This window comes from Acomys russatus, chromosome 19, assembly GCF_903995435.1.
Source record: "Acomys russatus chromosome 19, mAcoRus1.1, whole genome shotgun sequence".
NCBI lineage: Eukaryota > Metazoa > Chordata > Mammalia > Rodentia > Muridae > Acomys > Acomys russatus.
In genome coordinates, this window is record NC_067155.1 from 9,111,706 (window position 1) to 9,183,794 (window position 72,089).

At 39.0% G+C, this 72,089-nt stretch overlaps 2 protein-coding genes and 1 non-coding gene across 3 annotated transcripts; 1 reads left to right on the forward strand and 2 right to left on the reverse strand.

Annotated features, from left to right (window-relative positions):
- Window positions 1-12,753: 12,753 nt before the first annotated feature.
- LOC127204056 (U6 spliceosomal RNA) lies at window positions 12,754-12,860 on the reverse strand. Its single transcript, XR_007832412.1, has one exon. It is a non-coding gene; the product is annotated as a U6 spliceosomal RNA (small nuclear RNA).
- A 5,995-nt stretch (window positions 12,861-18,855) lies between these two features.
- On the forward strand, window positions 18,856-19,806 carry LOC127203105 (vomeronasal type-1 receptor 4-like). The gene has a single exon (XM_051161906.1). It carries the CDS (start codon window positions 18,889-18,891, stop codon window positions 19,804-19,806), a length of 918 nt encoding a protein of 305 aa, XP_051017863.1. The 5' UTR covers window positions 18,856-18,888.
- Window positions 19,807-50,798: 30,992 nt separating this feature from the next.
- LOC127203056 (vomeronasal type-1 receptor 4-like) lies at window positions 50,799-51,737 on the reverse strand. Its single transcript, XM_051161870.1, has one exon. The coding sequence runs from the start codon at window positions 51,735-51,737 to the stop codon at window positions 50,799-50,801; it is 939 nt and encodes a 312-aa protein (XP_051017827.1).
- Between the last annotated feature and the right edge of the window lie 20,352 nt (window positions 51,738-72,089).

Below are 72,089 nucleotides of genomic sequence, written 5' to 3' on the forward strand. Positions count from 1 at the left end.
CAATGCCAAGAAACAAAACTTTCCAAGAATGCTACAAATGAAAGGCATTTGTAAATTTGCACTCAGATTTTTCATATAGGAAAGTGTTAAATGGAGCATAGCTAATTTAGTTTTCCATGCCATCCACATTATGCACACAAAATTATTAATATATCTTCATGATAATATTCATGTACCTTAAAACAATAGACCACCTGGAGAAACTCAGGAAAACGCCTTGTGTTTTGCCCTACAGACGCAGAAGACCCTGTAGACGTGGGTGTCACTGATGATGAGCATGTAGGGGCTGAACGCTGGGAAACAAGACGCAAGAAGGACAGACGTGTTCACTACCCACTGTCCACGCTTTTCAGCACGAGGAAACCAGAGGATAGAGCTAATGTAGACAGAATAGAAGGCAGTTGAAGAAACTCACAAGTGTCAAAACTCTAAATGTGGCTTTGGCCTCATGGGAATCACTGGAGGAGAAGCCGTAGCCGTGAATGTGCCGGACTCGCTGTTTGTGTCTTAGAAGCACGATGACCACCAGTGTGCTGGCCGAGAGCATGAAAACCAAACTCATGATGTCACTGGAAAAGTACAAGAGATTGAATAGTGGGGCAAACTTAGCTGCTCTTTTCCAGGAGCAATACCCACAAGTATTTTCTATGCTGGTATTTTTTTTCACTCAAAGAACCGTGCACTGCAAATGGAATGAATAAATTCATCAAGAGATGTAGGAACCATGTTGAGAGACAGCAATAGACAATGAATTCTAGGGATTGAATTTTCAGTCCAACCCATCTGCACATCGTGGGGTTGAGCTTAATTGCCTGGAAACCACTGAAGAGATAGATACTGCTGAAGGACACACCAGTGCCAACTCTGTACAAGTAGAACATAAGCTTACAAATTGCATCATTTAGAAAACATGTCCATCCCAATGTTGTCAATGCCTGTGCTGTATCTTTAGACAGTAAAACCACTATGTTGCCCAAAACAAGTTGACTCAGAATCAGATCTATTGGTCTCATGTGGTGTCCAGTGATCAGAGAGAATATGTACAGACAGAGGAGGGAGGAATTTCCCATGATGCCAATGAGTGTCTGTATGAGAAAAATAATCCCCATATCGCAGGTACATCTTATCATCACCAAGAAGACGTTACTGATTTTAATAGATTCAACAGAATGGGGGTGGGCGGTTTAAACAAATAATAATAGGCATATTATCATTTTCAGTATATATTCCAAGTATTCTAATTTTAAATAGTCATGGAAAGTTTCCTCGGTGTACATTCTCAACTTGATGAAGACTGCTGTAATGGAAGGTTTTTTGTTTGTTTGTTTGTTTTCACACTCAGTTATGTAAATATGTTTTTGTTTTAATCCCAAGTGTGGGATTTTAGATTTGGCTTTATATTGTCCACAGTTGATCATTCTCTCATGCAGGGCATATTCTTTTCCAGGTAGAGGTAGTTGAATTCTAAGAGCTCTGAGGGTTACAGAAAGAAAGCATAAAGGGAGACTGTTGACTGGAGGAGGCTTCCAGGGACTGTGCGCTTCTTTTGCTATTGACAGCTGAGGTTGACATTACCCTCAATAGAAACCAATGACAATACCAAGCCGGAAAAAGAAAAAAAGTCTCCATATGCTGTTTTCTTTCTTCTAACTTTCTTTCTCTTCTACCTAGGGTTGGGGGATTAGCAATGAGGAAAAGGTGCCTAAGAACCCTAGATAAAGTGTGTTTGTGAAAAATCTAAGCCTACAGACTGGTCTTTTAGGTAATCTCAGCATCTATTATGAGGGCTACTTAGTGCAGTGCACAGTGGCCCATAGCTGAAGAAATGCCTTCAGGGGCGAGGAAAGATTTGTTGCAATCCCATGAGTGTTTCACTAGCAGACATGCTACAGGGAAAGCAGCAGAGGCAGTAAAAGTGCAACAAACATTTCTCTCTTGTATTAAAGTTTCAGTTTGTAACTGTTGTGTAGAAGGGTAGAAAAGGAAGCATCACAAAGTAAAATGATATATGACCTGAGTGCATGAGATATCTATACATTCCTCTAGAGTTTTTTATTCCCTTAAAAAAATGAACAACATTAGATAAATTAAAAACTAGTAGAATCAATTGTTCTAATTTTATATTTATGAACTTACCAGAAATAATATTAAAACACAGAGGAATACATAAAAGCAACAATTCCCAGTGAGAAATCATAAACGGTTACTCAAAGTCATACTTGAAATTTACAGGAGTTAATAATTCATAATATACTACTCAGGAAGTTGTTGAACAAAATTTTTGAGAATAATCCAAAGGTAAATATAAGAAATTGAGACCAAACGACTCACAGGATAATTAATACATATGTAATATATATATTTAAAAATATCCACTTCTATTTGTCTCCAGTAAAGTAGACTGAAAATAGAAAATTTAGACAGCTGTATGTCCAGGACAGAGACAGAAACATCTCAATATCATGACTTCAGGAAATGGTGCAGAGTATGGAGATAATAAAGGTGAGACTTGATCTAAAAGTTTCTAAAACTTTGTCTCAATTAAGAAAGTTTGAAAGATCCAGATTCTTGGTAATTCAACACTCAGTTGAGAGATACTATTCAGCCCCCAAAGACATGAGATAGCAAGTCAGCAGCCATTTGCATGTTCAAGCACCTCAGTAGATACAAGGATTTTTCACTTTGTGTCTTATGTGTGCCTTTTATCATCAGAAGAGTCACACTGTGTTGAAAAGGTAAACAAAGGATCACAGTAAACAAAGTAAACTCATAGGACAGAAACAAACAGAGAAATAAAATAGGAGGATGGGAAAGAGTAGTGGACATGTGAGAGGCGTTCTCTGAAATAAAGATGAATAAAGACAGCTAGATCTGAAGGGGGATTTTCAAGTTTCATATAAAACCTGTTCCGTAAGACCAAGTTGGAGTCTTGAAGTTGTGGACTGAACTGGTTCTTATCATAATTCAGTGCCAAAATTCATAGGGTGGAAGGCTCCTGATTCCTGATGATCACAGAAACCTGTGGAGAGCAAAAGAGATTAGTGGCAACCATGGCAGGGACATCATCCAAAAATGGAAAACTAGTTACACAGTTAAGGTCTTTGGTTTAATATTTTTACTCTATAAAAACTTACCAGAAACAATAAGAGTAACTTTTGATCATAGAATAAATGTTGTCCCACACTACCTCAACCTAGTTACAAACCAACAAAATGGTTAATTTTAGCACTGACATGTTCAATCCCTCAGTACAATGTCATACAAAATTCTTAGTTATTTTATGTTTTGTCATTGGTATCACAGCTGTGATTCTTCCCACCCTATGGGTATCTTTATGAATTAATTTGAACAGCAGTCAGAAGCAGGCACAGCTTAGAATTTTCTTGCAATCATAAATGCACTTCTGTTCACAGTCATACAGACATTGTCTGATTTTACAAATCTATATAAAAGATAGAAAGGGCCACCGGAGTGTGGATCAAAGTACCAGTAGAAGCTGATGAGAATTAATTTTAAGGCTTAAACAAATGAGGTCCAAAGCACACCACGCGTGCGCGCGCGCGCGCACACACACACACACACACACACACACACACACACACACGAGAGAGAGAGAGAGCGAGAACGAGAGAGAGAGAGAGAGAGAGAGAGAGAGACAGAGAGAGAGAGACACAGAGAGAGACAGAGAGAGACACAGAGAGAGACAGAGATGACCAGAGAGAGAGAGACACGAGAGAGGAGCTGAGAGAGGAGACCCACCACACCACACACACACACACACACACGAGAGAGAGAGAGAGAGAGAGAGAGAGAGAGAGAGAGAGAGAGAGACAGAGACAGAGACAGAGACAGAGACAGAGAGAGAGAGGTATGCTCACACACACTCTACTCTTGAACACAGGCCCTAAGCTTAACTCTGAAGATTCTAAATCTCTACCTACAAAAACAGAGACCACATGGAATAATACAAAATAAAGTTTGTGACTTCCACAAAACAGTTATATAGGACAGTAGACATACCATTATATCCTGCATCACACTGACTTCACCACCACATACCTATGTTTGAATGCTTGCTCACCAGCCAGTTCATGCTGGGTTGCTGTAGGCAGGTTTGGAAGGAAAGTTGTTAAATAGGTTTGGGATTCAATGATCTCATCTCAGTGGTAAGTGATCATCATTTCCCCTACAGGTTCTCTCACAGCATCTGTAATGAGGATGAGATTATCTGCAGAGGAGGATGTGCACTCAGGAGAGGCAGAACTGTTTTTCTGAGACATTATCTCAAAATAATCAGTAATACTACAGAATGCTTGAAGAAGTCAGGGCAGGTCTCATGAGTGCTACAAGAAGTTGAAGACAGTGCTCTACCTGAGTTTTAATTACCTTGGTGTTTGGGCCTTCCAGGTTATAATGAAGGTGCTGAAAACACAATGTCACATTTCAGCTTTTTGGTGTTGCACTATGTCTGTCACTTGTACTGGATTTGTGTGGTTAATGAAGCCTTGTACAATCAGAGGGATTTGCCATCTGTCTATCTAACTGCCATGAAGATGTTTGGATATAATTTCAGAATGATGCCTTCATGACATCATGAGACGAGATGCCACGTGAGAAGAAGGGCATTGTTAAATGGATTAAGAAGGATGTTGAAGTTGGGCGTTGTAGAGATACCTTGAGTGAAACAGAGATTAATAAAGCTGTGGGCACCTGACATGTGAGGGTTGAAGTGAATCATGTTTAGAATTATGCCTGAGGAAGGATATAAGTAAGGAAAGCAAGGATAATAATGACACTATTACTATGATCGCTACTATTTATGTTACTATTACTGAATGAATGAAATAAAACACATTTATCAATGATACAGTATTTCCAATGCCAGTTTCACTAGACTTCTTGTTTCCTGCCTCACAAGGCTTAGGATTTGGTTTATGTTGGTAAAGAATACACACCAGTGACAACATAGTTCCATTTAACGTCCTGGAGTCTAGAAAGTGTATGGTATTTGGCCTTCAGGGATCATTAACAGAATATTATGCTGATGAGCTTCTCAGTGAAAACAATGTGTACAAGATTCCTGAACGGATCCTACTAAGGGTTCCTCTTTTCATTACCATAGCATCTTTGTTCTCAAAGGCTACACTAAATGCCATCATTTCTCTGATCAATGGCATTGACAGTATTACTTCTAGAACAGATAGTCAATATCTGGATAAGATAATCACTGAAACTCTCCTGGCACCATTACTAAATATGTGCTGTAGAATTCCTGGACTACTGAAGTCATGGATCTGGGAGGAAAATCTACTCCTGCTATTCTATATTTTCTCTGTGAATGAAATCATGCAGAGAGGATCATTAAGCAGTGTCTTAGGGTCTCTACTGTTGAGAAGACACACCCAGGTAACACATAAAAAGAACCAAATTCAACTGGGGAAAGAATAAAGGTTGAAAGTTTAGGCCCATTAGTATTATAGTGAGAACCATGGTACTCCACAGGCATACATGGTGTTGGAGGAGTTGAGAATATTTCTTCAAGATAAGTACCAGGAAGAGAAAGGCACACTGGGTTTGGATTGAGCATCTGAAATCTCAAATCCTCCTCACAGTGACACACTTCCTTTATTCCAACAAGCCCGTACTTTCTAACAGTTCCATGTCCTTGAGTCTTTGAGGCCTATTTTCAATGAAACCACTCCAAACAGGGAAGTAAACCTTTCAAAGTTGCCTCAGAAAGTCCCTGACACTGACCGGATTTACTATGTCTTTACCTTCCAGACTAAAGTATAAAAGCTGAGAGTCCTTATCAGAAGTATTATACTGCAAGGAAGACTCTTGACCTCAGACCAATTGCCCACAGTAACTAAAGCCATCAGAGCTCAATGGGAGAGGTTTAGAACAATGGAAACACTTGGAAAGGTCAGTCTCTAACCTGTTGAACCTTAAAGGCTGTGCAGTGTGCTCCATGTTTCTATCTTTTATGAATTATCACCCATGTTGAGGGTTCCTTAACTACCAGAGTCAGCTCTACTGCACTGCTCAGGTGAGGTGAATGGCCTGTTTTCCTGAGTGCTGCAGCCGGAGAGGGGCACAAACACCTCTTAGACTCTTATGTAACCTTGTGGCCAGCACTTTTGCCTGTTGCCTGTGACAAGGTGTTGACATAAGTCTCTAAATCAGTCTTTTCAACTCAGTAGAACCGTAAACTTATAAGGAAGAGAATTAAAGTCATTGAAAGAGGCCAAAACCTTGTTAATTTAATAAAAAACTATGATTAAAATCTATACTCTCAGAAGTAAAGTTGTCACCTTTTTGTGTAGTTGTAATAGATGCATTAAAATTTGAAACACACGAAAATTTGATCCCATTGATTTGTAGGCCTGAGGTGAGAGAATACATGGTAGGGGAATAGAAACCTTGTTCAACTCATGCCTTTAAGGAATCAAAGAGTGGGAAAGGCAGGGGCCAGGGTCTTAATGTCATTTTCATGTATACAACCTATATGACCCAAGATCAGACTACTAGTATGTACCATGTGAAGTCTAGTGTAACCAAATAACATGTAGCACATAGGGATTAAAATAATTTAAATAACAACTGAAATTTACCACCAGAGTTCATTCCTACTGTACAAGGGAATCTGGCATTGATTTTTAACACTTCAAATTAAGATGAAAAAAAAAAAAAAAAAAAAAAGGCCTGACATTTCCTTGGTTGCACAAGGCTGTTGCAAATGCTGATGAGGATAAGGTACCAGGACAGAGATACCAAAGACATATGGACTTACACCTTTTTGTTTGTTTGTTTGTTTGTTTCTGAAAGACTCTGGCAGACATAAGGCTACAGTCAGCTATTAACTATGAGGGATGAGGTGAATAGCGTTGGATAACAACTCTGACACTGTGGATCATAGCAAAAAAATAATACTCCAGTAGGAATGTAAAGTAGAAGATTCTAGAGAATAGAAGGAAAGATTCACAGTTCGATGTGACAAATGAGAGCAACTTCCAAAATAGAGATAATGATGGAAACTATACTTGAGACAGTTTTAAAAAATTAGAAAATGTAATCACAAAAATAAATTCTTCTATGTCTTCTTTATCCCTTCACTTGCTTTTTAAGCTTTTTTTAGTGACAGTCTCATGTACCCCAGGGCAACCTGTACCTTTCTATGTAGCAGAGGATGATTTGGCGGACTTGCCTCCATCTTCAGTGCTGCAGAACTACAACAACGTGTCACCACATCCTGAGTTTGAGGTGTGAGAGATGAAATCCAGTGCTTTATGTATGCTAGGATAGCATCTGCAAATTGAGCTAAACGTTCTGTCTCAGAACTAATAATTTGATTAATTAAAATTTTTATTATAATTTATTCACATTAAATGTTGATTGTTAACTCCTCAATCTTATCTTCCCATTCATAGCTCTCCTCTCTCTTCTGCCCTCTTCCCCTCCCCTAGACCTATGACAGGGGAGCACTCTTTCAGGTATATGTCCAGGCATGGAATAGCTGGGTCTTGAGGTAGCACTATTTGGTGTTCTGTAAGCCTCTTGGATGTTTAAGGGCGTCTTACTTTATGTTGGGGAAATTTTCTTGAAAGTATCTTCTGTTCTTTGGAACCTGGGATCTTCCTTTTGGTCTATTCCTATCATTCTGAGTTTTTGCCTTTTCATGGTGTTCTTGATTTCTTGGATGCTTTGTGTGACACCTTTTACTTTTTTAATATTTTCTTAGAGATATCTATTGATTTCTTCAACTGTATCTTCAGCTTCTCTCCTCCATCTTTTGTGTTGTGTTGGTTATACACACATTTATGATTTATGATCCTTTCCATTTCTAGAGTTTCTTGGTTATTGTTTTTATAATTGATTCTAATTCCATTTTCTTTTTAAAATATATTTTATTAATTTATTCATATTACATCTAAATTGTTATCCTATCCCTTGTATCCTCCCATTCCTCCCTCCTTCCTATTTTCCCCTTACTCCCCTCCCTTATGACTGTGACTGACGGGGGCCTCCTACCCCTGTATATGCTCATAGGGTATCAAGTCTCTTCTTGGTAGCCTGCTATCCTTCCTCTGAGTGCCACCAGGCTTCCCCATCCAGAGGACGTGGTCAAATATGGGGCACCAGATTTCATGTGAAAGTCAGACCCCACTCTCCACTCAACTGTGGAGAATGTCCTGTCCATTTGCTAGATCTGGGTAGGGGTTCGAAGATGGGCAGATCTGGGCCCAGGGGTTCTGCTCAAACAATGGCACCAGCCAAGGACAATACGTGCAGTAAACTTCAAACCCCTACCCAGATCTAATTCCATTTTCATGTCTTGAAAAGTTTAATCATTTCCTTTGCCTGCTTGATTGTGGTTTCCTGTTTGTCCTCAATGGTCTTCATTTGTTTGCTTGTATTTTCCTTTAATTCTTTGAAGGATTTACTCATTTCCTAATTATAGTTCTCAAATAACTACACAAGCATAGCTGTAAGGTCGTTTTCCTGAGATTCAGCTGCATTAGAATATTCATTGTTTTTGGGAGTTCTGGTGGAGCCATTCTGTCCTGGTTTTGTTGATTGTGTTCTTACTCATTTCTTCAGCTATCTGCTGTAGGAGTGAAGGTTTTCTAAGCTGGTCATTAAGGAGTGAGTCCCTTTGGAAGGCAGTTGCTCAGTTTACAGGTCTAGAAGATACTGTCCTCCTATAACTTAGATTCTTCTGAGCTCTGCCACCTAGGATCTGGGATTCATCAGCGTTTCACTGACTACCTGGTCTCCTCAGGGGGATCAGCACCAGAGTAGAATAGGAGCTTTGAGGCCGGAACACTGGACCTGTGATCCAGATTCTGTTCTTGATGGTTCCCTCTTTCTGGAGTTCAGGACGCTCCCAGACCAGAGGACAGCTACAAACTCCCACTTTGTTCCCTTCTGTTGGAGAAGCACCAAATTTGGTGTTTTGGTCCAGCAGTTCATTCACTAATTGACTTCACTCTATCACATCCTCTGCTCCCCAAGGGGTGCTTGTGCTCATCTGACGCACACAAGTATGTGAAGAGTGCAGGTTGCTAGCTGTTCCTGATTCCCAAATCAGGTTCGAACTTCTGGCTATAGGAGCAGTGGGTCTGTGGGTTGGCTCTGACTTTCCCCAACTCCTAGGTTTTCCCTTCAGTTGGTTTACCAGACTTTGATCCTACCTACACATGGTACATATTAGGTGCTGCCATCTTGGAATAGAAGTACCAATATATGTATACACGCATGCCCAAAACAGGAGGCTGGGCTCTCTTGGGACTTGGTATTGTTTGGCTGTCCTTCACTCCACTTCAAGACGCTCCTAGAGAGAACTGCTGCTCCAGGTCTAGCAGCAACTTTGGTGGACTTGCTGCTCTGCTAAAATCCTGCTGACTACTCCAGAAAATTGTTCCTAGGAGCTGATACTCATGTTTCTTTCTTGTTTTCCTTAATCTCCTTTCCCTTTTATTTAGGCTAGTCAGGTTGTAAGGGAGGTATGGTCATTTAATAAGTTCATAATAAAGTATAATTGTTAAGGAAATTGAGCCTACAGAAGCATCTATTGGGCTTTCCTCAGATGCATCAATCTCTCTAACGTGCATCATTCTTTCTGTAGGAGATCCCAAAGCAAGGCCAGAGTGTCTACAGATTTCCCAGTGAATTTTGGTTCTACATTTTTTTTCCCACATCAAAATCTTGCCATCATCAGATTATTTATGTACAAGTAGCAAGGATGAGTGAGGGTAGCTATCTGCAAGTCTTGAAGTGCCATCATCCAGCATCTTACCATTTCCGTACATCAATGCAAAGAAAGACATATTGGTACCTTTTCTTATCACAAGAACCGGTGTGGAAGAATTTCTTTAGAACCACTGGAACAAAAGGCACTGACCCATGTCAGAAGGAGGCTGATGCTGAACATGGGACAGGCAAAGAGAAGAAGAATCAGAGTGTGTGAAATCACTGTGGATGTAAGTCAGTGTTCTGAACATGGTTACTGTTTTTAAAAGAGAGAGTAAAGCTACTTTGATCATAGTTGAGCAAATGTCCTTGTTGGACGGTGGAGCATCTTTTGGGTGTATGGCCAGGAGTGGTACAGTTGGGTCTTGAGTTAAAGATATTCCATGCTTTCTGAGAAAGCACCAGGTTGATTTCCAAAGTGGTCATATAAGTTTGCACTCCCTTTCTCCACATCTTTGCCTGAATGTACTGTCACTCGAGTTATTATCTTAGACATTTTGATGGGTGAAAGATTGAATCTCAGTGCCCTTTTGATTTGCATTTACCTGGCAGCTTTATTCATAATAGCTAGAATCTGGAAGAAATGTAGGTGTTCCCCAACTGAAGAATGGTACATTTACACAGTGGAGTACTACTTAGCTATGAAAAACAAGGAAATCAAGACATTCTCAGGAAAATGGATGGAACTAGAAAAGATCATCCAGTGGTGGGTAAGCCAGATGCAAAAGACACCTATAATATATGCTCACTCATATGTGGATATTACCATATAATAGAAGACTGACATACTACAATCCATGGACCTAAAGAAGCTAAATAATAAGGAGGACCCTTCGGGAGGACGGTTGATTCACACTCAGAAGTGCAAACAGAGTAGATACCAGAAGCAATTGATGGACCCTGAGTTTTAGTGTCTCAACAATTTTACTAACCAGTATAGTACCACTAACCATTTCTGAAAGTCAGAGTCCTCTCAAAGCGGATTCCATAACAAATAGTAAGAAAAATTGTCTTGAAATTTGTCAGGTCATCACAAACATTACTTGATGAAGCAAAATGCATCTCCCATTGTTTATTTCTTTGTATTTGACATTCTGGCGAGTTACTGTCAACTGTTTTCCCAGTTATAAAACCATTTTAGATCATTTCACAAAGAGAATTCCATATACCAGTATTGATAAAGGCAATAATACATTCCAAATATTATATAGATAAGAAGAACTTCAACGTGTAGAACAGTTGTTGATATTCCATTTGTAAAAGACACACACACACACACACACACACACACACACACACACACACAAGAAAAATGTGGCCTAACCGCTTAAATGTTATCAGTAAGTCTGTTCCCTTCTTTGAAATGCAACAGGGGTCTGGTTTTTGTTAATTCATTAAAGAGAAGGATTGAGAGCTTTACAGCATTTTTTTTTTTTTTTATATACTGAGTTTCACCTGTAAAAATCCCATGAAAAGGAAGGTTATAATTTGTTTTTCATTAGTAGAGAAAGTCTATTTATGAGCTAATACAAAGAAAAATAGATATAGAGAAAGAAGAAATGAGAGAGATGATAGATAAAAAATATATGATAGATACTAAGTTAGATAAATAGATGATAAATAGATGATATTTGGGTTAAGTTTTCAGAAGAATAAAGCTGTTATCTGTACGTGGAACTCATGGATCATAGTTTGAGAACATAATTCCAACCAGCAGCATCTAATTTTTCTGAACACAGATGCTGACTGAGCTGTGAGTACGCTGAAAGGTTGGCACAAAAGTATCAGAAACCTCTTCTTTATTTATATTTTGGCCACCCCATCTGACATTCTTACACATAGGAACGATGGCCTTGCTTAGGATATATATTTCCAAAGAGAGAACAAGTGAAAACCTAGTGTCCTTGCAAGTTTTATTTGTTTGTTTGTTTATTTATTTGATTTATTTTTATTTTTGTTTAATTTTAATATATAACAATTTAAGAAACAGAGCTCAGAGGACATGAATTTGAGAGGAAGTCTGTGTGTAGGTATTTGTAATGGTTTGAATGAAAGAAATGATAAATGATTCAATTATACTTTTTTAGCGTTATAAACTTTTAAAAAATTTTTTATTAATTTATTCTTGTTACATCTCAATGATTATCCCATGCCTTGTATCCTCCCATTCTTCCCTCCCTCCCATTTTCCCCTTATTCCCCTCCCCTGTGACTGTTCCTGAGGGGGATTTCCTCCCCCTGTATATGCTCATAGGGTATCAAGTCTCTTCTTGGTAACCTGCTGTCCTTCCTCTGAGTGCCACCAGGTCTCTCCCCATCCAGGGGACATGGTCCAATATGAGGCACCAGAGTTTGTGTGAAAGTCATACCCCACTCTCCACTCAACTGTGGAGAATGTTCTGACCTTTGGCTAGATCTGGGTAGGGGTTTAAAGTTTACCACCTGTATTGTCCCTGGCTGGTGCCTTAGTTTGAGTGGGACCCCTCGGCCCAAATCTGCCTATCATAATGTACTTGTAGGTTTCTAGGACCCTCTGGATCCTTCTACTTTGCCATTCTCCCATGCTTCTCTCATCTAGAGTCCCAATAGGATGTCCTCCCCTCTGTCCCAGTTTCCTGGTAAGTGAAGGCTTTCGTGGGACATGCCCCTTGGGCTAGTATGCAGATATAAGTGCGTATATACCGTTTGATTCTTTCTGCTTCTGGGTTAACTCATTCATTATGATCATTTCTAGCTCAATCCATTTGTCCACAAATTTCGGGAATTCCTTGTTTTTAATAGCTGAGTAGTATTCCATAGTGTATATGTACCACAGTTTCTTTATCCACTCTTCTACTGATGGACACTTAGGCTGTTTCCATGTTCCGGCTATTATGAATAAGGCTGCTATGAACATGGTTGAGCAAATTTTCTTGTTGTGTGCTGGAGCATCTTCTGGGTATATTCCAAGGAGTGGAATAGCTGGGTCCTGCGGAAGCCCTATTCCCAGTTTTCTGAGATAGCAAAAAATATGGAATACTTCACGAATTTGCGTGTCATCCTTGCGCAGGGGCCATGCTAATCTTCTCTGTATCGTTCCAATTTTAGTATATTTGCTGCCAAAGCGAGCAAATAAACTTTTTTAAAAGTGTACTTATTTTATGTATGTGAATGCTCTATCTGCATGTACAGATACAAGCCAGAAGAGGGCAAGATGTCTTATTACAGATGTATCTCAGCCACTCTGTGGTTGTTGAGAATTGGACTCAGGACCTCTGGAAGAGCAGCCAGTGCCCTTAACCACTAAGCCATCTCTCCGGCCCTTCAATTATATTTTGATTTCAAAAATTAAAGAGATTTAAGTACAACGTCTAAAAAAAAAAACCAGTTACATTCTGTAACACAAATTATGTTTCTTTTCAGAATCATAAAATATTCAATAGAATGTTGCAAAAATAAAAAAGTGTGATTTTTTTCCCGTATGTATTTTTATGCTCAACTTCAGCAAATGCAACCATTTTCCTACATTTGTAGTGCAATCACAAATATTGCCAAGATGTGAGACTCCTGGTTTATCTTTAAGAAAGCCCAAATTCGTTATTTTTAGCATTTTATCCTACATTTTAAGTTTATTTTGATATGTTTGATTAACTTTCAAAGTAGAAATATTCTTAAGGAATTTTAATATGTAGTGTTTTGATTTACCCAGCCCCTCCCCTCACCATATTTTCCAGCCCTCATCCCAGCTTATGCTGTGCAATGTCCATCATTCCTTCTTTCACTCTTCCTTAGCCCTTCTGACAGGTATAAGATGGAATCTCAGAGTGAAAGAATAAAGTTATCATCATTCATTGATGTGAAATGATTTCTGGTGAGAATACGATTTTCTCAGTGGGTGAGTTATCCACAGCCCTCCGTTCTCTTGCATATAAATGTGTTCTGTTGCAGCATTGTGTAAAACAGACTAAGCCCATGCGCCTTAAATATCAGTTTAATGGGTTATATCGTCTGATCACAGGGTTACTCTCTGCTCCTTCCAACTTGACACATTAACCTTCAAATAAGAAGTAAATAACCCTGTATTTATCCCCCATAACAAAATAGAATTTACTATTTTTTAAATTTTATTTTATTAATTTATTCTTATTACATCTCAGTGGTTATCCCATCCCTTGTATCCTCCCATTCCTCCCTCCCTCCCATTTTCCCCTTATTCCCCTCCCCTATGACTGTGACTGAGGAGGACTTCCTCCCCCTGTGTATGCTCATAGGGTATCAAGTCTCTTCTTGGTAGCCTGCTATCCTTCCTCTGAGTGCCACCAGGCCTCCCCATCCAGGGGACATGGTCAAATGTGAGGCACCGAGTAAATGCGAAAGCCATACTCCACTCTCCACTCAACTGTGGAGAATGTCCTGTCCATTGGCTAGATCTGGGTAGGGGTTTAAAGTTTACAGCCTGTACTGTCCTTGGCTGGAGCCATAGTTTGAGCGGGACCCCTGGGCCCAAATCTTCCTATCATAATGTTCTTCTTGTAGGTTTCTAATTTACTATTATCACTCAATTATTACAAAAGTTCACCCACAGTGGTATTCTTATTAAATACTACATATATAGCATGCCATTCAATTTTAATTAGGGGATGCCTGCTTTGCTCTCTTGGACTCAACTTAGGTGAGAGTCAAACATTGAAATAAATCACTTCTTGCTATGTCAATCAATGCAAACTGTATAAAAAGAGGAGTAAAGAGGAAAGAGCAGCTCATGCTCAGCAGCCTTAAGAGGACTAATGTCTCAGGACCAGGGATGGAGACCAAGATACAAAGGAAACATCTTCTACTGTTAGACCTAGTCAAATGCTTAACTCTGGGCCACAACGGAATAATTCCTCCCATCATCAGAAAACACTTTCCAATCAGATAGGTCAGAAGAGGTATCAGAAAGTGAAGAGGCGCAGCATTCACTTTGTGTCTGTAGGTATCAGGAGCAATTCATGCAGGAATGGACTTGAAGCAAGCAAGTGACCTTCCTGGAGGTGGCCCACTGCTACAATATCTGGAATAAGTGTGCCCTGGTAGGCAAAGTCCCTAGGGACTTCGTCTCTAGACCGCTTCTTGCTGCTGATTGCCTTTCTATGGTTGTATTTGCTGTGTTGTGTGTGTGTGCAGCAAATACAAGAAATTTATATACAATATATATATATATATATTTCCATTGCATATGCTCTGATATAACTGCTTTTCACTGCCAGGCAGATTTTTACAGAATCATTATGAGGATGATTTTATAACTGATTCCCAAATTCACTCAAATAACTTTTTCATCTTTTTCTACAGAATAACTAAGTGTGCTAGGTATTCTGTGATTTTTTTTCACTTTTCACTGACACGTAAACTTCACTAGAATAGAGACAGACTTGAAACAGACTTATGGCTCAGGTATGCTTTCAGTATAGCTCTGGAGATGAAGTCATGAGTCTCTGTATACACAGATACTAGACAATGAAGTAATCAGAACTATTGTTCTGAACTCACTATAAATTGAGAGATAGCTGAAAAAATGTGTAGCCAGGTGAGTCTTAATGGAAAAAAAAAATCCATATATTGTCAGCACTTTGACCCTGTTGACCTTTAGTCCTTGTCAACCTTTGTCATGCTGAACTCATTATGAGCTTATGGGATGGATATATAGATAAGAAATATTTATTTTTTAATGAAAACAATTGTAACCTATTATATTGTTTGTGCAATATTTATTTAGACAAGCATCGAAACTTTGGCCAAAAAGAGAAACTCACTTAAACGTCCAGTGAGAATAGCTTCTCTACAATGAATCACAATTTTACTCTGTGGTCTATTTTGTTTCAATCGACGATACGGCTCAACAAAACCGAAAGAAATCTACTTAGCTCCTGAACTTTATATAGTTATTCCAAAGGAAATACACATAACTCAAGATTCAAAGCTAATGTCTCCTACAAGCTGTGGGAAATGAGCAATACTTGTCTGAAGTTGTGGGTTACATAGTCAGAATGATTGCTTCTCAACCATCTATTAATGGACAAAATTCATCATTTAATTTCGAGAAACAGAAATATAGTACCCCACCGTACAAATGTTCCCCATTATCGTTATCCAGTCATCACCTGGTGGTCATTTGTTTGGGGTTGGTCTAGAACTGTATATGAAAACACTAAATTCTGAGCCTCAATATCTGGGTGCTGCGTAGATGAGTGCATTTTCACATACACTTGCCTTTGTTGTGAAATATTTGAGCTCCAATATTCTCTGATTGTTGAAAAGAAAGAAAGGGTGGAGCCTGGGGCTGGGCATAGTAGAGGTAGGTGGAGCTTCAGTGCCCAGGCTGGGGTTCTCAGCAGGGAGCATGAGGTAGGGAAATAGAGAGCCTGGTGTAGGAAAAAGATGGAGAAACAGGACATGGCTTGATGGCAGAGATCCAGCATGGAAAAGACTTATTGAAAAGTAACATTGGGTGTGTAGCTGAAAAAGCTAAATAGCTTAGAGGGCTGATATTTGCCCAGCTCTCGTGCTTCAAAGATTAAAAAAAGTAGGGCTGGAGAGAAGGCTCAGAGGTTAAGAGCACTGTCTTGCTTTTCCAGAAGTCCTGAGTTCAAATCCCAGCAACCACATGATGGCTTATAACCATCTATAATGAAATCTGGTGCCCTTTTCTGGTGAGCAGGTATATATGCAGACAAACACTGTATACATGATAAATAAATCTTTAAAAATAAATAAATAAATAAATAAATAAATAAATAAATAAACCATAGTCTCTCTGTGTCAATTATTTGGGGAGCTAACTGGGTAAAGAAAAACTATTGCCTTATTAATTTCTTGATACAGACATTTAAGAGTTTTCTCTTTCACCAGGTGTGGTGGCACATGCCTTTAATCCCAGCACTCGGGAGGCAGAGGCAGGCGGATCTCTGTGAGTTCAAGGCCAGCCTGGTCTACAAAGCGAGTCCAGGACAGCCAAGGCTACACAGAGAAACCCTGTCTTGAACAAACAAACAAACAAACAAAAAGTTTTCTCTTTCATGGTTATTGCAAATAAAGCAGTAATGAACATCGGTGTTTCTCTAAATTAGTAACTGATTGCTCAATCCATACCATGTTACATATCTTTGCCTATATGTACAGAATTGGTTCTTTACATATAAAATTCTATACAAAATGGCACAGTCTATTACACTTTTAATAAGGCTCCATGGTTGTCTCAGAAGAGGAGTCATAATTTACCTCAAAATAAGTGGGCATTGGAATAACCCAAAAACTCACAGGTAAAACTTCAATTGTTTGATTTGTCAGAATAAATGTCTCACCACACATGGGAAAGTACAAGACTCCAGATTGCAAGGCCTTTTTGGAAAGACTTGATGTCAGAATGATTTTGCAGGAGTGAACACATATGCTGTACTACACACCCCGGAAAGACACCTCACAAATCCCTTGATTTCCCTTGGAGTGCATTTGACGGCACCATCAATTTAGAACTTAGATTCTCCCAAAGGAAACATGGAAAAACTTCTTCTAACTTGTGCACAGCTACTCATTAATACCTAGCAAACTCTTGGGCATCGTTATTAGTTATCAGAAAGTGAAAATAATGATTTGCTCTGGGTATCAGTGGTTTTTTTTTTTCTTTCATTAGAGTATTACAGCATTCTCACAAAGACACAATACGACCACAGATGGCAGAGTAATGGACTCTCTGAGGGATGCCAGGCCCAGACAGTGTCCCTTTATGAGCTTTGACATCTGGCCTCATTGGGCAGGTAGGCATATTTTTTGGATCTGTATTAGGAAATAGATTCCCAGGGAAGGTCTTCAAGGGGAGAGGAAGTCAAGCATGTGTTTCTGCAGTAACGGTTCAGGAGCTGGACCATTTCCCTGTGAGCAACTCCATCCCTGCTGTGTCTGGGCAGAAGAGATTTCTGCGACGGCACATTTCTGCTTAAAGTTATCTTCTCTCTTCTATAATACATAGGGTGTTTCCGAAGCCAACATTAATTTTTATGGTGCTTTCAGCTTTGTCTCCACAGTTTACCTAATTACGTAAGTGATTTCATTCATCTAAAGAAAGGTCTGTTTCATGGCTCGGCCTTCTTATGAAAATGTCCTTTAATATAACAACTGTATGTGAGATGACAGGTTTTATCTGTGAACGGAGATGGTGGTTCTTGTGAAAAACAAAATAAAACAAGTAAGTTGCAGACCAAACCTGAGCTTTCAGATAGTCTACATGTGCCAATACTATAATGGTGGTGGTGTTAGTGTTTGGGATTTTGCGTGATGAAAGCTGGAAAACAATCATGTAGATAGGCCTCCGGCATCTGACTCCTTAGAAAAACACATAACATACAGATATTTATCAAATAATGATATGCTTATGTCCCTAAGATTTTTCCCACATGTATGACATATATAAAAATCTAACTTCATCTGTGTCAATAGAACACTAGAAACTAATTCAAAAATAGTTTGGATAATATTGCTATAATTAGTAGTGTAAAAAAAATGTCAAAACCAGATGGCTCATTTTGGGGTGACATACTTCATTCACATTGTTTTCTAAAGTATAAACCTTAAATTTGTATTATATTTTTTAAAGTATACTTATTTTATATTATGCATGTTAAGCATATGACAGTTTTGCCTGTAAGTATGCCTGGAAATACTGGCAACAAATTTGAATGAAGGGTATTGTCCAGAAAATCTCCCCAATAAAAAAATTTGTATTAAGTAACATAATTTATAACACGAGGAAAGACACTGAATTGTAATGAAGCAAAAAATGCACTCATATCTAAAAATGTTCATGTATGAATATGCTGAACCCATGGTGTGTTAAAATGTGTGTCATGTTGTTTTCCAACAAAGTTAGGGTTATCAACACACACACACACAGTTCCATAAGGAGGCAAGAGAAAGTAAAATAATCGTAAATCTGCTATTCTGAATGAATGTCCATTCAGTGTTTTTGCAAACAAATCTCCTGTTCTGTGATAAAGCTGTGCTTCCCTTCTTGGGAAAAGGAAAATACTCCAAATCGCTTGAAATCCCAGACAACTAGGAAGACTTGAGTAAAACGCTGCTCAACCTGATCATTAACCCATTGTTGTCCAAGGAAGCCTTCTACATGCTGTCTCCTAATCGTGCCCTGAAAACCACAGAGGAGATTGCTCTTCAGATCTTCTTGCTTTGCCAGTTTGGAGTTGGGACTGTGGCCAACGTTCTTCTGTTTGTCTGTAACTTCTCTCCAATCTTGACTGACTCTCAACTGAGGTCTGTACGGATCCTTTTAATGAACTTAGCTGTGGCCAACTTCTTGATTCTCCTCCTCTTGGCAGCTCTAAACAACATGACTGTTTTTGTTCTAAGGAAGCCCCCAAGCAACCTTACATGTAAACTTGGCTACTTCTTTTACCTGGTGGCTAGAGGCACAAACCTGTGCTCCACCTGTGTCTTGAGCACTTACCAGTTTGTCACACTTGTTCCTGGTAACTGCTGTAGAGTGATGCACAGACAAAGATTCCCTAAGATGGTGAGCTTTTCCAGTTGCAGTTGTTGGCTGTTCAATGTCCTAAATAGTGTCTACATTCCTATGAAGGTCACTGGTCCACGGAATATAGGCAATGACACTGACTCTAAAAGCAAGTGGGTCTGCTCCACCTTTGGATTCAGTACAGAAATGAGCTTCTTGCGTTTTGTTTATGACACCATGTTCATCAGCATCATGGTCTGGACCAGTGTCTCCATGGTGATTCTTCTGAACAGACACCATCAGAGACTACAGCACATTCACACCCTAAACCAGAACCGCAGAAGCTACGCGGAGACCAGAGCAGCCCACACCATTCTGATGCTAGTAACCGCATTTTTGAGCTTTTATCTTCTAGACTGTATTTGTACTTTCTTTCACATTTCTTTTGTGGACTCTCGTCTCTGGCTGAGGGATGTCAAATCAGTTTTGGCTGCAAGTTTCCCTACCATTTCGCCCTTACTGTTGATCTTCAGATATCCTAAGTATCCTTGTCCTGTGCTCTTCAGCTGCTGAGAAACACGGTCCGAACGATTAAGCAGATGGCCACCCATTTTTCTAACAATCATCATTATTTTAGTCTATAAGAATATGTTGGGCATCATCCTTCACAAACCAGGTATGGCGGCTTATTCCTGCAATCTCAGTGCTTTTGAGGTTGCAGCAGGTAGATGGCCAGAAATCTATAGCACATCATGCTATGGCAAGACATATATACAAATGAGCCTGTGATTCAGAGAACCCTGTCTCATATCTCACCCTCCCGAGAAAAGAAACAGGAAATATGGATAAAAGATTGTTATCACAAAAATTCAAATAATCTTAGGAAGTATTTTTTTTTTTTTATTCTTGATGGGTCAGAGGATCAAATGTATGACTTTTAATAATCTTTTTTTCTCCAACTAGTGTGTCTCAGAACAAAACCATTCTAATTATTTGCAGGACATACAGAGACTTTGCTTAAAATATATGAGACTAATAACCCATATGTAATTGTGAATTCACTGGCCGAAATCCTAGTCGTGTGCTTGTCTAAGAGCAGCATAAGATGTCTGAAGAATAAATTCTACGTTATCCTATGTTTTTGTCTTCTTTTAACATGTGTCCCTCCCGAACGTTAGCTTGCTAGCTAGGAATAATATCATGCAATGTCAACTTGCTTCTCCGATATCCAGGTTCACTGACTTTGATGAAGAAAGTCTTGAAGTATGTTAGTTAGGATATCTGTGAAAGCATAAAAGCTTAATTTCTTGGGGTTATCACATGGTTTTTTTTTTTTTTTTACTTTTCATCATTGAAAATAAAAACTAAGCTCCTAGTTTTCTGAGAACTGTTTTTTCTTTCCATGGTTATTCTGCCTTTCTCCTGACGGTTTTTTTCCATTTTCATATTGTCTTATTTTGGCACAAAATAGACCTTTTCTTTTTTTTTCCTTTTTATTAATTTATTCTTGTTACATCTCAATGTTTCTCCCATCCCTTGTATCTTCCCAATCCTCCCTCCTGCACCCATTTTCCCATTATTCCCCTCCCCTACGACTGTTCCTGAGGGGGATTACCTCCCCCTGTATATGCTCATAGGGTATCAAGTCTCTTCTTGGTAACCTGCTGTCCTTCCTCTGAGTGCCACCAGGTCTCCCCCTCCAGGGGACATGGTCAAATGTGAGGCACCAGAGAATAGACCTTTCATGTTATAAATTTTAATTGGTGGTACCATTTTTTTTTCTTCATTTCTGATATTAGCAACAAACAACAGTATTCTAGACACTGGCCAGAAATGCAGGAGGGCTAATTGCAGGCCTTCAAATCTCCTTCTGCTCCTCCAAATCAAATCCAACAGTCTCAGCCCTAGAACTAAAGCACAAAACCTGCTGCAGCCTCCCTTTCCCACAATGCCCCTATCACCAGTACATCACCAGATCTTCTCCTAACAATGCCCCACCCCAGCACTGAAGCTTTGCTTTAGATGCTGACTCTTTCAGGCCCTCCCAGGTAACTCACAGACCACTCCTTCCAGAAATGCAGGTAAGATAACTGCAGACCCACAACTTTCCATTCCCCCCATACCAGTCAGAATTGTCCATTCACACCCCTAGCTCTGTATCCCAATACCTACTGCAGCTTCCCTACCCTCTCCAGTGGTTCACACAGATAATTCACTCCAAACTTTTTTTCATACATTTTTTGCTTTGTACCAGCCCCCAACTCCAGCATGCACTCCTAAGAACCACATAGGGCAACAGAAACCAAGGAGTCAAACACCACTGCGACAAAGATAAGATGAGATATCAAACCCAGATTTGCAATCTTCCTAGTGTCAGATGCCTAGATAACAGCATAAAAACAAAATCTGTAACACCAAGGATGATATCTTCACAAAAGTCCAGAAAGCCTACAACAGTGTATCCTGAATATTCCAACAGAACTGAAGTAAAAGGAGAATATTTTGAAACACAATTTGTGAATGTGACAAATGTCCTAAAGTGGAAATAAATAAATCCCTTGAATGAATTTATAAGAACAGAAACAGAGGAAGAATATACATAAAACAGTTTAATACCATAAGGTGGAAATAGAGGTAACAAAAAACATCCACACTGAGGAAAATATTGAAATTGAAAATACAGGAACTCGATCAAGACATATAAAGGCAAGCATCACCAACAGAATATAAGAACTGGAAGAAACAATCACAATCATGGAAGACACAATAGAATAAATGAATACATTTATCAAAGAAAATGTGAAATCTAAACAAATTCATGACACAAAATGTCCAGGAAATCTAGCATGCTATTAAAAGATTAAATCTAATAATTATAGGAATGTAATAAGGTGATGAATCTAAAACTCAAAGGCATAGAAAATATTTTCAACCAAATTATAGAAGAAAACTTCCCTAACCTAAAGCAGAGATGTCTTTACAAAGATAGAATAAACATAGAACACCAAATAAGCTGAACCTGGAAATAAATTTCATTATATATACAATAATCAAAAAATTTAAACACACAGAACAAAGAAAAATATTAAAAGATTCAAGGGGGAAAGACCAAGTAACATATGAAGATGTACTTATTAGAATTACACCTGGCTTCACAATGGAGATTCTAAAAGTTAGGAAAGCTTGGACATATTGTTAAAGACGCCAAGATGCAAGCACAAACTATGATACCCTGCAAAACATTCAGTCACAGCAATGGGAAAATTGAGACAACCCATAATAAAACCAAATTTAAGCAATATCTATCTTCATATGTAGCCCTACAGAAGGTGACAAAAAGGTGAATTCCACTCTAAGGAGGTTAATTACATCAAAGAAATTATAAGAAATAAATAATCTCAGACCACTAAAATCAAAATTGCTTTAAATTATAAATATGGGGGAAAACCAACAATATTCTCAGTAGAATGATTGTGGAACATTACACAGTATATTTAAGAATAATATAAAAGTGACCGACAAGATGGCAGTGCACAGGATGGACCTTGTCTGGAAGGCAGAGTAACAGAGGCTGGGAAATGGACTGATTTGTTAATCAGGAGCACCAAGCCTGCCCCTCATTGCAGCTGGACAGGCAACCCCTTCACCCCCCCCCCCCCCCCCCCCACCCTGGCATCTCAAGGTACAAACTCTGAACACCTTGCTCTCCTCCAAATACAGGAAAGAGCACCGACCCCCTGGGGAACAGAGGGGCTGCTGCTGTAGCTGCAGTGGCAGCTAGAGGCTATTGTCATCCAGACACTAAGAGAAAATGGATGACAAACCCAGACTACTATCTTAGGCAAAACTTTCAATCACCATAGATGGAGAAAACAAGATATTCCCTGGCAAAACAAAATTTAAACAATATCTAAATGCCAAACCAGCTCTACAGAAGACAGTAGAAGGAAAACTCCATCACAATGAGGTCAACCACACCCAAGAAAACACAGTATATAGACAGTCACATAACAGCAAGACTAAAACAGACATTACCACACACAATCAGCACCAACCCCACAATAAAAGGATCCAATAACCATTGGTCACTAATATCTCTCAACATCTATGGACTAAGCTCCCCAGTAAAAAGACACAGGCAAACAAAATGGATGCAAAACCCAAAATCCATTGTTCTGCAGCAACAAAGATAGACATCACCTGAGAGTAAAGGGTTGGAAAAAAGATTTTCCAAGCAAATGGACCCCAAAAGCAATCTGGAGTAGCCAATCTAATATCCAATAATGTAGACTTTAAATTAAAATTGATCAAGAAAGAAGGAGAAAGATGCTTTGTTCTCATCAAAGGAAAAAAATCCACCAAGAGGACATTACTATCCTGAACATCTATGTCCCAAATACTAAGCACACGAATTCATAAAATAATTACCTTCGAAGTTTAAATCACACATCGACCCCAACACAACAGGAGTGGGAGACCTCAACACCACACTCTCACTGATGGACAGATCTTCAAGGAAGAAACTAAATAGAGAAACAACCAGGCTAACAGAGGTAATGAATCAAATGGACCTAACAGATATCCACAGAACTTTTTACCTAACAGAAAAAAAATATACCTTCTTTTCTTCACCACAAGGAACCTTCTTCAAAATTGACCATCTAATTGGTTACAAAAGAAGCTCAACAGATACAAAAAATTGAAATATTTCCCTGCATCTTATCAGACTACCATGGCCTAAAGCTGAGCATCAACAATAGAATTAGCAAAAAGCCTATAAACACATGGAAACTGAACAATGTTTTAATCAATGACAACTGGGTCAGGAATGAAATAAAGAAAGAAATTAAAGACTTCCTAGAATGAAATGAAAATTAAAGGCACAACATATCCAAATCTTTGGGACACAATGAAAGCTGTGCTAAGAGGAAAGTTCATAGCACTAAGTGCCTTCATGAAGAAACTGGAGACATCACACACAAGCAACTTAATGGAACACCTGAAAACTCTAGAAAAAAAAGAAGCAGACACACCCAAGAGGAAGAGATGGCTGGAAATAATCAAACTCAGACCTGAAACCAATACATTAGAAACAAAGAAAACAATTCAATGACTCAACAAAACCAAGAGCTGGTTCTTTGAGAAAATCAACAAGATTGACAAACCCTTAGCCAAACTAACTAAAATGCAAAGGAAATGTACCCAAATTAACAAAATCAGAAATGAAAATGGAGGCATAACAATGGATAGACACCGAGGAAATCCAAAGAATCATTAGGTCTTACTTCAAACACCAATATGTCACAAAATTTGAAAATCTAAATGAAATGGACATTTTCCTTGATAAATTCCACTTACCAAAGTTGAATCAAGATCAGGCAAACAAATTAAATAGTCCTATATCCCCCAGGGAAATAGAAGCACTCATCAAAAGTCTCACCACCACCACCACCACCACCAACAACAACAACAACAAAGCCCAGGGCCAGATGGATTCAGCACAGAATTCTACCAGACCTTCAAAGAAGAACTAATACCAATATTCCTGAAACTATTCTACAAAATAGAAACAGAAGGATCACTACCAAACTTGTTCTATGAAGCCACAGTCACCTTAATACCTAAGCCACACAAAGACTAAACAAAGAAAGAGAAATTCAGACCAATCTCCATTATGAACATAGATGCAAAAATACTCAATAATATTCTGGCAAACTGAATCCAAGATCACATCAAAAAAGTCATCCATCATTACCAAGTAGGATTCATACCAGGCATACAGAGAGGGTTCAATATACAGAAATCCATCAATGTAATCAAACATATAAACAAACCGAAGGGGGGAAAAAAACCACATGATCATCTCTTTAGATGATGAAAAAGCATTTGACAAAATCCAACACCCTTTCATGTTAAAAGTCTTAGAGAGATCAGGGATACAAGGCACATACCTAAGCATAGTAAAGGCAATATACAGCAAGCCTATAGGCAACATCAAACTAACTGGAGAGAAACTTAAATCAATTGCACTGAAATCAGGGACAGGGCAAGGCTGTCCACTCTCTCCATTTCTCTTCAATATACTACTTGAATTCCTAGCTAGAGCAATAAGACAGCTAAAGGAGATCAAGGGGATACAAATAGGAAAGGAAGAAGTTAAAGTCTCACTATAAGCAGATGGTATGATAGTATACATCAATGCCCCTCAAAATTCTACCAACAAACTCTTACAGCTGATAAACAACTTCAGCAAAGTGGCAGGATGCAAAATTAATGCAAAAAAGCCAGTAGCCTTCCTGTGTACAGATGACAAACAGGCTGAGAAGAAATTACAAAACCATACCCTTCACAATAACCTCAAAGAATACAAAGTTTCTTGGTGTAAATCTAACTAAGCAAGTGAAAAAACTTATATAAAAAAATCTTCAAGCCTCTGCGGAAGGACATTGAAGAAGATATCAGGTGATGGAAAGATCTCCCATGCTCATGGATTGGGAGAATCAACATGGTAAAAATGGCCATTCTACCAAAATAAGTCTATGGATTCAATGCAATCCCTATCAAAATACTAGCACAATATTTTACACAACTGGAAAGATCAATTCTCAACTTCATGTGGAAAAACAAAAAACTCTGGATAGCTAAAGCAATCCTGTACAATATAAGATCTGCTGGAGGAATCTACACCCCTGATTTCAAGTTGCACTATAGAGCAACAGTAATAAAAATGGCATGGTATTGGGATAGAAATAGGCCATTCAGACCTGGGGTTTACCACTAAGTTCTGCTCCACTTGTCAAAACAAACATGGCTAAGAATTAATCATCAGTTAATGATTTATATTATGACTTACAAATAAAGTGTTTAAGAAAGTTCCAGAAAGTGATGCTCAAACAAAAAGAAGAACTAAAACAAACAAACAAACAAACAAACAAAAAACCTGTCTTGACACATAGATGTTTGGCATAATGAGAAAACATTGACCTTTGATAAAGAGGGCTCATGTGTACTCACACCAAGCTAATTACTTAAGAATGGTGACTCAAGATTGATTACAACATTATTACTTTGCATCCTGTATTTTGAATTGTGTATACCTGGTTGTTTCACTGACTTCCTTGAACGAAAAAGAATATGCAACCACAAAAACACTCCCCGTTTCAAAAAAAAATGTGTATAAAAATCTATCTTGCTTGCTTGCGAAATACACTCAGATACAAACACTACCTCTGGGTTAGTCTCTGTTTGTCACTCGCCTATCTTTGTCCACCAACGCTTAGAGAACTCCTGTTCCCAAGGACCTATACCGAACTGAGATGGTCCGTGGCACTTTCCAAAAGGACAATGGCAACAACGACAACAACGACAATGACAACAAAGCAGCATGAAAAGGGAAGCTGCAGAGTATGGGGGAAAAATACTCAGTTAAATATATTCTTTTAGGAAAACCCGGTGGTGACAGTGTTTCAAGTACAATGAAGATCAAAACAATGAATTAAAAATCATGCTTGCTATCTCACCTCACCTGAGCAGTGCAGTAGAGCTGACTCTGGTAGCTAAGGAACCCTCAACATGGGTGATAATTCATAAAAGATAGAAACATGGAGCACACTGCACAGCCTTTAGGCAGTTCAACAGGTTAGAGACTGACCTTTCCAAGTGTCTCCATTGTTCTAAATCTCTCCCATTGAGCTCTGATGGCTTTAGTTACTGTGGGCAATTGGTCTGAGGTCAAGAGTCTTCCTTGCAGTATAATAGTTCTGATAAGGACTCTCAGCTTTTATATTTTAGTCTGGAAGGTAAAGACATAGTAAATCCGGTCAGTGTCAGGGACTTTCTGAGGCAACTTTGAAAGGTTTACTTCCCTGTTTGGAGTGGTTTCATTGAAAATAGGCCTCAAAGACTCAAGGACATGGAACTGTTAGAAAGTACTGGCTTGTTGGAATAAAGGAAGTGTGTCACTGTGAGTGGTATTTGAGATTTCAGATGCTGAATCCAAGCCCAGTGTGTCCTGGTGCCTATCTTGAAGAAATATTCTCAACTCCTCCAACACCATGTATGCCTGTGAAGTACCCGCTGTAATGATAATGGGCCTAACTCAGAACCTTTATTCTTTCCCCAATTGAATTTGGCTCTTTTTAAGCGTTACCCTGGTGTCTCTTCTCAACCCTAAGACACTGCTTAATGATCCTCTCTGCATGATTTCATTCACAGAGAAAATATAGAATAGCAGGAGTAGATTTTCTTCCCAGATCCATGACCTCAGTAGTTCAGGAATTCTACAGCACATATTTAGTAATGGTGCCAGGAGAGTTTCAGTGATTATCTTATCCAAATATTGACTATCTGTTCTAGAAGTCAATACTACCAATAGCATTGATCAGAGGAATGGTGACATTTAGTATAGCCTTTGAGAACAAAGATGCTATGGTAATGAAAAAAGGAAACCTTAGTAGGATCCGTTCAGGAATCTTGTACATATTGTTTTCACTGAGAAGCTCATCAGCATAATATTCTGTTAATGATCCCTGAAGGTCAAATACCATACACTTTCTAGACTTCAGGACGTTAAATGGAACTATGTTGTCACTGGTGTGTATTCTTTACCAACATAAACCAAATCCTAAGTCTTGTGAGGCAGGAAACAAGAAGTCTAGTGAAACTGGCATTGGAAATACTGTATCATTGATAAATGTGTTTTATTTCATTCATTCAGTAATAGTAACATAAATAGTAGCGATCATAATAATAGTATCATTATTATCCTTGCTTTCCTTACTTATATCCTTCCTCAGGCATAATTCTAAACATGATTCACTTCAACCCTCACATGTCAGGTACCAACAGCTTTATTAATCTGTTTCACTCAAGGTATCTCTACAACGCCCAACTTCAACATCCTTCTTAATCCATTTAACAATGCCCTTCTTCTCATGTGGCATCTCTTCTCATGATGTCATGAAGGCATCATTCTGAAATCATATCCAAACATTTTCATGGCAGTTAGATAGACAGATGGCAAATCCCTCTGATTGTACAAGGCTTCACTAACCACATAAATCCAGTACAAGTGACAGGCATAGTGCTACACCAAAAGGCTGAGATGAGACATTGTGTTTTCGCCATTCTCATTATAACCTGGAAGGCCCAAACACCAAGGTAATTAAAATTCAAGTAGAGCACTGTCTTCAACTTCTTGTAGCACTCATGAGACCTGCCCTGACTTCTTCAAGCATTCTGTAGTATTACTGTTTATTTCGAGATTATGTCTCAGAAAAACAGTTCTGCCTCTCCTGAGTGCACATCCTCCTCTGCAGATAATCTCATCCTCATTACGGATGCTGTCAGAGAACTTGTAGGGGAAGTGATGATCACTTACCACTGAGATGAGATCATTGAATCCCAAACCTATTTAACAAGCTTCCTTCCAAACCTGCCTACAGCAACCCAGCATGAACTGCCTGGTTTGGAAGCATTCAAGCATAGGTATGCGGTGCAGATGTCAGTGTGATACAGGATAGGATGGTATGCCTATTGTCCTATATGACTATTTCTTGGAAATCACAAACTTTACTTTGTCTTATTCCATGTGGTCTCTGTTTTAGGTGAAACAGATTTGGAATATTCAGAGTTAACTTCAGGACCTGTGTTCAAGTGTAGAGCATGTTTGTGAGTGTACATTTGTCTCTGTCTCTGTCTCTGTTCTCTCTCGGTCTCTGTCTCTGTCTCTCTCTCCCCGTGATGGGTGAAGTGTGCTTTCCATTCATTTGTTTAAGCCTTAAAATTATTCCTTTCAGCTTCCTCTGATAGTCTGATGCACATTCTGGTGGCCCTTTCTATGTTTTATGTAGATTTGTAAAATCAGATGTCTGTCTGCTGACTGTGAACAGAAGTGCATCTATGATTGAAAAAAAAAGTAAGCTGTGCCTGCTTCTGACTGCTGTTCAAATTAATTCATAAAGATACCCATAGGGTGGGAAGAATCACAGCTGTGATACCAATGACAAAACATAAAATAACTAAGAATTTTGTATGACATTGTACTGAGGGATTGAACATATCAGTGCTAAAATTAACCATTTTGTTGGTTTGCAACTAGGTTGGGGTAGTGTGAGACAACATTTTTTCCTACTATCAAATGTTACTCTTATCACTTCTGGTTACTTTTCAGAAAGTAAAAACATTGTTTAAACCAAAGACCTCACTGTGTAACTAGTTTTCCATTTTTGGATGACGTTCCTTGTTGCCACTCATCGCTTTTGCTCTCCACAGGTTTCTGTGATCATCAGGAATCAGGAGCCTTCCACCCTATGAATTTTGGCATTGAATTATGACAAGAATCAGTTCAGTCCACAACTTCAAGACTCCAACTTGGTCTTACGGAACAGGTTTTATATGAAACTTGAAAATCCCCCTCCAGATCTAGCTGTCTTTATTCATCTTTATTTCAGAGAACGCCTCTCACATGTCCACTACTCTTTCCCATCCTCCTATTTTATTTCTCTGTTTGTTTCTGTCCTATGAGTTTACTTTGTTTACTGTGATCCTTTGTTTACCTTTTCAACACAGTGTGACTCTTCTGATGATAAAAGGCACACATAAGACACAAAGTGAAAAATCCTTGTATCTACTGAGGTGCTTGAACATGCAAATGGCTGCTGACTTGCTATCTCATGTCTTTGGGGGCTGAATAGTATCTCTCAACTGAGTGTTGAATTACCAAGAATCTGGATCTTTCAAACTTTCTTAATTGAGACAAAGTTTTAGAAACTTTTAGATCAAGTCTCACCTTTATCATCTCCATACTCTGCACCATTTCCTGAAGTCATGATATTGAGATGTTTCTGTCTCTGTCCTGGACATACAGCTGTCTAAATTTTCTATTTTCAGTCTACTTTACTGGAGACAAATAGAAGTGGATATTTTTAAATATATATATTACATATGTATTAATTATCCTGTGAGTCGTTTGGTCTCAATTTCTTATATTTACCTTTGTATAATTCTCAAAATTTTGTTCAACAACTTCCTGAGTAGTATATTATGAATTATTAACTCCTGTAAATTTCAAGTATGACTTTGAGTAACCGTTTATGATTTCTCACTGGGAATTGTTGCTTTTATGTATTCCTCTGTGTTTTAATATTATTTCTGGTAAGTTCATAAACATAAAATTAGAACAATTGATTCTACTAGTTTTTAATTTATCTAATGTTGTTCATTTTTTAAGGGAATAAAAAACTCTAGAGGAATGTATAGATATCTCATGCACTCAGGTCATATATCATTTTACTTTGTGATGCTTCCTTTTCTACCCTTCTACACAACAGTTACAAACTGAAACTTTAATACAAGAATGAAATGTTTGTTGCACTTTTACTGCCTCTGCTGCTTTCCCTGTAGCATGTCTGCTAGTGAAACACTCATGGGATTGCAACAAATCTTTCCTCGCCCCTGAAGGCATTTCTTCAGCTATGGGCCACTGTGCACTGCACTAAGTAGCCCTCATAATAGATGCTGAGATTACCTAAAAGACCAGTCTGTAGGCTTAGATTTTTCACAAACACACTTTATCTAGGGTTCTTAGGCACCTTTTCCTCATTGCTACTCCCCAACCCTAGGTAGAAGAGAAAGAAGTTAGAAGAAAGAAAAACAGCATATGGAGACTTTTTTTCTTTTTCCGGCTTGGTATTGTCATTGGTTTCTATTGAGGGTAATGTCAACCTCAGCTGTCAATAGCAAAAGAAGCGCACAGTCCCTTGAAGTCTCCTCCAAACAGTCACAGTCTCCCTTTATGCTTTCTTTCTGTAACCCTCAGAGCTCTTAGAATTCAACTACCTCTACCTGGAAAAGAATATGCCCTGCATGAGAGAATGATCAACTGTGGACAATATAAAGCCAAATCTAAAATCCCACACTTGGGATTAAAACAAAAACATATTTACATAACTGAGTGTGAAAACAAACAAACAAACAAAAAACCTTCCATTACAGCAGTCTTCATCAAGTTGAGAATGTACACCGAGGAAACTTTCCATGACTATTTAAAATTAGAATACTTGGAATATATACTGAAAATGATAATATGCCTATTATTATTTGTTTAAACCGCCCACCCCCATTCTGTTGAATCTATTAAAATCAATACCATCTTCTTGGTGATGATAAGATGTACCTGCGATATGGGGATTATTTTTCTCATACAGACAGTCATTGGCATCATGGGAAATTCCTCCCTCTTCTGTCTGTACATATTCTCTCTGATCACTGGACACCACATGAGACCAATAGATCTCATTCTGAGTCAACTTGTTTTGGGCAACATAGTGGTTTTACTGTCTAAAGATACAGCACAGGCATTGACAACATTGGGATGGACATGTTTTCTAAATGATGCAATTTGTAAGCTTATGTTCTACTTGTACAGAGTTGGCACTGGTGTGTCCTTCAGCAGTATCTATCTCTTCAGTGGTTTCCAGGCAATTAAGCTCAACCCCACGATGTGCAGATGGGTTGGACTGAAAATTCAATCCCTAGAATTCATTGTCTATTGCTGTCTCTCAACATGGTTCCTACATCTCTTGATGAATTTATTCATTCCATTTGCAGTGCACGGTTCTTTGAGTGAAAAAAATACCAGCATAGAAAATACTTGTGGGTATTGCTCCTGGAAAAGAGCAGCTAAGTTTGCCCCACTATTCAATCTCTTGTACTTTTCCAGTGACATCATGAGTTTGGTTTTCATGCTCTCGGCCAGCACACTGGTGGTCATCGTGCTTCTAAGACACAAACAGCGAGTCCGCACATTCACGGCTACGGCTTCTCCTCCAGTGATTCCCATGAGGCCAAAGCCACATTTAGAGTTTTGACACTTGTGAGTTTCTTCACTGCCTTCTATTCTGTCTACATTAGCTCTATCCTCTGGTTTCCTCGTGCTGAAAAGCGTGGACAGTGGGTAGTGAACACATCTGTCCTTCTTGCGTCTTGTTTCCCAGCGTTCAGCCCCTACGTGCTCATCATCAGTGACACCCACGTCTACAGGGTCTTCTGCGTCTGTAGGGCAAAACACAAGGCGTTTTCCTGAGTTTCTCCAGGTGGTCTATTGTTTTAAGGTACATGAATATTATCATGAAGATATATTAATAATTTTGTGTGCATAATGTGGATGGCATGGAAAACTAAATTAGCTGTGCTCCTTTTAACACTTTCCTATATGAAAAATCTGAGTTCAAATTTACAAATGCCTTTCATTTGTAGCATTCTTGGAAAGTTTTGTTTCTTGGCATTGCCTCTATGCTTCTCTCATCTATTTAAATATCTTTTTTTTTTCAATGATTTGTTAACTGACTAATAATGATCTGTATATCTGTGGACTACAGTGTAGTCTTTGTGGAAAGTGTCACTCAGACAACTTTAAATGACTCTTGTGTCATGACCACAATTTTTAAAAATTGTTTAAAAAAATGTCTCACCTCTACTTGATGAGCTCTGGTGAGTTAATGGCAACAGAAGCTGTGTGCAGCTCCCACACTTGTCTTCCCAATCAAATGTTCTTCTTTCTCAGTATGGAAATATGGCTACACATAAGATACAAACTATAGGGATGTGACCACTTCCCCATCCATTCTGATACAGTAAGTAGGCCCATATCCATGGGTATCAAGTGACCACAACTAAAATAAGAATTTGTTTTTAATAAGACGTGAAAGTAATAGACAGATGTTTTGGTCAGCAGGCCAGCAGATGTATCAGTGGGTGACAATGTGATGACAGGGGTGAATGAGGTCAAAATGCATTATATACGTGTAATGATGTGTAGAGATGTAAACCAATGCATTGTGGGTACACTACAATACATAGAAAGGAGAATAGGAAGGTCTAAGTATTAAGTCTTTATGAATGGCTAAATGAAGGTATTGGACATGTTTGTCAAGAAAGAGGACATAAAGATAATTGCCTCTCTATTTTAACTGTGTTCTGTGCTTTTCAATTTGGGTGTTAGATAAGTGAATAAAAACAGATTCAGTAGTGAAAGTGCAAAGTTCATTGTGACACTCCACACCTTCAGAATGGCTCTTCACAGTGCATAGGAATTCTGTAAGATGCATAGACTTTGGATCTAGTTATATTTGCTCTGTGATATTTTTATATGCATGTTGTTCATAAGAAAGTTTAAAAAAGGAATGAATAGAAATTTAGTTTTTAAGATAGCACCAGATAGATTTCCAAAGTGGCTGTACTAGTTTGCATTCCCACCAGCAATGAAGGAGTGTTCCTCTCTCCCCACATCCTCGCCAGTATGTGGTGTCGCTTGAATTTTTGATCTTAGCCATTCTGATGGGTGTAAGATGGAATCTCAGAGTTGTTTTGATTTGCATTTCCCTGATGACTAAGGAGGTTGAGCATTTCTTTAAGTGTTCTCAGGCCATTTGATACTCCTCTGTTGAGAATTCTCTGTTTAGTTCCAAGCCCCATTTCTCCATTGGGTTATTCGGTTTGGTGTGTTTAATTTCTTGAGTCTTTATATATTTTGGATATTAGACCTTTGTCAGATGTAGGGTTGGTGAAGATTTTTTCCCAGTCTGTAGGCTGTCGCTTTGTTCTCTTGACAGTGTCTCCTGCCTTACAGAAGCTTCTCAGCCTCATGAGGTCCCATTTAAATGGGAATAGGGCTTCCTCAAGACCCAGCTATTCCACTCCTTGGAATATACCCAGAAGATGCTCCAGCACACAACAAGAAAATTTGCTCAACCATGTTCATAGCAGCCTTATTCATAATAGCCAGAACATGGAAACAGCCTAAGTGTCCCTCAGTAGAAGAGTGGATAAAGAAACTGTGGTACATATACACTATGGAATACTACTCAGCTATTAAAAACAAAGAATTCCCGAAATTTGTGGATAAATGGATTGAGCTAGAAATGATCATAATGAGTGAGTTAACCCAGAAGCAGAAAGAATCAAATGGTATATACTCACTTATATCTGCATACTAGCCCAAGGGGCATGTCCCACGAAAGCCTTCACTTACCAGGAAACTGGGACAGAGGGGAAGGCATCCTATTGGGACTCTAAATGAGAGACGCATGGGAGAACAGCAAAATAAAAGGATCCAGAGGGTCCTAGAAATCTACAAGTAGAACAATATGATAGGCAGATTTGGGCCCAGGGGTCCCGCTCAAACTAAGGCACCAGCCAAGGACAATACAGGAGGTAAACTTTAAACCCCTACCCAGATCTAGCCAATGGTCAGAATATTCTCCACAGTTGAGCGGATAGTGTGATATGACTTTCTCACGTACTCTGGTGCCTCACATTTGACCATGTCCCCTGGAGGGGGAGACCTGGTGGCACTCAGAGGAAGGACAGCAAGTAGCCAAGAAGAGACTTGATACCCTATGAGAATATATAGGGGGACGTAATCCCCCTCAGGAACAGTCATAGGGGAGGGGAATAATGGGAAAATGGGGGGGGGGGAGGAATGGGAGGATACAAGGGATGGGATAAACATTGAGATGTAACAAGAATAAATTAATAAAAAAAAAAAAAGAAATTTAGTTTTTAGTTTTAAAATCCTTCCTTTGTCTGTTTTAAAATATAAAATATATTTGTATTAAATATGATAATAATACCTTTCAAACTTTATATTAACCAGTGTCAAAGGAAATGTGTGTGGGGTGCTGTTTCCACTGACAGAAAGCATTACGGGTAGTTTACTAATAGGGGCATGGACTCATGGTTTGAGAAACAATGAACTTCACTTCATAATAATATCACGGGACATTCATATTAGCAAAGAATAGTTATCATGATTTCACAAGTCTGGTGACGGGCACATGATTAAGTGATGAGAATAATTCATAAGGCTCAACACACTACCCTTCCGCCCTTACAGAATCAACAGGAAACTAAAATAGTACAGATTTTTACTTCTTATCTGTCTCTGTGTCACTTAGAACTGCCTGTTTACGTAGTATTCTCAAGGAAAACCATTGGTTAGCGATTCTCAAGCCATTACTCAGTGGTTAAAAGTACATATACAGGGGGCTGGAGAGATGGCTCAGAGGTTAAGAGCACTGACTGCTCTTCCAAAGGTCATGAGTTCAATTCCCAGCAACCACATGGTGGCTCACAACCATCTAAAATGAGATCTGGTGTCCTCATCTGGCTTGCAGACAGGATATTGTATACATAATAAATAAAGAAATCTTAAAAAAAAAGTACATATACATCTTGCAAAGGCACTGAGTTCCCAGTACCTACATTAGGCAAAACTGTCTATAAACTCAGGTGATCTGATATCGCTCTGATCTCCTCTTGTACATGCACACACAGATGATAATTTAAATAAAAAGAAAATTATTCTCTAAAAATGTGTGGGTTTAACTCTACATTTCCTATCTTGTGGACCTTGCAGACAAGCTTGATTATTAGAAGTTTTCTACTCTAAACTTCTAGCCTGCATGGAAGGCTAGCCATCTGTGTCTGGGTGCACTAGAACAGCAAGACTTAATTTGGCTCAGGCTGGCATTGAAGCTGAACAATTAAATTCTATTCTTTACTGATACATAATGAAACCTAGGTTCTAGAGTTCAGTGTGGTGAGACTGGCATTTGCTAGGCAGAAAAATTATTTATTTCTTTTTAAACAAGTAGGCCCCTGGTAATAGTTATCTTCCTCAGCCTCCAAAAGTAACAAGTTTTTGGTGTAATTTTGTGTAGGTAGGTCTATGTCTAAAACTTGCAGAAACTTTGGCTTTAGCATGTCATTTGACTGATACATTATCATCCTCTTTTTATGATATCTATTTATATAATTACACATATATAATATAAACTACATACAGCAAAAGGAACCAGGAAGCAATTTTTATTAATGTTACATTCATAATGTTTTGGCTATTTGTACTTGGCAACCTTGAAGAAAACATTTTCCTACCTTGATGAATCTAAAATTCTGAGTATAAACAAATATTCTTTTTTTTCTTTTTTTATTAATTTATTCTTGTTACATCTCAATGTTTATCCCATCCCTTGTATCCTCCCATTCCCCCCCCCCCTCCATTTTCCCATTATTCCTCTTCCCTATGACTGTTCCTGAGGGGGATTACGTCCCCCTGTATATTCTCATAGGGTATCAAGTCTCTTCTTGGCTACTTGCTGTCCTTCCTCTGAGTGCCACCAGGTCTCCCCCTCCAGGGGACATGGTCAAATGTGAGGCACCAGAGTACGTGAGAAAGTCATATCACACTATCCGCTCAACTGTGGAGAATATTCTGTCCATTGGCTAGATCTGGGAAGGGGTTTAAAGTTTACCTCCTGTATTGTCCTTGGCTGGTGCCTTAGTTTGAGCGGGACCCCTGGGCCCAAATCTGCCTATCATAATGTTCTACTTGTAGATTTCTAGGACCCTCTGGATCCTTTTATTTTGCTATTCTCCCATGCGTCTCTCATTTAGAGTCCCAATAGGATGCCTTCCCCTCTGTCCCAGTTTCCTGGTAAGTGAAGGCTTTCGTGGGACATGCCCCTTGGGCTAGTATGCAGATATAGGTGAGTATATACCATTTGATTCTTTCTGCTTCTGGGTTAACTCACTCATTATGATCATTTCTAGCTCAATCCATTTATCCACAAATTTCAGGAATTCCTTGTTTTTAATAGCTGAGTAGTATTCCATAGTGTATATGTACCACAGTTTCTTTATCCACTCTTCTAGTGAGGGACACTTAGGCTGTTTCCATGTTCTGGCTATTATGAATAAGGCTGCTATGAACATGGTTGAGCAAATTTTCATGTTGTGTGCTGGAGCATCTTCTGGGTATATTCCAAGGAGTGGAATAGCTGGGTCTTGAGGAAGCCCTATTCCCATTTTTCTGAGATAGCACCAGATAGATTTCCAAAGTGGCTGTACTAGTTTGCATTCCCACCAGCAATGAAGGAGTGTTCCTCTCTCCCCACATCCTCGCCAGCATGTGGTGTCGCTTGAATTTTTGATTTTAGCCATTCTGATGGGTATAAGATGGAATCTCAGAGTTGTTTTGATTTGCATTTCCCTGATGACTAAGGAGGTTGAGCATTTCTTTAAGTGTTTCTCAGCCATTTGATACTCCTCTGTTGAGAATTCTCTGTTTAGTTCCAAGCCCCATTTATAAATTGGGTTATTTGGTTTGGTGGTATTTAATTTCTTGAGTTCTTTATATATTTTGGATATTAGACCTTTGTCAGATATAGGGTTGGTGAAGATTTTTTCCCAGTCTGTAGGCTGTCGCTTTGTTCTCTTGACAGTGTCTCCTGCCTTACAGAAGCTTCTCAGCCTCATGAGGTCCCATTTATTAATGGTTGACATTAAGGCCTGGGCCGTTGGTGTTCTGTTCAGGAAGTTGTCTCCTGTGCCAATATGTTCCAGGCTCTTTCCCACTTTTTTCTCTAAGTGGCTTAGTGTCTCTGGTTTTATGTGCAGGTCTTTAATCCACTTGGATTTGAGTTTTGTGCAAGGTGACAAATATGGGTCCAGTTGCATTTTTTTACTCATAGATCTCCAGTTAGACCAGCACCATTTGTTGAAGATGCTATCCTTTTTCCATTGAATGGATTTGGCTTCTTTGTCAAAAATCAAGTGACCATATGTGTGTGGATTCATCTCTGGGTCTTCGATTCGATTCCACTGATCAACCAGCCTGTTGCTCTGCCAGTACCATGCTGTTTTAATTACTATTGCTTTATAGTACAGTTTGAAATCAGGTATGGAGATTCCTCTGGAGGACCTTTTATTGTACAAGATTGTTTTAGCTATTCTGGGTTTTTTGTTTTTCCATATGAAGTTCAGAATTGAACTTTCAATGTCTTTAAAAAATTGTGTAGGTATTTTGATAGGGATTGCATTGAATCTGTAGATTGCTTTTGGTAGGATGGCCATTTTTACTATGTTAATTCTCCCGATCCATGAGCAAGGAAGATCATGCCATCTTCTCAGGTCATCTTCAATCTCTTTCTTCAGAGTTTTGAAAATTTTTTCATACAAGTCCTTCACTTGCTTAGTTAGGGTAACTCCTAGATATTTTATATTGCTTGTGGCTAATGTGAAGGGTGTGGTTTTCCTAATTTCTTCCTCTGCAAGCTTGTCATTTGTGTATAGGAAGGCTACAGACTTTTTGGAGTTAATTTTGTATCCAGCCAATTTGCTGAAGGTGTTTATCAGCTTTGGGAGTTCTCTGGTGGAATTTTGAGGGTCACTTATGTACACTATCATATCATCTGCAAAGAGGGATAATTTGACTTCCTCCTTTCCCATTTGGATACCTTTGATCTCCTTTTGTTGTCTTATTGCTCTGGCTAGAACTTCGAGTACTATATTGAAGAGATATGGAGAGAGTGGGCAGCCTTGCCTTGTTCCCGATTTTAGAGGAATTTCCTTGATAAACAAATATTCTTGTGATAAAAATAAATAGTAATTGACATGACCATGATTTGATCAATTAACAATGAACTTGAATAATTTACTATCCTAAACAGCTTGCAATAGCATTTTCAAAGTACTGTATTCTACCTGAGTTGTTTGTGTACAATAGGTCATGTTAGAATAGAAATATATATAATGTCATGAAAAATAATCTTAAAGTTGAATTCTATACCAATATATCCAAATTAAACTTATTTTGCATCACTATATAAATTTTGATACCAATGAATTAAAAACAAGCTTGTGAGCAACAATTAAGGCCTTAAGTTGAGGAGTAGATTCAATAATCTGCTTTTTGTCCTATCACTCGTAAGTATTTCTGTATTCCACCTTCTTTCTTTTCAGCCCCTATCTCTAAACCTAAGATAGAAAGATAAAGGAAAAGAGAGACATCCCTGAATCCAACCTCATTTTCTCTCTGAATAAGACCAATAGTAACTTGTAACCACCTCCTGATACAAATAACTATCTATAGCCCAAGAATGCAGCCAAAAACCTACCCAACTCCCCTTAAGTGAAATGGGACATTGCTCTCGTACAGTTTCTTCTAGCTGATTGGGGATGTATAATACATGTGTAGGGGCCCAAATAAAACTGGGGAAATGGTTAAACAAGCTAGGAATAACATTTGCAGTTCAGATTCTAAATGTTGAGAAATTCCAGGCTCAATAGGAGTCATGCATGTGACAGTCTGAAATGGTGGACCAATTGAGACTGGAAGCTTTCTTCAAAGCTGTCTTGGGAAGTAACAGTGTTTCATTCAGAAAGTTTTCTCATGTAACCAATAGCTCAATGTGATTCACTGCATACCCATCAATCCGGTTCAGTGTGTCTGTTCTATATTAATGGCTTTGATCCATCTCGAGTTCCTTGTTGTGCAGAGTGTGGATACGTTTGAATTCTTCTACATGCAGAAATCCAGTTTGACAAACAGAATTGTTAAAGATGCTGTCTTTTTCTTTTTGTATTTTTGCCTACAGGTGTCCATAGCTGTATGGTTTTATGTCTAGTTAGGATTTCTGTTCAATTCAATTGATCAACATGTCCATTTTTGTACCAATACCATCCTGTTATTATTACGATAGCTCTGTAGTACAATTTGAGGTCAGATACAGTGATACCTCCTACAAGTCTTTTATTCCTCATGCCTTTTTTGGGTAACATTTTTTTTTTGTTTTCATATGAGGTTCAAAATTGTCCTTTTAAGAGCTGTGAAGAAATATTTCGGAATTTGGTAGAGGCTGCAATGAATTTGTATATTGATTTAGATACGGTGTTTATTTTCCTATGTTACTGTTTCTGGTTCATGAGCATGGGACTATTTTTCTTTGGATAACTTCTTCATTCAGGTTAAATTATTATAATAGAAATCTTCTATTTGTTTTCTTAGAGATACCTCCAAATATTTTATATTATTTGAGGCTATTGTGAAGAGTGCTGTTTCCATAATTTCTCTCTCAGTCCAGATGTAATTTGTATGTAGGGGGCCTACTGATTTTTTAAAGTTAATTTTGTATCCTAGTACACTGCTGAAAGTTTTTATCAGATGTAGTTGTTTTTCAGTGGAAATTTTGAGGTCACTAATGTATACTATCATAGTATTGGCAAACAAAGACGTGTCAGCATTTTTCCTTTTCAATTCAATCCTATTAATACCCCTTGATATCTTTGAGTTTTCTTATTGCTGTAGGTAAGATGGTAAGTACTATATATTTAATAGGTATGGCAAAAAGGACAGTCATGTATTGTTCTTGATCTCAGTGTAATTACTTTGATTTTATTCCAGTAAATTGATGTTTGCTGTAAAACTATTTTGGGATATGTTCCTTGTATCCCCAATATATCCTCAATATATTATGAAAGTGTGTTGGATTTTGTCCAAAGCTTTTTCTGCATATAAATATATGACCATGCTATTATTTTCCCCCGTTCACTTATGAGGGCTTGCATTTATCAATTTGCATGTGCTGACCTGTCCCTTTACCACATAATGAAGTCTGCGTGATTGTCAGGAGCCATAGGACCTTGCCTGACCTGCCCGAGTGGCTGAGAGGCCCTGCTGGCTGAAAGCCACAGCTGTCTGCATACTTGAAATAATTATTCTGTCTGGCAACCACAAAGATCCAGCCTGACCTTGAGAAAGAGAACATTCGGTGTATCGAGACTTCTGTATAATCGCCCCACTCCACACCTGCTGTCCTTGGGCCTGGCCCAGAAGATTTTGTAATTTTCCACTGCATTCCTTTCCACCCCCCGCCCTCTCAGAAGTTCACTTTAAATTTGGATACCCCCTTACAATAAACGGCCCTCGATAAGCAACGTTTTTCCTGGGCCCGTGCCTCTCTTTCCCCTATTCTTTATTCACAGGTCGCGACCCTCCTCGCCACTCCACGAATAACTGAGCCTGCGGGTCGGGGACGTGATCATCGTGGATGATGGTTTTGTCGTCTCACTGGATTCTGTTTGAAAGTGTTGTATTTTGAAATTTTGTGCCTATGTTCTCCAGAGGAATTGGTCTATATTTCCTTTCATTGTTGTATCTTTTTGTGGTCTGAGTACCAGCGTAACTCTGGCCTTATAAAATAACTTTAGGCAAAGTTCCTTTTGTTTCTATTTTGTAGAATAATTTGAGAAGAAATGGGATTAACTCTTCTTTGAAGGTCTTGTGGAATTCTGTGCTAAAACTGTCAGTTTGTGGATTTGGGGTCTGGGAGAAAGTAATGAATGGAAAGAGGGAAATTAGAAAGGAAATATCTGTGTAATCCACTTGACGTGAGGGCAGGAGGAGGGATTTACATTTCTTCATGGAGGACTATGAAGAAGCAGAGTGTATTGCTTTGAATGCATTAAAAACAATCCCAAGATTCACAAAGTATTTCAGGTTCACATTAAGGAAAATAAATTAAGAAGCTGCATCTTTCAATATTTAATGAAAAGCAAGCCCAGATTTAAATACTCTACTTCTTTCTGTGTGTTTCTTTCATCATTCTTTGACTGTATGTTGTATGAGTCTGAATCTGCGCCTACATGAGATATGACATGGATCTGCCTGCCCCTGTCTTTTTCTATTTGTGTGTGTTCCTCACAAAAGATATTGTTTGGCATTTATTGCAATACATGTGAGCTTCACACACAGAAAGGAATGAGAAATACATTATAGAAAAAATTTTAAAGTGTTCTAAAAGCCAGCCATGGTGGCGTACACCTGAATACCAGCACTTGGGGAGGCAGAGATAGATAGTTCTCTCTCGGGTAGTGGCCAGCCTGGTCTACAAAGTGACAGCAGGACAGCCAAGGCTACACAGAGAACTCTGTCGTAACAAAACAAAAAGGAAAAAAAAAAAAAGAAAAATTAAAAGGAAAAAACTACTCTCAACAAATGTATTCTACAAAGGATTAGGTCATTGACTTCAAATGCCCCCAACTGCCTCACAGAACATACAGTGATGCAACAATCACTGCACATAGGTCTATCATCACATATCCATGCCATTTTAAGCATTTATGGTGGATATCTGTTTCCTAATGTTGCTTTAAAAAATACTTGCTTTTCCCATCAACTATTATATAACATGCATTTACACCTACATTCCTCTTTGCTTATGGACATGGAAGACTACATATTTTAGGATTAAAATTCTGCATTAGTTTACGTTATAAAGGCCGTTTACATGGGAAATTCAAGGCAAGTGTGGTTGGATGGAACATTGTTCCATTAAAGGCAGGGTGAACAAAGAGCCCGGGTATACAGTAGGACAGCAGTCTTAAATCTCGAGTCACCTCAGGGCGCATAAATTCTTGATGAAAGGGTCCAGCAAAACTTTCAGTCTCTTAGAATGTAATAGGTATTTTCATAATAATGCATTGATATAATAAAGTGGACTTGCAACTGCACACTTTGCCCTCTGTCCCTCATCCCTAGAATGTAATCCCTATATGGTTCTCATACCTGTATTCTGAACTTCACACACACACACACACACACACACACACACACACACACACACAGAGAGAGAGAGAGAGAGAGAGAGAGAGAGAGAGAGAGAGAGAGAGAGAGAGAGAGGTCATTTAGTCTGTCCCTGTGTGATGTACAATACTCAGTTAAGAGTTTTTCTTAATTATTAATAGGAACAAGTTTTTTTTAGAGGTGATGTCAACTTTCTTGACACAAAAATCATAGTTCCTTCCTGGGACATGATTCTGTTGTCCTCTTGGGAAATGAACACCAAGAACATCCAATCTTGACCATGGGGCTTACCATAAACTTTGTAGATATATGATGGTTTTATGTCCCATTGACCAATGAACCACTACCCAGCAGCCAGCCTCACAGATGCACTATACCTTCATAAGTGAGTGTTTTGATTCAGGCAACCAGTCTGCAGGGGCTTGGGCAGTCTCTAAAAGTTGGGTGAGAGCAGACTTCTAAACTAATCATCTTCTTTTAGGTAGGGGCTCATGTATGGATTTAGTTCTCATAATGGGAAGAATAAACCCAAATATGGTTTGACAGAGGCTGCAAGTTAGTGACACTATCCTTGATTCTACCTTCTTGGTGTTCATTTCCAACACAGTGACAGTGTGGTTTTCCCAGTATATTGGGGGCCTGATGGATGCATAAGATTGTGACTGTTTCATAGAATTCATCTGGTCTTGTTTTTCCATCAGGAATCTAAGGCCCTGTTTACTGAAGTGGTAAAATCTCTTCCAGAACTTAGTGAGTTACAAAAACAATGTGAGAAGTGCTTGGTGGCCTCTACATATTTACTCCTCAAATTCTGCTTTCCACATGGACTTATTATGTGTGTATATTTTTCATTATTGGAAATGCCTATGTAGATTGCTGTACTGAGAAGTTAACATCTTTCTTAAAGAGCTTCACATTCAGGCTTCTGAAGAGAGGAGAAAGTCATAAACAGATGTTTCAATATCCCACTTAATTTTTTCCCATAATTACATGAATTTGAAAGCTTTTCACATGTTATTAAATTAGATACAGTAGATAATATCAAGAAAATCACAATCAGGCATTTTTACATGTTAGTTTATTTCATTAAGACTTTTCAGTATTGATATAATCATTACTTCCTTTTTGTAGTAGGCCTTCAGAGATTAAACACAGGGAATAAAAGTTTGAGGCATTTCCAAGCTAGTCTGCTCAATCTTTACTGAGAAAAATGTGTTATTAGGGTTCACGTACCCTCTTTCTTCTGTCATATTCCTTTCCCCTAGACCTCTGACAGAAGGGGACCTCCTTCCTCACCACATGACCAACTAAAGCACACTTAAAACACACAGGAAACAGATAACTTCACTTTAGAAAAAAAATTAGTCAAGCACACAACAACACTAACACAAACAACACCAAAATAAAAGCACCTAACACACTGGTCATTAATATCTCTCAAAATCAGAAATAAAAAAAGAGACATAACAGACAGTGAGGAGATCCAAAGACTTATTAGGTCTTACTTCAAAAGCATATGTGCCACAAAATTTGAAAACCTAAATGAAATGGAATTTTTTTGGACAGATTCCAATTATCAAACTTGAAGCAAGATAAGGTAAACCAATTGAATAATCTTTTTTTCTTTTAAAAAAATTTTAATTAATTTATTCTTGTTACATCTCAATGGTTATCCTATCCCTTGTATCCTCCCATTCTTCCCTCCCTCTCATTTTCCCATTATTCCCCTCCCCTATGACTGTTCCGGAGGGGGATTACCTCCCCCTGTATATGCTCATAGGGTATCAAGTCTCTTCTTGGTAACCTGCTATCCTTCCTCTGAGTGCCACCAGGTCTCTCCCTCCAGGGGACATGGTCAAATATGAGGCACTAGAGTTCATGTGAAAGTCATATCCCACTCTCCACTCAACTGTGGAGAATGTTCTGACCATTGGCTAGATCTGGGTAGGGGTTTAAATTTACCGCCTGTATTGTCCTTGGCTGGTGCCTTAGTTTGAGCGGGACCCCTGGGCCCAAATCTGCCTATCATAATGTTCTACTTGTAGGTTTCTAGGACCCTCTGGATCCTTTTATTTTGTTATTCTCCCATGTTTATCTCATCTAGAGTTCCAATAGGATGTCCTCCCCTCTGTCCCAGTTTCCCCTTGGGCTAGTATGCAGATATAAGTGAGTATATACCATTTGAATCTTTCTGCTTCTGGGTTAACTCACTCATTATAATCATTTCTAGCTCAATCCATTTGTCCACAAATTTCGGGAATTCCTTGTTTTTAATAGCTGAGTAGTATTCCATAGTGTATATGTACCACAGTTTCTTTAATCTTATATCTCCTGTGGAAAGAGTAGCAATAATAAAATGTCTCCCATTTAAAAAAAAAAAAAAAAAAAAAAGGTCAGAGCTTTTTTTCTGTGGTTTCTGCTCAGAATTTTACCAGACATTCAAAGAAGATCTAACAACAATGTTATTCAAACTACTCCACAAAATAGAAACGGGTGGAACATTACCAACCTCATTTCTATGAGGCCACAGTCACTTTGATACCTAAAATTCATGAAGACCCAACAAAGAAAGAGAATTTCAGACCAATTTTCTTATGAGCACTGATACAAAACTACTCGCAAACCAAACCCAAGAACACATCAAAGATATCACTTTACTGGCATGCAGGGATGGTTTAAAATAGGAAATCCAGCAATGTAATCCACCATATTAAAAAAACCCGGAAGAATAAAAACACAAGATCATCTCTTCAGATGTCAAAAAACAAAACAAACCAACCAACCAACCAACCAAACAAAAAAAAAAACACTTGAAAAAAAATCTAACATCTGTTCATGGGTAGAATCTTGGAGAGATCAGGGACACCAGGTACTTACCTAAGCATCATAATGACTATATACAGCAAGCCTATTGCCAAAATCAAACTAAATGGAGAAAACTCAAAGAAACTCCACTAATATCAGGGACTAGACATGTTGGCCCACTCTCTCCATATATCTTCAATGTAAGAACTTGAAATTCCAGCGAGAACAATGAGGCAATAAAGTAGATCAATGGGACCCACATAGGAAGTGGGGAAGTTAAAGTAATGGTATTCACACATGCTATTCACAGTGTACATAAGCGGCCCACAAAATTCCACCAGAGAACTCCTACAGTCGATAAACACCTTTAGCAAAGTCACCAGATAGAAGTTTAACTTAAAAAATTAGTAGCTCCTCCTGTACGTAAATGACAAAGGGCTGAGAAAGAAAAGTAGGTAAACTAAAGTTGTATGAAAAAACGTCAAGTCGCTGAAGAAAGAACTTGAAGAAGGATATGAGAGGATGGAAATCTCTCCGGTGCTCATCAATCAGGAGGATCAACAGTAAAAATAGCCATCTTAACAAAAGCAATCTACCAAACAATGCAATCCCTATAAAAACACCACACAACCCTTTACAGACCTTGAAAAACCAATTCTCAACTTTATATGGAAAAGCAAAAAGCCCACAATAGCTAAAACAATCCTGTACAATAAAAGATTTTCAGGAAAAAACTACATCCTTGATCTCAAGCTGTACTATAGAGATACAGTAATAAAAATGGCATGATACTGGCAGAGAAATAGGCTGGCCTAACAATAAAATCAAATCAAAGACCAAGAAATAACCCTACACATCTATAGACACAATTTTTGACAAAGAAACCAAATCCATACAATGAAAAAAAAAAAAAAGGCATCTTCAGCAAATGGTGTTGGTCTAACTAGATTTCCACATGTAGAAAAATGCACATAGACCAATATTTATCACCCTGCACAAAACTCAAGACCAAGTGTATTAAATACCTTAACATTAAATGAGACACCTGAAATCTGTTAGAAAAAAAAAGTTGGGAAGAGCCTTGAAATCATTGGTACAGGGGGAAACTTCCTGAACAGAACACCAATAGCTCAGGCTCTAAGACCAACAATTAATAAATGAGAACTCATGAAATGGAAATGCTTCTGTAAGGCAAATGACACTGTCAACAGAACAAGGCGACAGCCTGCAGATTGGGAAAAGATCTTTACCAACCCTACATCTGTCAAAGGGCTAATATCCAAAATAGGTAATGAACTCAGGAAATTAAACACCACCCAACTGAATAATTCAATTTGAAATGGGGCATAGAGCTAAACAGAGAATTGTCAACAGAGGAATATGGAATGGTCAAGAAACACATAAAGAGATGCCCAAAGGCATTCTTTACCAGGAATTGTAAAACAAAATGACTCTGAGAGTCCATCTTACACCTACTAGAATGGCTAAGATCAAAAATTGAATTGACACGGAGATCCAAGATGGCAGTATTTAAAACACACCTTGTTTAATCAGCAGGACAGCAGTTTCTAATCAGCAACCTAAGTACTGGCCTGAGAACCACAAAACACCAGTATTGGTGACCCACAGGTGGGAAGGTTCCAAATTATGTGGAGCACGGTTGGGTCTGGCCTCTAGCAACCAGGCAAAAGCACAAGTCCCGGGACCCAACAGAAACAAGCGTGCAGCCTCCGAAGGCTAGTGCCACACTTCTGGCAGGCAGGCAGCTCTTGAACTCCCTGGGGCACAGAGCTAGTGGGCACTGCAAAAACACCACCACCTGTGGGTTCTAGCACCAAGCAGACACCACAGTTGGTATCACATATGGATCTGACTTCAGGTCACCCAGAGAAGCCACAGAAAGCTCCTAGGGGGGAGGTCTCAGCAACCAGCTTGCACCCACATGAGGCCCACACGCCTGGCTTGCGGGCAGCTCTTGAACTCCCTGGGGTGCAGAGCAATCTGGGACCTGCAGAAACACCAGCGTCTGTGGCTTCTAGCACCTAGCACACTCCATAGCCGGGAACACTAGTGGATCTGACCTTATATCACCCAGCTAATCCACAGAAAGTTCTGAGCTCCAAGCAGGCACTGGGTACATGCTCCAACCAGAGACATCACAGTGGGAAGAGATCAGCTTAAGAACACAAACAACAATCCCCAGGACCATTTGATACCACCAGAAGCCAGCGGCCCAACCACCACAACAAGCTCTGGAGATACTATTACAGCCAACACACAAGACAAGGATTTCACATCTGAGAGCATGAATGGTCGGTCATATGTGGCTTGGGACCAGGTTGAGGTCTCTGGACAGTGTTACCACCAAAGGTCATGCAGTCATCAGGAGTCTTGGCTGCCAATGAAGCTACGATGATGTCTGTGAGAAGTGCTGAGCATGACCCCTCCCATTGCCCTCATGGAGTGGGTTCACAGGAGAGGGGGGCCATAACCCTAGCTGGCCATCACTTGGCTCTCCACATTTGATGCTTCTTGCAGGAGTGTAGGTGGAGAAGACATCACCTCCATTCGGTGGAGCTATAGCCACTAGAGATAGACCATCCTCCAATTAGTATATGAACACTAGAAATGGATTTGATTCTCGATCTTGGGTGGGTTATTTTTTATTTCCTTATTATTTACTACATTTTTTCCTTTTTGTTTCTTCTTGGATGGGGTGGGAGGACACAGAGCAAGAGGGTGGGCAGGGGAAGACTGTGAGGTGAGCATGCTTGGATTTCATGATGTGAGAAACCTAATGGCCAATTTATTTTGTTTTAAAGGGCACAGCTGCACTTGCACTCACACTGCTCCATTACTGACATTCAGAATAGCAACTCTCTGAAACTCCACTAACAAGGAATTAAATTCCCTCTTCTGGACACTGCACGCATTTCAGGCATGCGGAACACAGACACAAATGCAGGCAAAAGAAGAACACACATAAATTTAAAATAAATAACCCCTTTAATTTAAAGAAGGAGGTGTAAAACAAGGAGAGAATAAAAGCACATGGTTTTAATCCTAGTACTACACATTTAAAAAGGAGGATGGCCTCGAGTTAAGGGGAGTCTGTGTTACATAGTGAGTTCTAAGCCAGGCTAGCCAAAGTGTGAGACCCTCCTATGAAGAAAGAATGTGACTCTGTGGGTTTTCTTGTGTTGTCCTTGACCACTCTGGCTTCGGCAATCTTTCCTTCCCCTCCTCCACAGGATTCCTCAAAATCTGGCTGTGGGTCTCTTCATCTGTTTCCATCAGTTGCTTGGTGAAATCTCTGATGGCAGTTGGGCTAGGCACTGATGTGTGAGTATAGGAGATTACCGTCAGGAACCATTTCATGGGCCTCTTCATTTTCTCTTTGCCAGCTCATGATTACTCCTGTCCTGGGTCTCTGGGATGGCCAGCCTCTGGATTCTGACCATCTAGGCAGTCTCAGGGCAGGGCTCTTTTTCAGGATGTGGGCCTCATGTTGGACCACTCATTGACTGGCTACTGCCACATACTCTATGATGCCATTACTCCAGCACGTCTCGCAGAGAGAAAAGACTGTAGGTTGAAGGTTTTGTGACTGGGTTGATGTTCCTGTCCCACTGCTGGGAGCCTTTCCTAGTTACAGAAGATGGCCAGATACTACTCAGCTATTAAAAACAAGGAATTCCCGGAATTTGTGGATAAATGGATTGAGCTAGAAATGATCATAATGAGTGAGTTAACCCAGAAACAGAAAGACTTAAATGGTATATACTCACTTATATCTGCATACTAGCCCAAGGGGCATGTCCCACGAAAGCCTTCACTTACCAGGAAACTGGGACAGAGGGGAGGGCATCCTATTGGGACTCTAGATGAGAGAAGCATGGGAGAATGGCAAAGTAGAAGGATCCAGAGGGTCCTAGAAACCTACAAGTAGAACAATATGATAGGCAGATTTGGGCCCAGGGGTCCCGCTCAAACTAAGGCACCAGCCAAGGACAATACAGACGGTAAACTTTAAACCCCTAGCCAGATCTAGCCAATGGTCAGAACATTCTCCACAGTTGAGTGGAGTGTGGGGTATGACTTTGTCATGTACTCTGGTGCCTCACATTTGACCATGTCCCCTGGAGGGGGAGACCTGGTGGCACTCAGAGGAAGGATATCAGGTTACCAAGAAGAGACTTGATACTCTATGACCATATACAGGGAGAGGTAATCCCCCTCAGGAACAGTCATAGGGGAGGGGAATAAGGGGAAAAGGGGAGGGAGGGAAGAATGGGAGGACACAAGGGATGGGATAACCATTGAGATGTAACAAGAATAAATTAATAATAAAAAATTAAAAAAAAAAAAGACGGCCAGTTTGGCTTTCATACCACACTCGTTACTCGGAGATTTCAGTAGGGTCACTCCAAGTGATGTTCCAAGAGGTTTGCATTGCACTAGATTCCTACACCATCCCCCAATCCACTCTCTTCCAGTACTTTCTCCTTCCCCCTCTCCATCCCCTGCTTGAACCCTCCTCTTCCCATCTCCATTAGACCCTCGTCCAACCTCAAAATATATTTTATTTCCTATTCTGAGGGGATTATTTTTAGGTGTGCTGTTGTTTGCCTACATGTGTGTATGTGTGAGGATGTCAGGTTATGCGTCCATAGTCTGCAATGCTCTCAGAGTGTCTGTCTTCTAAGTTACTGCTAGAACGGCTTGGAAAGCACTGCTCACAGGGTACAACTGCTTTGCTAGTCCACAGTCTCAAAGGCTTCCCTATAACTCTAAATAATAACATAATGAGACCTATCAGAAAAATACCCAGTCCTTAGGCCCTGCTTGCACTTATCAATGCTGTGAAGAAATGCCATGACCATGGAAATTTATAAAAGAAAGCATTTAACTGAGGGCTTGCTTACATTCTCAGAGAATCAATACATTTCTTTCATAGCAGAGACTTCGCCACCAACCAGGCTGGTATACAGTAACTGGGAGCTTACATCCGTAGGCAAGAGTCAGAGAGAGACCTGGTTAATTTTTGGACTGGAGGTGACAATGTTGATTAAAAATCCCATCCTCGTAGAAGCTCGCCTTAATCATTATGGTCCATATAGCAACAAATCTTAAATACCTCTGTCACGAGCAGTGATCGTTTCAACACTCATATCATATAGAATGAATTGCCTGTGTCACCGGTTAAATTACAAACTATATTGGAAAGAAACATAGTAGAGATTCTACAATTACTGTGTAGGTTCATATTGAATGTGTGTGCACAGAGCAGTACATAGGAGAAGAAGTGGAAAGGAAAAGCAGGCAGCACAGTTTTTTAGAGATCTCTGACTACACAAACACAGTGTGGTCTGATGAGAACAGGTACAGCAAGTTTGAAAACAGAGGTATGTTGTCTGAGAAGCACAAAGGGGCAGAAGGCTGGGAAACATGCAGACATGGCAGCACTGGCATCCACCAGCCACCTAATTGTTACGTCTAGGACAGACACGTATGATGTAAAGACAATAGATGCTACATAGAACAGCACAAAGCTGCTCACTATGGTGAGGATGATATGGGTGGCACTGGTCTCAGCGGATGACCTAGGAGACTGGGATCTGTGGGTGTGTTGTACCCTCTGCTTGTGTTTGAGCAGCCTAAACACCATGGAGCCACTGGCAAACACCATCAGCCCCAAAAACATGGCATCGCTGGATGTCAATAGAACTGCATTGAAAGTGTCGATGAGTCTCCCAGGATTCACAACAGCACAGTATCCAAAATCTTTTCTTCCAGTAATATTCACTCCACTCTGTATGTCAGTTGTATACACAAGAATGAAGACATATATCAAAAGCTGTAGGGACCAGCAGAGGCCCAGGGAAGGACCAATGATCCTGGGGGCTCTGATCTTGAGTTGTTTCCACTTGGAATTATTGGGGCTGATGGTGATGGCCTGGATGACACTAAGCAGTGATGTGGAGCTAAGGGATACTCCTCTGGCAACTCTGTGAAAATATAAGGCAAGTTTACACGAAATATAACCTAGATAGTATGTCTGACGAAAAGCTTCCATTGTGTGAGGCATCCCTTTGCACAGAAGAACAAGGAAGTTAGCCCAAGTCAGGTGTTTTACAATCAGGTCTGTGGGCTTTGCCCTGATCCCAGCAAAGTCAGCGATGACAAAACAACAAAGCAAGGCTGAGTTCCCCAGCATTCCCAGTGCTGTCTGCAACAGGAAGAAGATCCCCACAGCCAGGTCTCTCGAGGCCATTCTGTCACAATCCTGGGTCACTTCACATCATGTCCTGGCAACAATTGTTAAGTAAGTTGGACTCTCTCTGTCATAGCATGTGAATCACTGTACTGACTAGAATCCATCATGTTAGGTTCAGCAGTTCACATATTAACATGTGACTTTCTCATAAGATGTGTCCTGGGTTTCAATGATTTACTATTGTTTGAATTACACATAATTAACCTGGACATTGGAGGTAAGCTTTATATTGCCATCAGTACTTATTTTCTCTTTTAAGTGCTTTATAATTAATTTCTGGTGTAACATCCACAAGTGCACCACACTGAAGAGGTCTAATTATCAAACTACATCCAGACAAGGGTCTTGCACGTGGACACACTACACGTTTCCAAGTTCCCAGCAACTTGTAAAGGCAGAGACTTACCAGAAAGGAGACTGTCTGGCTACAGAGAAAATAGTGGCACCTAAAATGCTATTGACAATGGATACCACCCAGAAAAGGGAAGTCATCTTCCTTTAAAATGTGACCTCTGATATGTCAACCAAGCTTCAGTGGATGGTGACAAACCCAAGATCATATGGGCCTCAAACACTGTGCTGTATAGGTTTAGAAATAAAAAAGACACAAAGTTTATCAGGTAAAGAAGGATGGTGAATCTAGGGGAATGGGGAAAGTATGAACATGATCAAAACACATTACACAAAGATCTCAAAGGTGAAACATGAGACTAAATAATAGAGAATAGTAACATTTGAGAATAAAAAGGATAAAAGAAAAATAGTGACCATAAGATATTAGGAAAATAATATGTAAGTTTTCCTTTGTCATCACACTCACCTGTAATTGCAGTTACATATGTTTGTGTGTACATACATGTGCTTATTCTTGCTTTTAAGTGTTTCCAAAGTAACTTCCAAATATTTTAATTTGGTGAATATTAATTACAATATAACCCTATCATATTAATTCTCTCTATAAAAAGATAAACTGCAAATTACTTGTGAGTGCATTTTAATGAAATGAAAACATAATAGACATTAAATGGGAATATTGAATAATAGTAGCAATCCGTTTGATCTGTGGAACATAAAATCTAACAAATATACATTTGACAGAAATTGATAGATATAAATATACTGTCAGCCAAGGATTCAATGGGTACAGCACACATAGCACATGGGTTCATAACACAAAGCACGAATGACATATCTGTTTTATTAAAAAGCAATATCTCACCTAAGCATGGTGAGACATGTCTTTAGCTTCAGCATGTGGCAGGCAGACCCAGAGGAACTCCCAATTTTGAGGAGATCCTGGTCTACATAACAAACTAGAGGCACTCAGGGTTATATATGTTGACTCTGTCTAAAAAACAAAACAAAAAATAATGTTTAGGAATATGTGTATCTGTGTCTGGGTGGGGGCTGGAAACAGCAGAATGTGGGTTCTGATGCTTGGGCAGTGTGAGGTTGAAATCACTCAGCTAGTCAAATGCCATTAGCATTGAAATTTGGATATTGCAACATTGGGTTATTTCTTGTTCATCTTGCAGAACCCTGATTATGAAGCCCTCAAAGAAGGATACTAACCTGTCACTATGCCACTCTACATAGCTGTTTTCAATAAAGAAACAAAATAATTCTTATCCGCTTTAAGGTGCTATTGGTAATTTGAGTTGTAAATATGCAGAGGTCACCAAATATCACTCACATTGCTCTTGTAAGTCACTAAATTCTGGAAGAGGTTTTATCAACCCAGTGAACAGAGTCTTAGCTTCCCAAAGAAAAAGAGTCACAGACTGTAATTGCCACCAGATCCCTACGTACTGGGAAAAAACACACTGACACTGCCTTTGCAAACAGCACCAAAGTGGAGGAACCCTGGGTAGCATCTCTCACCTGCAGCTTCTGTCAAACCATGTACAATTCAAGTCTTAAGCTGATCTTCCCCACTCTCAGCATTCAACCTGTGTAGGTGGCTTTATCAGAAAGAGTAGGATCATTTCAGAGACCTGTACTCACTCATCTTCCAGAGACTGCCATGGATGCTGCACACTGGGTACCTAAAGGAAAGTAACTCACATGTGCAAGTAGAGATGCAGCTGTGATGTTGGCTGATGGTTGAGAACTCAGTGGCCAATAGGACCTACCACACTCATAGATATGCAGTTGATGGCAACCCTAAAGATAAAGCCTGAATCTTCTCAGAGTTTATGCCTTGAGGGAATGACAGGATCATGTCACAGGATGTAACAATGAAAATAATGCCAAGGGATGTGACATCACCTGTGAAAAACATTTGTTCCCATTAATTAACAATAACAAACTTTTAAGGAAGTAGTGAGCATCACCTGAGGGGCAGGTTTCGAACTGCGAAATAACTTTTCTCTCCTGTGCTGTCAGAAGGTGAGAGTCCCATTAGGAGAACCAGACACAGATTACATTCTAGGGACTGAGGGCAAAGGTTGTATTTGGAAGTTCACTCTAGCATGGGGATGCACCATTATGAAAATATCTCTTACATTGTAAGAGACTGTGGATGTTTTGCTGCACCTCATAGCCAGAGTTAATAGACCTTGAGTTCATTTAAGATTTAAGACTGCTGCCCTACTGTGCACTTAGCCTGTTTGTTCAATATGACTTCCAGAAGAGCAATGTAACAAACAGGCTTACTTGCCTTGGATTTCTCAAGGATGATTTTCATCCTAAATATGTAGTTTTCCATGACCCTGACAAAAGTGTAATGCAGCTGTGTATGCATGCTAGGTAATCAATGCTGAAAGAGCAAGTGCTTTGGAAGCAACCTTAGGAGACATATTTCCATTATAAATGTTGGGGTGACATGGACATAGGTTGAAATATCTGTGTGCAGTGATGTTTGCTGCACTGTTTGTTATCTTGGGCAGTTGGCGCAGTTGGAGTCAGTGTCTTAAACCTTGTAAAAGTCTTTTAGTAATTTCTGTAAAGTATTCCTCATTCATTCCTGCAGGGGAAGCTGTCATGTTGTTGAATAGATGCATAGAAAAGTCTTTTGTTGAGCACACACAGAGACACAGGCAGGGACAGACAGATGCAGAAGATCATTCATGTAGACACAGATTCAGGCTCATTGAACAGACAGAGAGTGACAGAACACAGACATAGAGAAGAGAAAATTCAAATCTGGAATTGATCTTGGTTAAATACCCAGGAAAATTGATTACTAATTTCTTTTCCTTACTGTGACCCTGACACATTTTGGGTATTTTTTTGTTACTATTAATACATTCAAACCAATGTACTCTTCTTATTTTTATAGGATGTCTTATTAACATTTCACTGACAATTGTTCCATAGATACTTTATAAAATTCTTTTATTACTGGATGTAGTAGCACAATCCCTTAATCTCAGCAATCAGGATGCAGATGCAAGTGGATTTTGAAGTATGTGCCTTGTATTCCTGATCTCTCCAAAACTTTAAACATAAATGGGTGTTGGATTTTACCAAATATTTTTTCTGTATCTAAGGAGTGTTTTTCTTTCAGCTTGTTTATATGGTGGATTACATTAATGGATTTATGTATATTAAACCATCCCTGTATGCCTGGAATGAAGCCTACCTGGTCATGGTGAATGATATCTTTGATGTGTTCTTGGATTTGGTCTGTGAGTATTTTATTGAGTATTTGTGCATCAATGTTTTTAAGAGAAATTGGTCTGAAATTTTTTCTTTGTTGGGTCTTTTTGACATTTAGGTATTAAGATGACTATGGCCTCTTAGAATGAGTTTTGTAATGTTCCATTCATTTCTATCTTTTGAGTAGTTTGAAGAGTATCAGTATTAACTCTTCTTTGAATGTTTGGTAGAACTCTACCCTGAAACCATCTGGCCCTGGGCTATTTTTGATTGGGAGACTATTAATGACTGCTTCTATTTCTGTAGGGGAAATAGGGCTATTTAGTTTGTTTATTTGATCTTGATTCAATTTTGGCAAGTGGATTCGATCAAAAAAATTGTCCATTCCCCATAGGTTTTCAAATTTTGTGGCATATATGCCTTTGAAGTAGGATCTTATGATTCTTTATATTTCTTCAGTATCTGTTGTTATGTCTCCATTTTCATTTCTGCTTTTGTTGATTTGGATAGTGTCTCTCTGCCTTTTAGTTGTTTGGCTAACAGTTTGTCTATCTTGTTGATTTTCTCAAAGAACCAGCTCCTGGTTTTGTTGATTGTTTGAATTGTTCTCTTCATTTCTAATTTATTGTTTTCAGCCCTGAGTTTGATTATTTCCAGATGTCTACTCCTCTTGGGTGTTTCTGCTTCTTTTTTCCCCTATGACTTCCAGATGTTGCTTATATGATATGTTTCCAATTTCTTTATAAAGTCACTTAATGCTATGAATTTTCCTCTTAGCACTGCTTTCAATGAGTCCTACAAATTCGGGTATGTTGTTTCTTCATTCTCATTGAATTTCAGTTTCAGGAATTCCTTCTTTCTTTCTTTCTTTCTTTCTTTCTTTCTTTCTTTCTTTCTTTCTTTCTTCCTTGACGCAGGTGTCATTAAGTAGAGAGTTGTCTAGTTTCCATGTGTGTTTAGTCTTTTTGTTATTTTTGTTGTTGTTGAAGTCCAGCACTCCACCAAGTCCTATCACCACACCTTCCTCCACTCACCCCTCCTTCCCTTATCTTCAGAAAAGGCTCAGCATCCCATAGATATCACTCACCCTTGGCCTATCAAGTTGCAGTAAAATCAGGTGCATCTTCTCCTGTTGATGCTAGATAAGGCAGGCCAGTTATGGGAAAGAGATCCAGAGGAATGCAATGCAATAGGAGACTGCCCCTGTCCCTAGTTAAGGCACCTCATGTGATAACCAGATGCACAATTCTTACACATGTGCAGAGAGCCTGCATCTGTTCTATGCAGGCTTTATGGTTGGCAGCTCAGTCTCTAAGAACCCCCATGGAGCCAGGGGAGTTGACTCTGTAGGTTTTGTTGTGGTGTCATTGACCACTCTTGTTCCTAATTCCATCCTCCTCTTTTTCTATAACATTCCCTAAGTTCCATTTAATGTTCGTCAATGTCCATCTGTTCCTGGGCGAAGGCCCTCTGATCACAGTTATTATAGGATACAGTCTTCAAATATAGCATGATGTTATTAGTATTGTCATGGGTGGGCCTCCTCTAAAGGCATGGGTCTCAAGTTGGGTCGGTAATTGTTTGTCTATTCCCTCAAATTCTGCTCCATGTTTTTTACCACCGTACATCTTATAGGCATGGCGTATTGTGGGTCCACATTTCAAGGTTAGATTATTGTCTCAATCCTTCCAAAGTTAGAGTATGTTTAAAAACATATCTTGGGGCTTTGTAATCACACCACTGAGATGATTGTGTCTCTGCCACACTAGCCATGCTCAAGTCTTTGCGGCATACATTCTGTCTCTAGACAATTTTCAGAATTAAAATGCCACTTTCCCTTTGTTTTTTTGAATTGATTCTTGACTGTGGAAATAATGCTACTCTCCATATCCTACAGTTATAAACATCAAAACCTCAGAGGATAGCAGTTACTCATGAATTACCACTGCTATTTGCCACTTGTACATTTACCTCACAACAATTATATTTTTCATTTTACACTAAATACTAACAGTTTTTTTTAAAAAAGCGAATGTTTATGAGTGAGAACATTGGATTTCAGTGTATATGACCAATGTGACCATGCTGAACCTTTGTGTGTAGATTCTTATGTTTATGAGGAAAAACTACAGTTCTGGCATAGTTACATCACAGATCTAAGCACAGGAGCAGCCTCATATTGTGGTTGATATTTGTCACTGTTTCTTTTCTTTAGCATTGTGCTTTCATCACACTGAATGTAGGTGGATGCCCAAACACCTCAACTCTCAAGCATGTGGTACAGACACTGCTTAGGTATTGTCATACAAGGGGCCCCAAAAGCCACCGCAGATCTTAGAATCGAGCACCTTGTCAATAAGTGTAATTTCTACCATCCTTAGAGATGTGGCAGGGATAGTTCCACTGGCATCAATTACCTAGAATTGTGCCTGTCCACTCCACAAGGAGAGAACTCCAGGTAGGTAGTACTTAATTTAATTTTATTTTTTTTAAAGATTTATTTATTTATTAAGTATACAGTGTTTTGCCTGCATGTGCACCTGCAGGCCGGAATAGGGAACTAGGTCTCATTATAGATGGTTATGAACCACCCTGTGGTTGCTGGGACTTGAACTCAGAACCTTTGGAAGAACAGGTAGTGTTCCTACCCTCTGAGCCATCTCTATAGCCCGGTAGTACTTTAAAAAGCTTCCAAGAATGTTGTTCCTCCATTTCTCCCCTTTATAGAATATGCAGTGTAGATCCTAAAACATGTTGTATTTCTAACGTGTTTGATCATCACATAAAAATGGAGAACCAAAAGTAAAGGACACTTTTGTGACACTATTATGATGAACCTTGTAATGAATTCACAAGCCAGTTACTATCATTGTTCACACCTATTGGATGCTCTCTGTTGTGATCATTGTCTCAGACCGATCCAGTGGGTTTCATATGCCCACACCAGCTGCCATTCCTTCAGCAACCCTAAACCAAATTTATTTCTGTTTTGCTTGTGATTTGTACGTTTTCAACTAAGGAAAGAAAACACATAACCATACATCTGGAGGGAGTTTCGCAAGTGAAATGACTTGGAACTCAGTAAATGAAGCATGAAAAAAAATACTGTATGATTTTCAAGGGACTGTAGACATGCAGGGTTCTGTCATGTGTCTGAATTGATTAATAGATCATTGCCCGTTACTGGGAACATGTGGATGATATTAACTCACAAGACTATTACTGAATTGTAAACTCTACTTTTCATCCAGGATACAAAGAAATCTACTCTGGTTGTTTTCTTAGGTCTAGGGTTATTGGCGTGTATGTTTGTAAGAAGTTATGACCAGTCTTCCACAGGTTTTTAGTGACAGGCACAATCACTTCCTTTATTTCTTCAGAGAGTTGCCAAAATTTGGCATTGTAAACTAGTTTTCCTATACTTCTTGTTCATTTTAATTTTCTTTCCATTTTTAGTTACGGTTTTTAATTAGCTTCAAAGTAGCTGGTGTTTTTTCCTGTTTAGTGTTTGATGGAACCAATCCGTTTTTGTCCATTCTGTCAGCAATAACCCCCACCTTGTGTCTTCAATGCACAAATCTTCTACTCTCTTTAAATATGTATTTCCTTATCTCCACAAGACTCTCTCTTAGAGTCTCTTTGAACCCTCTTATGAGCCCAATTCTAGTTTTGTTGGACCGATGCACACTCATTCCCATGTAATCACACAATCTGAAGATGAAAGGCTTAGTAACGACATCGAGACAGTGTGCACTATTGACTTTTCTGAAGCTGTGTTACTTCACTTATTATCATACTTTCTATGTTTTTTGCTGTAGCCATCACAGAGGGTGTTCTCCTTAGCCACTGCATCCTAAATGGGAGTTTGTAAGTATCCGCTAGTTCCTATGCTTTCAGTTCATCTCCCTACATTGTTTTAATTTCTTTACTTTCCTTGCTTCACTTCCAAAATCTGTCCCACTTTGCGATTGTCCGTGAGACTTTCCTTGCATGGCTGTTGAGCATGTTGTTTGGGTCATCCCGTTTCTGAGTCACAGCTATTACTTCCTGATTCTGCAAGGGGATATCGCTCCTGATTTAACGAAGTTGTTGACAACTTCTCTTTCAGGAGTAATGTGTGGTGTCCTAAGAATTTCTTCTCACTGCACCGCACCAAGGGGCTGCCTTAGGCATGGCCTTCTTTCCTACTTGCTGTACATTCATCTTTCGATTGGTGCATGATTATTCCACACACAGCTTTGATACAGAAGGCCTTGTTCTCCTGGCGTCATCCATCCCCATTTTGTCTTATACTTTTTCTGTCTCTTCCTCCAAGGGATTCCCTAAACTCTGAGCAGAGGGATTTGATTAAGATATCCCACTGGCCAGGCCATATGCCAGAAAATATTTTAACAAAACCAAACATCCCTTCATCATCAATGTCATGAGGTGTCTAGGTTTTCCATTTCCAGGATTGTCTCAGATTGTGTCTTCTTCATTGCTTCTATTTCCATTTTTAGGTCTTTAATCATTTTATTTATTTCCTTCTCCTGTTTGATAGCAGTTTCCTGTCTTTCACAAGTTTCTTTAAGCAATTTGTTCAATTCTTTTATCTCTTTCTTTGTGTATTTCTATTATGTTTTGAGGGATTTATTTTCCTCCTTTAAGGCCTCTATCATTTTCATAACCTCAGATTTTAAATCTTTCTCCTGTGCAATGGGTGTGATAGCATCTCCAGGGCTTGTGGTGGTGGTGGGACGGCTGGTTTCTGGTGGTATCAAATGGTCCAGGGAGATGTTGCTTGTGTTCTTACACTGACGTCATCCCATTGTGATGCTCTTATGTTAGCTGGTTTGGTAGTCTTTGATGTTCACACAGTTTGGGGGCAGGTATAGAGAATAGGCTCCATTCCCATGACCTACGCACTTCTGCTAAGGTCACTGTCTCTGGTGGCTCCATGTTTATGACTCTGCGTGGCCAGGAACCTTTGTCGAATTCACTCTCTCTGTTGGCTCCTTAATTGTGAAACCAGGTAGACTGGGGAGCAAGTAGAACATTATTAGAGCAGAGAGCTGCTCAAATGGGCCTACTTACCTCCAGGGGTCAGAGGGCAATGTGCAACCTCATGCTTTAGCACCCCACATCTCTCTCTGTATCCTGAAGGTCCAAAATTGCCCCTCTGCCTAGTATGCTATGTCTAGTCCTTGGAGCCCATACCCATGCTTACAGGGACCCAGGGACTTTTATGTGGATTAGACAGGTGGCCTGAGGCCAGACCTGCCCTTGCTCCACACAGTTTGCACCCATCACACCTAGGGATCAACAAACATGAGGACATGTTACTTTAGCCATTTAATATTTGAGAAATGTTCTGAATAATCTACACTGCAGCAAAGAAAGCATCTTCAAAAATAGTGAGGAAAGTGAATTTTCACATACAGAAGAGTGAAACGAGGCCTGCATTTATCACTTTGCACAAACACTAACTCTAAACATCAAAGATCTAAACCTGAAACCTGAAACACTGAAACTGACAGAATAAAATATGAAAAGTGTCCTACATGACATAGATATATGAATGGCTGTTTTGATCAGAAATCTCTTTGCTCAAGAATTGAGAACAATTTTGTATCATATTGGTTAGATTTTTTCTTTCATACGTTTTATGTATACAGACTTTCTCTCCATCTCTTCCTATATGATTACACACATACATATATGATTATATATATATATATATATATATATATATATATATATATATATATATATATATACAGACATACGTATACAGGTAATTAGTTGGTTTACTGTCTGCACTGTAGCTGTCCTGATACCTTCATAAACCAAAACGTTCTTCATAAATGGTTTTTCTTTTTTTAAATTAATTTATTCTTGTTACATCTCAATGGTTATCCCATCCCTTGTATCCTCCCATTCTTCCCTCCCTCCCATTTTCCCATTATTCCCCTCCCCTATGACTGTTCCTGAGGGGGATTACGTCCCCCTGTATATGCTCATAGGGTATCAAGTCTCTTCTTGTTAACCTGATATCCTTCCTCTGAGTGCCACCAGGTCTCCCCCTCCAGGGGACATGGTCAAATATTAGGCACCAGAGTACGTGAGAAAGTCATATCCCACTCTCCACTCAACTGTGAAGAATGTTCTGTCCATTGGCTAGATCTGGGTAGGGGTTTAAATTTACCGCCTGTATTGTCCTTGGCTGGTGCCTTAGTTTGAGCGGGACCCCTGGGCCCAAATCTGCCTATCATAATGTTCTACTTGTAGGTTTCTAGGACCCTCTGAATCCTTCTACTTTGCTATTCTCCCATGCTTCTCTCATCTAGAGTCCCAACTGGGAATAGGGCTTCCTCAAGACCCAGCTATTCCACTCCTTGGAATATACCTAGAAGATGCTCCAGCACACAAGAAAATTTGCTCAACCATGTTTATAGCAGCCTTATTCATAATAGCCAGAACATGGAAACAGCCTAAGTGTCCCTCAGTAGAAGAATGGATAAAGAAACTGTGGTACATATACACTATGGAATACTACTCAGCTATTAAAAACAAGGAATTCCTGAAATTTGTGGACAAATGGATTGAACTAGAAATGATCATAATGAGTGAGTTAACCCAGAAGCAGAAAGACTCAAACAGTATATACTCACTTATATCTGCATACTAGCCCAAGGGGCATGTCCCATGAATAGTTTTTCAATTTGGTCATTTGGAGACAAGCACTCCACCAAGAATCTTCAGGATTTTTTTTATGTCAGTACACAATTTCTGAAGTATCTATTTTTACCATAATGTATACTTACAGAGTCTTCATTCTGTCAAGTTCAATAAAACATTGTAATACATAAAAAGGCTTATTTGGTATAAAATAATTTAATAAATCACAACTGGAATTTGTATACTGCAGTAAATCTTAAGCCCGTCAAATCGATGGTTAAGAATATCCATCAAATCTCTGGGATAATTTATTAACAATGATGATTTTGTGTGCAACTCCCTTAGATGTGTGCACATGTGTGGGGTTCCATATTGGCCATATTTCCTCTGAGTGCCTACTGCGTAGAAAAGGGACATAGGTTCTACACTCAAATGAAAATGTTAGGAAGATGCAGCGAGGGAACATCAATATAAAATTTTACTTGTTATGACACTATGCACCAAGCCTGTACTAAATCAAGCTTAATAAAGTGTCAGGACCATGGAGGGGTTCAGGACTTTCTAGTTCCAGCCGAAGAGCTGATGAACGCAGATGGCTTCTTCAAAAGGAACTGCCAAAATTCTTTAAGAAATTTGACCTGTAAGAAGTTACCAATTCCTTGATGCTCCTAAAATGGGCACATTATCAATGAGAAGAACCAAGGTTTTGTTTTTGTTTGCACCATGTAAATGTAAATTTTATTGTTCTGATTTCATTTGCTGTCTCAGGAGCTTACTTCATCTGCCTGTTAATCTAGGTCTATTCCTAGAAGCTTCTACCCTCTGTACAAACTAATGTAAGCTTAGAACGTTTTTTGCCCTTTGAGACTTACTCCTGAATATGCTCACCCTTTCTAGCTCTTACTTAACTCTGGATTTCTGATTGAACTTAGCTGTTCTTGTTTAAACTCCATTCCACAATGACTGATATAAACTGGCATCCTTCAGCTTCTGACTGAATTGCTCTGCTTGACCCAAATCTAAGTTGAGCTATCTTTTAAAATCTCTTGGCTCCTCATTCTCTGGCTCATCCTGTGTTCACGTCTGTGTAGATTGTTCTATTTTCAAATTGTCTCTGAAAAATTCTCCCAGGAAAACTGCCTATTCTTCAAGTTGACTGATTCAGACTCACTTTTCTCAGCTGCTGACTGAATTGCCCTTCTTGACCTCAAAAGTAACTCTAGCAATGTATTCTAATCTTCTGGCTCCCTCACATTCTCTGCCTTGTTCTGTTTTTAGCTCTGTCTAACCTGTCTCTGTATCTGTCTCTCTGTCTCTGTCTCTCTGTGTCTGTGTCTCTGTGTATGTCTCTGTTTGTCTGTCTGTCTGTCTCTCTCAAACCTGTCTCTGTACCAACTGTCCTGGTAAAACTCTCCCCCCTGTCTCTCTGCCTCTGCCTGGATCACTCTTCAGTGGCTTATGTTTCCCCATCTGTTCTCCTGATATTTGGATGTATTATAGTTGGTCAAATCTTTCTGTGATTCATCTCTTTGCCTCTTAATTATCACTTTCAAACATGAGTGCTTCCAACTACAAACTAAGTTTCCATCATTGTTTCATATTAAAGGTTTGTACTAAGGGTATGTATTTATTCAAGTCAGATCACACAGACCTAGAAGATCTTTGGATGTGATCAGAGTAACCATGTTTCTGGGTTAAAAACTACTCCACAGGAACACATAAAATTAAGAGGTAATAGTAGTGAGAGGGTATACAAATTGTAAAGGAGATAACAAGGGTCTGCAGTTGAGTAAAACAGATATGCTTATATAAAATAAACAAAGAATTTTTTTTACAATGAATGTTATAAATCTTTTTTAAAATGAACTAATTTGATTTTTGTTTAAGAAGTCAGTGGAATCTGGATCCAATGAGATATAAAGACTTCACTTTCTTATGAATCTTACTCCAGTGTTATTACCACTGTTCACGGTTACCTATGAAGTCTTTGGGCATCATGAAAACCCAAATTAATGCCTCTTTAAACTCATTGTCTCTTTGGAGATACTCACAAGAAACTGTGAAAAGTCTCTGTTAATTGGCACCTGGAGAACTTTCCATAAATAATTTTGTCTCCCAAAGCCAGCACTGTCATTTCCACTGCAGGTGAAATGAAAATTGCATTTCTGGGAAGGAGGGGAGGTCACGTTGTCACAGACCTCTCCCTCAGGTCTTGAGCTGAATCTCTTACAGCACTGCTTATTAATGATTCTGGGAGATGCCCAATGAACCCACTGTCCTGAAGAAGGAATCGGGTTAGTACGTGGTTTTTCAGTCTGAGCAACAGAGTCAACGAAGAAGAGAGGCCTGAGTAAGTATTTGGTAGTGAGCTGTTGGTGTAGTAAAACATCTGTGGAATAGATAGAGAAGGCACAGGAACAATTATATAACTAAAAGGTGAGCGAGAAAGGCTGAAGTGTTCTTAAATTTGTGCCAGTTACTGTTTCTTCTTACTGTGATATAATTCACTGAATGGCTGAATGTGGATACAGACTATTGTAGTGAATCAATATGATAAATCACTTTACCTTACATCATACGTAGAGTACCTTTGAAGTATTACTATTATTATTATTGAACTTATCAGGGTTTCATTAACATAGTAGACATTTAAATGGAAATATATTTTTTAATATATTTTATTAATTTATTCATATTACATCTAAATTGTTATCCCATCCCTTGTATCCTCCCATTCCTCCCTCCCTCCCATTTTCCCCTTACTCTTTTCCCCTATGACTGTGACTGAGGGGGACCTTTTCCTCCTGTATATGCTCATAGGATATCAAGAATCTTCTTGGTAGCCTGCTATCCTTTCTCTGAGTGCCATCAGGCCTCCCCATCCAGGGGACGTGGTCAAATATGGGGCAATATAATGAGCACACAATCCAGGGTAGGTGTAGAATGTTATCTGCTTCTGGATTAAAAAAGTATTTTTATTTAGCAGTAAAATTATTATCTGGTTATAGAGGGCAGATGTAACTGATTCTGTATTTCATGGTAATTGGCACAATGAATGGTTTGAAGCCTCTTCCTCTTGAGTTTACAAAGGAATTATGAAAGAGATGTTATAAGTATTGAGCAATGACATGTAGGACCAAATGTGTCCTGACTTATCTCTCCTCGGTTAGTGATACTCTAAAGTTAAGCAGAACTGGACGCCATGCCTTCTCTCAATATTTATCATTGTTGCTACTGTAACAAAGGGCCTTGTGCTTCCCAAGTAAGAATTTTAACATTCAGCTACATTTTTATTCACAGCAGTGCTATATTTAATTGGACAGTGTTTAATGTTTCACATTATTATAATTATGCTTTATTATCACACACACACCACTTCTATTTAAATGCATCATAAATTTAATTACAGTAGATTTATTAATATAAGACTTACGGACTAAGCCAGGTATGTTCGTGCAAATATTTAAATCTAGCATTTGAGAAGCAGAGATAAGCAGATCTCCATGATTTTGAGACCAGCATGATATACATAGTGAGTTCCAACATAGCCAGAGCTCCATAGTGACAACCTGTTTGAAAACAGAAACATTTGACAAATATATGCAGAATTAAAATGAAATTTTATAGTAAATTAATTTTGCTTTTATGCATTTACATGTCAATCACATGTTAATATTCCATATTGCACTTTATCCAGAGTAATAGTGCTAGTAATAAATCTGCAGTTACCACTATAATCTTATTCTCTGCAGTAATACAAAAAATGTACATTTCTGGTGGCATCAAAAACCTGAGGTCCGTTTGATACTTTCAGCATCAAACTGTAAGAGGGGACATTTTTAATATCCCATCAAACTACACTTAGACTACCACACATCATTAAAATCTTGACAGCCTTATTTGTACTTGACATTTTCCTATCATAGGAACATTTATGGTGAAATGAAAGCTTACATTTAGAGTCCTCTATTTATTTATCTATGCTTATTTTGTGTGCCTGAATGCTTTGCCTACACACATGTGTGTACGCTATGAGCATGCACTGCTTGGAGAGGCAAGAAGATGTTGTGAAAAAAAAAAGCCAGAGAACTGTAGTGACAGGGACATGTGAGCCACAGTGTGGGTGCTGGGACCAAACCCAGATCTTCTGGAACAGAAGCAAGTGCTCCTTACAAGTGAGCCATCTCTCCATCCCTGAAAAAAAAAAGGAGAACTTACAACAAAAATCAAACAAACACATACCAAGAATATGAAGAACTGTCAAATGAGAAACACACCTACTTACATAATTAGAGTGTGTTTGGAAATGTTTATCATGGTTTTGTAGTCACAGAAAGAGATGACTGTGTTCAGGATATACTAGCTATGTTCAATTTCTTCCAGTAACTACTCCACCGTAAAACTTTTTTGTTTTGGGTTAAAAGAGTTGCTTATCCTTTGTGTTTCTAGTGTCAGATCATGGATCTGACAGTGTCCAGAACATACACTAAAAAAATTTCTAGAAAGATATCAAACTATCAAAATATAAGGATATCAGTGACTCATAAATTGATACTGCTATTTGCAATATATATATATATATATTTAATTTATAAAAAGCTTATTTGCCATTATGCACTCACTCTTAACAAAATAAAACTAAATGAATGTTTACCACTGAGAATAATAGATTTTACTGGATGTGACAATTATCACCTGTAACTTCGTGAATAGAATACCATGGCTGGAAAGAGACACACAGAGTACCAGAATTGGGCATAGTGACCTCACAGATCTAAACACAGAAGTGTTCTCATACTGTGGTAGTCATTGGTCACTGTTTCCTTTCTTTAACATTACTTCTGATCTCACTACTCTGAACACATCTAGATATCCAAATATCTTATACTCAAGCAAGCGGTAGAGAAACTTCTTATTTATTGTTATTAAAGGAGCCTCAAAGACCACTTTTTTTCATAGGATAAAGCATCTTGTAAATAATCATAATTTTCTCCATCATCCCAGGTGTCTTAGGGTAGATCCACTGGAATCAATTTGCTAGAAATGTGCCAGGCCTCTCTTCAAGCAAAGAACTTGTAGGTAGAACCTGAAATTGTTTCCAGAGATGTTTGGTTTTCACTTGTTACCTGTTGGACAGTGTGTATCCTAATCTGTGTTATAGCTTTTATGGATATGATCATCAGATGAAGCAGGAAAAAAAAAAAGAAAGAAAGAATATGTTTGTGAAACTTCAGAAAATCTTCCTGTGAGGGGGAAATGGCACAGCCATATCCAATGGAAATGGCGAGAGTCATGACTGTTTCACACAGCCCCAGCAAAGCTGAGCTGATGGCTGCAATTGCTATCATTCTGTCTCTAACTTGTGGAGTTTGGACCCTGCATGTTCCATTCTTGCACCCATTCTGCCTTATGATTCATTTTATGATGCTTTTTCCTGAAAAAAAAATTACATCTGAGCCTGATAAGAAAAACTTCAAATTAACTTTATCTGACCACTATTTTAAAGTCTTCTTTGTGCCTTGGAAATATTTAAACACGGACAAGCTCATAGCTAGATGATGCGATTACTCCAAGAACCTTTCTGAGTTTCTACCCCTGAGCAAAATCAAACATAATAATGGGTACAGGGGAAACAGAGACAGCTGACAAACTCTGGCGAAGAGAAAAGGCTTTATATTCAAGGTATCCCCTTAAAATGCCCTTAGAGCTCTCTGAAAATGCACTTTAAAGGCAGAGGGGCATACAGCACATATTCCTGGAAAAATAGAACTCAGTAACTGAGACAGAGTGACTAACGTAAATATTTCTGTGTTTATAGCATAGATGACGAAACACATAGTCAAAAATATTATGTATTTAGTATGTGCTATTTATAAAATGACCAGTCCAGATATTTTCTGTTGATCTGGAGTGCTTGCATAGTGTAAACACTTCCAGTCTAAAAGCAGCCTGTCTTATAATAAATGCATTCACTTTGGAGGAGTCATTCTTTATCTTTAAATTGGATTTATAGGGCTGATAAAAATAAAGTATTTTCAAATTGTGACTAAACTTTTAACCCCAGACATGGTCACAAAAAACCAAACACATCACCTGTACCTTTCGGATACTCTATATTCTGCCATTGTTTCGTGAAATTTGTATGAGCAAAGAAGCAACATTATGTTAGTCAGAGTTGCAAAAGCGCTCTGAGTGGTAATAGTCAGTCAGAGCTGCAGAAATGGTCTGATTGCTAGTCAGACAGAGCCGCAGGAATCCCCTGACCATCGTGTCTGACTCCCTTTCCTCACTGAATCCTTATCAGCTCTACTGGCCACACTGTCAGCAATGAGCAAGCCAGGCTGAGAAGGCCCCCCCCCAACAGTTATCTTTATCTCACATTACTTAGAAGGATTCCAGAACCTTCTTCTACAAGAATAGGATTTGGTGACCCGAGTCCAATTTAATTGCTCTAATGGGCTGTCTATCACACTGCATCATTTTTTTTACTCATCTCCACTCTAGACTAATGCATGTGTGTGTGTGTGTGTGTGTGTGTGTGTGTGTGTGTGTGTGTGTGTTTATTTTTTTGAGACAGTGTTTCTCTGTGTAGCCTTGGCTGTGCTGGACTCCCTTTGTAGACCAGGCTGGCCTCGAACTCACAGCCATCCACCTGACTCTGCCTCCTGAGTGCAGGGATTAAAGGCGTGCGCCACCACGCCCGGCTAATGCATGTTGTTTTAACTCATTGCTAAGTCAGTATCAGTGTTCACAAATATTAGACGACAATGATGGGATCATAGTCTGAAGTGCGATTCCATGAGTTTTACATGCAGACATCAGCTGCCATTTCTCCAACAACTTTAACCAAGCAGACTTTCTTGGTTTGTTTGTGACTTACACAACTCATACATCTCGTGGGAATTTCACAAGTGAAATATTGCTTGGAACCCAGTAGACATACTTAAAAAAAAAAAAAGTAAGATTTTCAAGAGTCTACGTCTATGTAGAATTTTACCATATGTATATTGATTAACTGATCATGGGCTATGAGGGAGCACATGTGTTTGATATGCCAGCTGTTGCTTCCAGGGCTATACTAGTTTATAAGACCTACTTCTCTGCAGTGACAAAAATGATTACTTAGCATATTCTTAGCACTGGCATTCTCGGAAGGGAGGTTTGTATTTGATTTTCCAAAGCAGATGTGATAAGTTTTCTACAGAGCTTGTAGCCACAGTCAGAGATTTGAAGGTATAATGTTATTGGTTTATTTAAAAACATGTGTGAAAGATTGGTATTTTCAATGCTTTTAAAATCCATTTTTCATTTTTTGTTTTTAACTAGCTTTAAAGTGACTTGTTTCTTTAAAGCCTCTTTTTTAAAAATTTATTTATTTTTTACTTAATTAATTTATTTTTTAATATATTTTATTAATTTATTCACATTACATCTCAATTGTTAAAGCTTCTTTTTTAATTTAGTGTTTTGGTTGACCTAATCCTTCTTCTCTTCTCTCTGCTTTTATCCACCTTACCTTTTGTCTGCACATTATTTTTCCTTCTACTCTCATATCATAATGTTTTTTTAAATCATAATTGTAACTTCATGACCTCAATGTGCATTCACTGTAGGTTCAATTTTTTTAACCAAATGTATTTTTATTACAACTTATTAGCTGAGCATACGTCACTTGTAACCCGACTAACCAGACCAATAGGAAAAAAGGATTAAGGAACACAATAACAAATCCGTAAGGATATCAGTTCCGAGGAACGATTCTCCTGGCGTAAGCAGCAGGATTTTTTTGTTGTTGTTGTTCTGGAGTAACCAGAACCTGGAACCTTAGCAGGAGTCCAGAGCCCCGAAGCCTTCCCTGGAGCAATTCTCTCTAGGAGCATCTCGAAGTGAAGCAATGAACAGCCAAAAACTATTTCAAGTCTCTAAAAGCCCTGCCTCCAGTTTTGGGCTCATTGGTAGATCTCTTCCCAGAGTCTGTTTACAGGAACTTTTCAGCTGGCAACAATCAAGCTCCTGCATGAGGCGGTTGGCCTTTTAGTGGATTAACCTCACCTGTTCCCTCACAAGACCTTTCTGATCCCACACTTGGGATCCTAAAAAACAGGTTTATCTCTCCTTCAATTCATTGCATATGAACAAACATTTCTAACAACTATAAGCAAAGAAACTACAGTAGGATTGTGTGTAGGCCATTGATATTCCTAGGACTGGGTTACCTTGCTTAAGCGAATACATTGTTTCTTTGCGTTGCCGACGCATGAAGTAGAAATGACAGCTAGTGTCTGGTAATGTCTAAGGCTTCTGCTTATTTACCCACTCATTTTATCTTCTTTAGATCCCAGGACTCATAGCCGATTTTGTTCCAGTTCTTTACTGTGTAGTTGACTATGCCTGCATGGTTGACAAGGTGCAACAGTAGTGCTGTTCTTAAGTTGCTTAGTTTAGCCTGATATTGATTCACGGATGCTCCTGCCTGCATCTTCAAGGGAATCTTGCCCTACTTTTCCTGCAGGGATAGCGTTTTGTGTCCTGAGAGTGTCCTCCAACTTAACTGCATTGATGGACTAAGACTCTGCCCCCCTTTTCAACTATTTCCATTTTAGACTAATGAGCAACACATGATTATCCCAGACACGATTTCAAAAGACACTGATTATTTCTTCAGTGGCTTTCATTCATCATATATTGACAGTTTCCTTGTCATTTTGGCTGGCGTATTTTGTCTATTTTATTATGTTGTACATTTTGTGAGATTTTATTGTACCTGGTATTATCCACTTCTTTCTAACAGCCCTAACATGACTGCACACACACACACACACACACACACACACACACACACACACACACACGGTGTGGTTTTCATAAGAGCTAGTCTTAAATTAATATGATATAAGTTGTCACATGGACTGTAATTCTTATGCATTTCCTGCTTTTAATAAAATTTCCATGTCTAAAGCTACCAAAGTCCCAGTCGGTTTTATATTTGGTGGACTTGCTGACTCTCCAGAAAGAAACACTTCAAACAAAGCCACCTTGAATTCATTTTACAGTGAGGTTTGAATGGAAAAAAAAAAACACAAGAAAACTATATCCTAGTTGACAGTTTGCAGGGAAAACTTAAGAAAGCAAATGGACTTACAGTACCCCAAAACATGCTGGTAGCTAGGGCATTTTTACTCCCAGTTTCTACAACAGGGTTGGGTATTTTCCCAAAGGAATTTTCAGTGAGGAGTACAAAAGGGAAGGCTAATTTCAGCTTAAATGAAAGATGGCTCTAGCTAAGACAAGATGGAGGAAACCATTGATATACACCGACTGACTTTATTTTATTTTTAACTAAAATTCATTTTTAAAAATTTATTCAATTTACATCCCAATCATAGCACCCTCTAGTTTCTCCTCCAGATCCCAACCTCCTTATCTCTTTCTCCCCAATTTCCTTCTCCTAGTAATCAGAGAGGGAGGCCTTTCTCCCTTATCAACTGACCCTGCCCTATCAAGAATCTTCCAAAGTGCCTGAATCCCCTTCCTCTGAAGCATGGTAAAGCATCCCACTGGGGGGAATTGATCAGAGTGCAGGCAACAGAGTCCATGGTGGCCACAGCCCATGCTACACTTAATATGGAGACTGAGCTGCCTATAAGCTACATCTGAGTGGAGGGCTTAGGTCCTCTCGATACATGGTTCTTGTTTGGTGCATCAGTCTCTGCCTGCCACAAGGCCCAGATTTGTTGGCTTTGTTGATCTTCTTGTGGAGTCCCTGTCCCCTCTGGGTCCTTCTATCCCCCCACACTTCCATAGTTGCACCTGTGCTCTGCCCAAAGTTTGGCTGTGATAATTAGCTTCTGCTTCAATCCTCTGCTGGGTGGAGTCTTTCAGGACACATGTATGATAGACTTCCATGCTGTTTCCTCTCTTCAGCCACTTCAGGTGTCTATTCTATTTGCTCTTCTGAATGAGAATCCCTCCTAGGGTCTTTCTTGTTACTTAGTTTCTTAGGTCTGTGGATTGTAAATAATTATGCTGTATTATATGGCCAATATCCTCTTAGACGTACGTATATACCATGCCTGTTCCTCGGGGGCTGGG

Excerpts from the sequence above, each read along its gene's own strand:
- LOC127203105 (XM_051161906.1), top strand. The coding sequence starts at position 18,889 with ATGCTGTCTCCTAATCGTGCCCTGAAAACCACAGAGGAGATTGCTCTT.
- LOC127203056 (XM_051161870.1), bottom strand. The coding sequence starts at position 51,737 with ATGGCCTCGAGAGACCTGGCTGTGGGGATCTTCTTCCTGTTGCAGACA.